The sequence below is a fragment of the Phocoena sinus genome, chromosome 12, assembly GCF_008692025.1.
Source record: "Phocoena sinus isolate mPhoSin1 chromosome 12, mPhoSin1.pri, whole genome shotgun sequence".
In the NCBI taxonomy this organism is placed as follows: Eukaryota; Metazoa; Chordata; class Mammalia; order Artiodactyla; family Phocoenidae; genus Phocoena; species Phocoena sinus.
Window position 1 is genome coordinate 26,464,616 of NC_045774.1, and position 72,089 is coordinate 26,536,704.

The 72,089-nt window shown below is 39.1% G+C and overlaps 2 protein-coding genes across 3 annotated transcripts; both read left to right on the top strand.

Moving 5' to 3' along the window:
• Positions 1 to 822: 822 nt before the first annotated feature.
• IFNGR1 (interferon gamma receptor 1) lies at positions 823 to 20,803 on the top strand. 2 transcript variants are annotated; one of them, XM_032651099.1, is made up of 7 exons: positions 823 to 1,006; positions 10,767 to 10,881; positions 11,573 to 11,736; positions 12,928 to 13,100; positions 15,039 to 15,225; positions 17,716 to 17,843; positions 19,690 to 20,803. In XM_032651099.1, the coding sequence occupies exons 1-7, from the start codon at positions 922 to 924 to the stop codon at positions 20,242 to 20,244; spliced, it is 1,407 nt and encodes a 468-aa protein (XP_032506990.1). In that variant the 5' UTR covers positions 823 to 921; the 3' UTR covers positions 20,245 to 20,803. The 2 variants fall into 2 exon arrangements, with proteins under 2 accessions (XP_032506990.1, XP_032506991.1); XM_032651100.1 differs by lacking the exon at positions 10,767 to 10,881 and having other exon boundaries at positions 857 to 1,006.
• An 8,930-nt stretch (positions 20,804 to 29,733) lies between these two features.
• On the top strand, positions 29,734 to 43,032 carry IL22RA2 (interleukin 22 receptor subunit alpha 2). Its single transcript, XM_032651875.1, has 5 exons — positions 29,734 to 29,794; positions 33,492 to 33,627; positions 35,998 to 36,176; positions 41,737 to 41,903; positions 42,883 to 43,032. Exons 1-5 carry the CDS (start codon positions 29,734 to 29,736, stop codon positions 43,030 to 43,032), a joined length of 693 nt encoding a protein of 230 aa, XP_032507766.1.
• The last annotated feature ends 29,057 nt before the right edge of the window (positions 43,033 to 72,089 follow it).

Below are 72,089 nucleotides of genomic sequence, written 5' to 3' on the forward strand. Positions count from 1 at the left end.
CTGAGCACAAGCCTGGAGTGTTCTAGTAAGGGCAGAGGCCAATGCACCTCGAGTAGAATAGGTGAGATGATGCAGAGTAATAGGAGATGTGGTCAGAGAGGAAAGATCTCATGATGAGAGGCTGCTTAATAAATCGCTATTTGATATTTAATTGCTGAAAAGGTAATGCAAGTTATTTTTCCTCCAAGAATAAAGTAGTTCATGGCCGAGGCAATTCTATTTGGGCTATGCAAGTTTGCACAAACCATTTCACCCGCGAAGCTTCGGTTTCCTCAGCTACAAATGCAGGGATCAGAGAAGGCATGTAAGGCTCTTTCTGCCCAAAAATCTAAGTTCCCAGACGCATTGATGCCGAAGTCTTATATATAAAGTAAGCATTGTACTGGGTTGTGGCCTAGGGCAAAGCTCTGCAAGTCCAGAACACTGCAAAAAGAGGAAGATGCATCACGGAAGGTCATGCAAAGCTTAAAGAACATGACCTTTTGGACCCAAGTAACTCACAAACCTGTGAGCCAAGGTCGCGACCAGACTGTCGTGCCCCTAACGCCGAGCTACCATAGAGGCGGCCTTCGCGTTGTAGTCCTCCTCCCCTCCCAGGCCCCGCTTCCCCGGGAACCTCCGCCAGCCCACGCTCCTCAGCCACCCCGCGCGTCCTAACTAGCACGCTCAGGCCTAACTCCGCGCCCCGGCCCCGCCTCCGCGTCCCGGGCCCGCCTCCCCCACTCTGGCCCCGCCTCCCGCCCAGGCCGGCCTGCCAGTCCTGGTGGCGGCTTTGCTGTCCGCGCCCCCCTTTCCCGTCCACGCTCCGCCTCCCGCTGGCGGGATGGTCTGCGGTGGAGGAAATGACGCCAGGCTAGGCTCGAGGGCCGCGCCGGGGGCCTCCCGCAGTTCTGGGCAGCACCCGAGTCGGTCCGGAGCAGCATGCCTCTCTTCCTTCTCCTCGTCCTTATCGTGCAGGCCGGAAGCTGGGCTGAGGTGGGCGCCGCGGATCAGAAGCTGCCCTCAGGTATTGTCGCTCGCGGCAGCGCCGCGACCGGGTGGGGACGGGAGGGGAGAGAGGGAACCCCACCGGCCAGGAACCCTCCCCCGCGCTGAGGAGCCGCGTCCGCATTTGTCCTCGACTCTCGCATTTGTCCTTGATGCCCGGTGGCTTCGGATCCTAAGGGGGCGGCCACCGGGAAGGCGACGCAGGGTTTCCGCGGTTTGCAGCCTTCCCTTCCCTTTCTCCGGCCCCTTCCGTGGTTACCAAAACAACAAAACACGTTCTTTTAATTTTTAAATAAGTGAGTTCCCTGGTCAGCAGTTGTACACTGTGGCCACAGCTCATGACTTAAATATTCGTAAGGTAGGCCCCGAATCCTTAGAAGTTCTTTCGCCAGCTGAGAATTATGAAAAGGCAGTAACTGCGTCTTACGTGTAAGTCTGGAAGTGGTACAGTGCGTGCACTCATGAGCCCATTTGTCAGACAGTAAGGTCTCTTCGCATAGCCTAGTTCCTCGTTTATCTCCGCCTGGTTTTTGATGTTTCCCAGGAAACATGATGAGAACATGTTTTTTCTAAAGCTAGGTATAATGATAATTAAGAGCTCCAGTGAAATCAGTAGTTTTTCTGCAAAAGGGATAAACCTAGATTTTCAGAAAACCGGACAGTCTTGAGTGTCTCTTCTGTGCAGGCAGGTAGCAGCTGCCTGGAAGGGGTCAGGGAGACCCAGCCTCCTTTACCCTTGGCAAACTCTGGGTCTGCACCTCTGTGTTATGACTTCCTCAGTGACACTTGTTAGATGTGCTCCATTCATATCCAGCTCTCCTTTGGCTTGCCGTTTAGAACTCAGGCAAACAAATGTCATCCCTTGAAAAAGAAATTGTGCCAGGTGTTGGGAATACAAAAATGGGAGTTATTTAGTTTCTGCCTTCAAGGATCGTGATTTTATAGCTAACAGTTATCAGGCATTATTTTAAGTTCTTATCACACCATTTCCCAGAAGTCCTATAAAGTAGGTGCTGTTGTATCTCCAAATACGGATGAGAAACTGAGGCACAGAGAGGTCTAACCAAGTTGCTGCTATTCACTGGGGAGCTTGGCAGTTGGGTTCCAGAGTCCAAGTTCTTGACTCTGCACTCTGCCATTACCTAGGGCGTTAGTCATCCACAAGGGCAGTTGCAATCCTTCGTGATAAGATATTGAACTTACACATAGGTTACTGGAAAGCAGGATATGGGCGTCTGCCTCTGAGCAGGGGAATCAAGAAAGACTTCACAAAGAAGATGACCCCAGAGTTGGAACTGGAGGTGCAGAGAGACTTGTGTGTGCAGAGGAAGGGCTGTGAAACAGCAGGTTGAACTAGTGGAATAATTTAAGCATTTTATTGTACAGTACGTGTGTGAGGATATAAGGGGAGAAAGGATATGTGGAGAAGTAGGAACCAGTTAATGAAGTGCCTTGTCATGTGTAACAGCAAAGGACAGAAACACAGCTTTGGCTCACATAGACAAAAAAAGGAATTTATTGTCTCAGAGAATCCAAGTGAGAGTTAAACAGAAAGCTACAGATGCCAGCTGGGCCTCAGGAAGTTGAACCTGGAACTCAAAAGTGCCCAGACCCTCCATTTCTTACTACTGACTGCAGTCTTCTCGATTTGGCAGGAATCATGGATGTTGACAGCTTTTGGGTTTTGACATCTTGCAGCTTCCTCCACCATAACAAGATCCTGGAAGAAGGCTCTGATTTGCCTAGCTTGGGTCAGACGCCAGCTTGCATGGGAAGGATATTGTTACAGGTGGTGGCAGTAGGAGACTTCCCAGAAGAAGAGCAATAATGTTCCTGAAGGAAGTACAGGTGCTGAGCCAACAAAATAATAGGCTCGCTCTCCCTTGCTCAAGTCAGTGGACAGCCATGGGGTTATTTTAAGGAGATAAATGATTTCATGCAAGGTCAGATAAGCCATTTAGAAAGACCATTCATCTTACAAAATAGTTTGGCGGTAGACTCAAAGGAGGGAGGTCACTTAGAAGACTGCTGCTTAAGTCTGGGAGGAGGCAGTTTAAATGGAGAAGAAGAAATTAGAAGACAGACTCAGCATAACTTGGTGATTCACTGGATGTGGGAAGAGAGGAAGAGGGTGACCGAAGTTCCTGGCTAGGGCAGAGCATTAAACCAAGTGCACGGCCCTTCCTTCTGAGTACAGAGCCCTCCAGAGCATGGGGCCCCTTGTGACTACACAATTCGTATGTCCTTGAAGCCGGCCCTGGGGGTAGGATTGCCTGCCTTCCCCCCACAGGAAGATCTTCTGTGGCTTCTGTACTCCAGCATTTTATAAACACAGGTGTCAGCTACGTTCTTCCAGTTTGTTCTTCCACTCTGGGTATTATCTGAAGAGCATACTGGTTTAGCACAGCAATGGGGCTCTTAACTCGCCTTCTCCACTTGCTTATCAACTCTTCATTCTCTAACTTTAGGTAATGCTCTGGGTGTGTTGAAATTTTTCATTATTTTCTTTGGAATCTGTGTGTTTTTCAGAGATTCAAAATACTTAAATCAGTGCATCTCAATTATATTTATTGAAGAGGGTATTAATAATAGTTTTTTCATTTTATTCTGATTCATGGTTTGTATGGAATTTTGAAAGATCCACCTTTTGCTTCTATATAAAAGAAACCCTAAAGAATTGAAGAGAAAAATAACCCCTTTAAAGAGCTGTCTTATACAATTTGACAGCAATAGCGCAATTTTTGTATAAGCTAAATGGATAATTTATGGTTCCATTTTAATTGGACAAAGAATCAGAATGAAAGACGTACCAGAATTAAGAGAGTTCCTGACAAGAAGGAATGAGTTTACTTGTAATTTTCTTATTAAGGGAGTGTATTTTAGATTATCCCAATACTATTCAACAGATATCCATTTCAATCATGTCCATTCTAAATAAATAATTTAATTTAATACATTGTTCAGATTTTGCAGTGCCGTCATGTGATTGTGATGGTATGATAAATCAGGCAAAATTACTCGAAGCAAATGCTTGTGATGTCATCAGAAGACAGTTATCTCCAGTTCCTATTTGTATATGGAGCTTATTTTCCCCATCTTTTATTAAACTATCATAGAAATGATGCTTAAGCAGCTTTTGTTAATTAAAAACGACAAAACTTTACACATTGTCAAGTCTTTAAGTAGCTTCTCTAAGCCTTTTTTCTCTTTTTGATAAATATTACCTCCCTCCTAGGATGGTTTTGGTGCTTAACTGAGATAATGCGTAACAAAGTTGAGCTCGTAGCTTGTCATGTAGTAAATGTCTAATATATGTTGGTGACTATCATTCAATTATGTGCATCATTATTTTCACAAATATATTTTTAAATATTAAATTGATTTAGTTTTGAATGAGAAATTGTGTCAGCTTTTAAAAAAACTCATCCAGGGCTTCCCTGGTGGCGCAGTGGTTGAGAGTCCGCCTGCCGATGCAGGGGACACGGGTTCGTGCCCCGGTCCGGGAAGATCCCACATGCCGCGGAGCGGCTGGGCCCGTGAGCCATGGCCACTGAGCCTGCACGTCCGGAGCCTGTGCTCCGCAACGGGAGAGGCCACAACAGTGAGAGGCCCGCGTACCGCAAAAACAAACAAACAAACAAACAAAAACTCATCCAGATCAATATGAAAAATTTAAAGTAAGCTCAGCGGCTGACTCCTTCCACCTATTTCCTGTTCTTCATAGACTGAAAAGGCCTCTTTAGTTTTTTCAGTCCCTAAACTATTTCTCAACTTAGAATGAATTAGTCCAAAAGGGAATTAGTCTTGAGAAATGACTTCTCTCAGGGACTGGGTGGATCTGGTTCAATTAGAATTTATTGGCATGCCAAGCAACCCAACTAGATGAAATTGAATAAACAGGAACAATAATAGAACCCTGCATTTCAGATCAGGAAAGTGGCTGGGGAGAAGTTTTTTGGATAAGCCCTAACTTGGTGATTTGAGTGAAAGATCTGGGGGGATTTTAGTTAATTACGGGTTCAGCGTAAGCCACTCTTTGATATGGCCATCTCTTTAAAAAAAAAAAAAAAAGGAGGAAAAGTATTTCATTCACATCAGGTGCATTATTTCTGGGCCCACATTTAAGAAAGAGAGAGTGAATGGTAAAATGTGAAGACAGACAGGAGGAAGAGAAGACTGCAGGGATACTAGGGGTCTTGACCCGGCTAAGGAGCTATCATATGGAAGGTGAAATGGTCCTGAAATATTTTAGATGTCCTCACTTGAATCCTTAGTTCTGGTACTCTTTTTCTGAAGGTGCAAGAAAATAGCAGAAGGAAGTAGAAAAAGGACTGTTTTTCCATTAGTTTCACAAAGTGATGGATATGATTCATTTCAAAGCCCCCAAATATTGATATGTTTCAGTTTTAAAACTTCTATGAATGCTTGAAACACCATGTGCGAGAATTCTTAAATGTCTTTATTCATCTTAAATCTAGAGGATGCTGCTACTTGCTAAGAGAAGAAGTTGGAAAGCATTAAGAAAAAGTAATTTTATCAGCACTATAAAACCATTCAGTAGATAGATCATAATCATAAATATATCTGAAAAAGATGCCAAAGTCCGGATTTGATGTTTTTCACTTTTTCTGCCTGGATTTCTCATGCCATTTCTCATTTTGCAGTGTAAGAAGAGACCTTTGTGAAAACGTCCATGGCCCCTCATCTTTAACACGAGGAAGTTGTTAGCTCTTTTCTCTGAGAGTTGCTCATTCAGTAAAGGGTCTGGATGCTTTAATTTAGAGTGTTTGTTTTTGAGTTGTAGTGTCAGATGACCTAGAATCCTCCAAAACGGTTTAATTACTGGCCCGTGTATCCTTACTTCTTCATGCTTCTCAGTTTGTCCTTCCCATAGAGAGGTTGGTGAGCACATAGTCACATGGTGTCTACAGAGTACAGAGCTCCGTTTGGCTTTAGATGCACGCATCTTTTATTTAGTCTTCGAATGCTATTATGTAAAAATCGGTGAACTACTAAGGCTGTGCCTCTTCCAGTAGAGGCACAGATACTTTTGGTGGTTATGGGATGGAACACAGGAGGCAGCCCATGCTTCTGTCACCGTCCATGCAGAGGAAACCTGGAGATGTCTGTAGCTGTTTGCTTCCCCTTCTGCTGCCTTCCCCAGTAATTATTACAGAGCTGTTCTGGCTGCTGGTTCGGGGGCTTCCGTGACATCTCCACTGCCGCATCTAGCGGCACTGCTTCACCACTTGCTGATCTTCATATGTCTTTTCTGTTCTCTACCTTGGTCTTTTTTCATATTTATCACCAGGGAACAGTTAGTTGTAACCAGAACTCTCCGTTTTGTCTGCATTGTGCTTAGAATGTTATGAAAAGTGATTCTTCTCTCCTTTGTTTGGTTTTGTTTAATCCTCAGCCACTAGATCCTAGAGGAGTTCTGGGAAGCAGATCTTAAAAGAGCTAAAGTTCACTCTGGATAGGATGCAGATAAAATGCTCCAAATAACTCTGAACCCATTTCCAAAAACAACATGTGTTACAGAAAACTGTCGGCATTTTTAAGAGACAGGGAAATCTGCAAGATTATTCTACTTCATGAAATACTCTAGTAGAATCTTTCCTTTAACTCCACACTCTATTTCTACATATATTTTTATTGACATAGGGTAAATTTTTTATGAATAGAAGTTTGCTGTAAGCCTCAATTATTTATCTGAATATGTAGCCATGTAAACTTTAGGTTATAAAATTCTGAAACTTAAGAAAACGAGTTACTCATGTCAATTTATCGTGAGATTTTAGCAAAGATAACAAAGGCGGATGTCTAATAACCGCATGGTTTCTCTTCTGGTAGCGTTAAAACCACAGGTTACATCCTTTGGTGTCAGTATTCAAAAGTTTCTCCTATAATCTAGTAGTAATTTCTGTTTGCTAGTTCCGTTGAAACCTCTTCTCCTACCACCTGTCTTGATTGCTTTGGAAGCTATGGTGTAAGTCCTTATCCTAGTCTAACCATGTCAAGCTTTTACTTAAATTATGGGAACTATCACCTGACTCACACGAAAAACTAATCTAATGTAGCACAAGTCTATTGCTGTTTGTATTTTATAATGTATAATTAAGTAACCTCTTAAATTTAAATGCACTTTATTTGATATTCTAGAATACAGATTGATTTCTATATGCCTTTTCCTCAAATGCAGAAATTAATCTCAGATTGAGTACATACAGTTAAAATGTCATTCCTATTGGGAATAATTTTTTAAAGGGGGCTTAAAAGGAAGTGAAGAACTTCACTGGAAATGAGAAAGAGGATCCTTGTTACACAGTGGCAGGAAGCTTAGCAACACCATCACCTTCAGTAGCAGGGAAGGTAGGAAATGTACCTGGTGAGCCCAGTGGCCTAGTGAAGGAGGTTTCCAAGCAGATTGCAGGTGCCACGTGGTTTCTTCTTGTTTCTTGTAAAATATTAGATTAGAGAGAGTAATCAAGGGAAGGTCTGTTAAACAAAAAGAAACCAGGACCTGATGGTTTGTAAATTCTCAGCCATGGGAGAAGCAAAAGATGCTAAAATTAAGAAATGGCTTCTGAGGGAAGTTCTGATTCGTTATGAGTTTGCTTAATATCAGGTACCTCTCTTTCTTATCTAGTTGCAAAATTATATTTGTATGTGTGATTATTATTTGATATCAATGTTGAATTGAACCTGGAGAGGGGTGCCTTAATTTCCTCCTCAACCATAGAATGTAAGCTGTTTGAGATGGTTGTTTCTGAAGTTGAGGTGTGAACACACCATAGAAAAAGGAACCCTGTTAAGGAGGCCTTAGTCTACCCTGCTGTGTATGGCCATGGGAACTCCACCAAAACCAGGGCTAAATCTGGCAAGACCAGTGCTTCCTGACTCACCTGCAAGGAAATTGCTTAGAGAACCAAAGATGATAAGTACCAGCAGCCATCAACAGTATTCCAGAAAGAAAGAGTAAGTAGAAAAATGGTAGATATCTGATCACTGGCTGCAGATCAAAGGACATGTTGTACTTACTGAGTACTTGAATCTGAGACATCCTTCCAACTTCATAATCTCAACCTTTAGGCACAAATTGTTTTGCTGCTTTGGTGAGTCATACGGAAGTTAGACATTTCAACAGTAACCAAAGCTATTCGCTGAGAGGGAAACATAAAATGTACTGGTTTATCAAAAAAATTCTGTTTTATTTATCTATTTATTTATTTATTTTATTGAAGTATAATTTACAATATATTAGCGTCGAGTGTATAACATAGTGATTCAGTATTTTTATAGATTGTACTCCATTTAAAGTTATTATAGAATATTGGCTATCTTCCTTGTGTTGTTCAGTATATTCTTGTAGCTTACTTATTTTAGACATAGTTTATGCCTCTTAATCCCCTACTCCTATCTTGCCCGCACCCCCCCGCCCGCCGCTGGTAATCACTGGTTTGTTCTCTATATCTACGAGCCTGTTTCTGTTTTGTTATAGTCTGCCATTTGTTTTTAGATTGCACATATAAGTGATAACATACATTATTTGTCTTTCTCTGACTCATTTCACTAAGTATAATACCGTCTAGGTCCATCCATGTTGTTGCAAATGGCAAGATTTCATTCGTTCTTTTTATGACTGAGTAGTATTCCATTGTGTATATATACACCATATCTTCTTTATCCATTTTATCCACTGATGGGCACATGAGTTACTTCCATATCTTGGCTATTGTAAATAATGATGCTGTGAACATTGGGGTGCATGTATCTTTTCAAGCTAGTGTTTTCATTTTCTTCAGATATATACCAAGGAGTGGAATTGTTGGGTAGCTCTATTTTTAGTTTTTTGAGGAATCTTCTTACTGTCCTCCACAGTGGCTGCACCCATTTACATTCCCACCAACAGTGCAAGAAGCTTCCCCTTTCTCCATACCCTCTCCAGCATTTATTGTTTGTAGATTTTTTGTTGATGGCCATTCTGACTGGTGTGAGATGATTTCTTATTGCATTCTGTTTTTAAATTAGTTTTTCCTCCTAAATAAAAAAGATTCCTAAAATTATAATAAAGCAGGGTTTCTCAGTGTTTGGCACTCGTGGCATTTTGGACTGCCAAAATGTGGAAAGCTATCCTGTGCATTATCGGATATCAGCAGCATCCCTAGTCTCTATCCTTTAGATGCCAGTAGCACCCCACCACTAACACCCAGTTAGGAGAACCAAAAATGTCTCCAACAGTGCCAGATGTCCATGGGGGACAAAATCACCCCTTGTGGAAAACCACTGATATAAAGGAAAAAATAATCAGAAAAAAGGAAAAAAATGGCAGTAGAATCTAATTGTCCTTTAGTCCATATAACTCTTGATCCATGTTCTGCTTTGAAACGATAATACAGGTGCTTAATAGTTGTAAATTAAGACAATGTACCAGTTCGGGTTCAAATATTGGAATTTTTACTTTGGGAAAAATATAGTAGGTGTTTTCTTCAACAGTAAGCAAATAGTCTATGTGTGTGAAATTATCACCTCACTTGACAGGTGAGGAATTCTGAAGTAACTCTTTAGTAGTATAGCAAGGAAAGAACCCAGATTTCTTAATAGCCAACCCTATTTTTGGCTATTAGATAATATGTTATCTAATAATATTTTTCTTATTAGAGCAGTCTACTAAGTGTAAACATAAGTGATCATCATTATCATCTGGGATACTTTAAAAAAGTATAAACTTTTGGCTCTCTTTGAATTTTTTAGGATGATAAGTTATGTTTGGAAGCCACTGTACCTGACCACATTGCTATTCATTTATTTATTTTATTTGTATAAGCACATCATGTTTAGTGGCGTTTTCCAGATAGATCGGATTGAATAAGCTTAAATTCCAGGTCATATTGCGAACTCTGTCTATTCCTTCATGTTCATTCGTGAAGAAGGGAAGGAAAGGAGGGAAAGAAAGAGGGAGAGAGAGAGGAAGGGAGGAGACGTGTGTGTGTTCAATTTTTTAAGGGGTACTGGACAATAGCCTTTTACACTGAGCAGGGGAAAAAAATAGCTGCTTTTAGTAACTAGATTATGGTCATGGTAGTGTTTGACTATAAGATGGTAAAATGACTTCTGCCTCTTCTCTTGTGTGACACTTTCATGTCTTCTCAACAAACATTTTCTTAATTGGTTTAGAAGAACAAAAGCAGGAAGAAATACAGGGTATGTTTTGAAAAAAGCCCTGCACACCTCAGAGAGCAAAATGTTGATGAAACTGGAATGCTTGATGGCTCTGTCAGGCAATCGTTAGGCATCTATTCCTGTGCTAGAGAAAAGGTAGTAAAAGTGTGTAATAGTCCTGGGTGGAGGGTTGAGAGCCCAGGTAGTATTTTAGAGTGAAATTGACCATCCCTCTTGTAGCCAGTTCTTCTCTAGACATTGAATACAGTCTGTGGTATCAAATATAGAAAATTCTAGTGATTAAATGAGTTGAGGATTATTATTGCAACAGGCAGTGCAGTTATTTATAAAAACTCCTCAAACATTCTAGGAATTTATTGCTCATACTATATTTGTGTTCCCCTTGCATTACAATGTTGTTTCAGTAATTTAAAATGAATTCAAACACTTCTATACATTTTTTAATAAAATTAATTTTTAGAAATACCTTAATTTAAATAAATTTATTATCTATTCTGGTGAATTCTTTTCTTCAAGTACATATTTGGCTAATTTGGCTTCTTATATTGAGGTTTTCTAATGTTAATGTTAGTTTCTGACATCCATCCGTCTTACAGTGCCAACACCAACCAATCTTACAATTGAGGCCTATAACTTGAATACTGTTCTATTTTGGGATTACCCAATTATGCCATGGAGCCCTGTGTTTACCGTACAGGTGATGACCTATAGGTGAGTGTCACTCTTTTATCTTTTTCATTCTGTTTTTGCCTAGGTCCTTGCACGTTTCACGACTGTTTCCTTCCATCATTGTTCCTTCCCATGTGGCACAACTTCCTGACCAGCTTATAGACTTCCAGAAGTAATGCAAATTAAGGATGCAAATTAGTTCTTTTCAGAATACTTCCTGCCATTTAGTTCTTCTTCCTGTCAGAATTGAAGTAGAGGAGTATCACTAACTTCTGACATTTTAAGGCATGACAAATAAAGGTGACAGTTCTGTATTAAAAACAGTGAAGTCCTCTTACTTCCTATAGTGTATGTACTGTTGAATAGAAAGAAAAATTTAAAAAAATTTTTTGACAAGTGTTAGGAGTGATTGTAATATGTTGGATTCTGTAATTAAGTAATGACTCAATGCAATCAATTTGTTTAAAGAACAGATTTTTTAAAATTACATGTGGAATGTGGTTTGTACAGGTCTTATTTTGAATTGAGCCTCTTTATTGTAAATGAATTTACTATAGACCTTCTAACCAAAGAGTAAAGGTTTCCTACTTTGTCTAGCTTCTCCATCCTATTCTTACTCAACTCCTTCTACCAGCTCCATGCTATGAATGAAAATCAAAGCACAGACAGAGATGGTTCAAGTTTATGTATTAACAATAAAAATTACCTTTGTGTTTCTTTTTCTTCATTTCAGGGACGGGCAATGGATTGATGCCTGCAATACCTCCCATCATTCTTGTAATATCTTTTCCATAATGGATGATCCATCAAGTCCTCTCTGGGCTAGAGTTAAAGCTAGGCTTGGACAAGAGGAATCAGCCTATGCACAGTCAAGAGAATTTATTTTATGCAAAGAAGGTGAGTGGAATGTATACATGTCTAAATTCTAATCTTATGCATGTCTTCTGTATGTATCTGCTTTTATAAGCAGTTGCCAAAAATTATCAGAATGCCCCAGAAACATTTGGAGGAATTTAGGGAGTTCCTGTCTTCTCTTCTCCCAAGCCCCACAAAATAGGGTTAAGAGGCTCCCCTCACTTTGCCCCTTCTAAGCTGTGACACTTCCACCCCATGCAAGTGTGGGTCTGGACTCTGCACCCCTTCCTCTCTCTGTCCTCTGTCACTCCTCCCTTAGTCGCGTTCACTAGGACTGTGAGAGCTGCTCTCCGTCTTCCCCTCTACCTTAACTCCTCAAGGCCTTTGGGAATTTTAATACCAATTTAATACATTAAAAATTTTAGAGTTCCATAATCGCCTTCATCCTAGTTCAGCTTCAGCCCCCACCTTGGTTCTGCTCCTTCTTTTTGGATCATGGCTACTTTTTCTCTTCTACAGGCCCCTCCTCTACTTGCCCTTGAAGTAGTTTTATTCCCCAGAATCCATGCTTTTGTCACCTGACAATTATACCATCTGTATGTCAGACTTTTCCCACACAGATTTTTCAAGGGCATACTATGTGCCAGAAAGTATGCTAGTTCCTGAGGATACATTGGTGAGTAAAGACGGACCTGCCTGGTGCACAGTAGGTGTGCAATAAGTACGTGAAGAATAGATAAATGGTTCACCTACAAGGTTCCAGACGTCAAAGACATATAGTAAATATTTGTGGAATCAGTGAATATCTAGTTCTGATTTTCATAATAAAAATTGAATGTATTTAGCAAACTTTTATAGAGCCTCATTCCAGATATCCATAGGCATTGGAAATACAAAGAGTTTCAGTGAGGATTCAAAGATAACTAAAATGCCTTTTCTGAAACGATTTTTAGAGAACATTTTCTGTTTTCTGTTTAATGTTTTTTTAATCTACAGAAGCAAAGATAAAGGAAAACTAACTTCATAGAGCTTCTACTGTGTCAAGGCTTTTTACCAAGATTCACTAAGGACAGTTAAAATATCTTCTGGGTATCTGTGGAATGATTTAAATGTGGTCCTGCTTTAGAACAACAAGAACAAAAAGAGTAGGTTGGTTGAGTTTTGGTAGTGATGTGTAATACACTGTGACGTTCCAAGGCTGGTACAAATTCTACTTCTTTTTTGTCCCCTCAGGGAGAATTGGACCACCTAAACTGGTTATCACAAAGAAGGAAGACCAAATCATTGTTGATATATTTCACCCTCTAATTACTGTAAATGAAAACGAACCACAAGCCATATACGATGATGAAAATACTTGTTATACGTTCACGTACAATGTGTTTGTGAGAATAAATGGAAGTGAGGTATGTTTCTATTTCATCTTTTTCAAAATGGAAATTTTTCTGTTGCTGGCATAAGTTGTTTCCATATGTGGTGTAATGAAAGTGGAATGTTCATGAATATTCAGGCAAGACTCATGGATCGTAAGTTTTACTAAGAAAAAAGAAATATATGAATGCTGCTGAAGGGAATCAGTACTGGCGTTAATCTTTAACACTGGCCATGTGAAAACATTTCAAGTTTTTCTTTGCCTCTTTTAATAGCATGGTCCTAATCTAGGATATCAACCTGTGTTTTTCCGTTTCTCCACTGGTAAGATGAGGATAATTTTAATCTTTTCTTCCTCCTTGGTAGTTTTGTAGTGATATGAAATAATATGAAGCTCTAATTGGAATCTTTGTTTTTGAAAGAAAACACCAACAGTACTACTGTGTGATATGATTACATTCTCTAGCACTGGTGTGCAGACCACACTTTGACTAGACTTTTTCTGTTCCATCCATTCTCCACAGCACTGCCATTCCTTTATTTAACAATATTTGTTAAGCACATGCTTGGTGCCTTCTAGGCACCAGGAGATAGCAGTGAACAGTACAGACAAAAGAACTCCAGTGATAAGTACTGTGGAGAACAACACAGCAGAGAAGAGCGCTGGGCAGTAGTGGTTTTCAGCAGGCCGGCCAGGCCTCACTGGGAAGTGTTAACTGGAGCCAGGGCTGGAGGAGGTTAGGAGGTGAACTCTGTGGATGTATGTGGGAAGAGTGTGTCAGGCAGAGCCTGGCAATAGCACCAGGCATGTGAAGGGAGCAGCAAGGCTGGCTAGAGCGTGGGGGCAGATGAGGTCAGAGAGTTCACTGGGGGCCACTTCTCTAAGGGCTTTGGAGGGATTGGACTCTTACTCTCAGTGAGACATTGTGCCTCTGGAAAGATTGAAGCAGAAAAATGACATCTGATTTAGGTTTTAAAACATCCCTTTGGTTGCTAGCTGAGTTGTCTTTCTAGAGTGCAGATCTGACCATATTACTTCACTGCTTCAAACTCTTTAACAAATCCCCATCAGCTACAAAATAATATCTAAATCCTCTTCCATGGCATGGCCTGCAAGGCCTTCATGATTTGGCCTCTTGCATCATTTCCGGCTACCTGTCTCCCCGTTCCTTCCAACTTCATTTTCGTTTGTGCTTTGGTGGACTGCTTACTGTTCTTAGTTGCCTGAAGGTACACTGCTCTTTCACAGAATGCCCTTCTCCACCTTTCCTACTTTGGAAAATTTCTGCCCGTTCTTCAGTATTCAGCTGGCATATCATCTCTCCTTCGAAATCTTTTCTGACAAGGTGGACTGTTTCCTCTTCTGTGGTCTGGTTGTTCCTTGTTCCATAGAGTGGTCCCCTTGGAGTACTTATTACTCTCTTACATTTCTTTCTTATCTTTCTTCCACACTCTATCATAAGTTATTTGAGGTCAGGCACCACTGCCCTACCTTTGTGTTCTCAGGCCCTAGCACAGTGATCCATGCAGTGTGGCTGGTTGAATGAATGATCAGCTCCCAGAGATTGCTTCAATCCCTTCTGTGTATCACTGCCAAGAGATCCTACAGCCTTTGCATAATACCTGTGTTATTCTTACCATGAGCTAGATGCTTTTCTCTCTCACCAGCTGAGTTTCTAGCACTAGAGGAATAGGACTAATGAACATTTGTTGGTTTGACAACTAAGAGTGAACATTACTGCTATTTGAGTTTTAAATTCATAATCTCTATTTTAATTTTTAAATTTATTATCTCTATAAAGAACATTTTAATGGATATATAGCACCATGCCATGTTGAAGTAACAAATAGACTTACTGTTTGATATCAACACTATTTTCAGACATGGTCCCAACATTCACCATATTGAATGATTTTTTCTTTTCAAATTAAAAGGAGTCATGCATTTTCATTGTTTTTTTTCCTCTTTCCAGACCACAAATAAAATGTACATAAAGAAAGAAGATGATTGTAATGAGACTCAGTGCTTCTTAAGTATTCCTGTGTCCTCGCTGAATTCTGAGTACTGCGTTTCAGCAGAAGGAGTCTCAGAAACGTGGGCTGTTACAACTGAGAAGTCGGAAGAACTTTGTATTACCGTTTCTGATAACAGCGCGGAAGGTAAGTTCTTGCCATTCTTTCCTAAATGTAGTGAGTGATCACTAAAATAGGGTAATGTAAAAAGAGGCAATTTGTAATTTCAATAAACCTCTGCTCTTTTAAAAAATACTCAGTAGTTCCATTCTTCAGAGAAGTTCAAAATTAAAAATAAGGCCATTTTTCAGGCATTAAGAGATACAAAGCAACCAATTTAGAAAGCCACGTGATGACCTTTTGACCCAGGAGAGAAAAAATATAACAAAAACATAAAGCCATGTGCATAAATGTCTGCATTTCGGGATCATGCATAATGATATAAGTTAGTTTATTACTCCAATATAACAAGATGTTATATATCCATTAAAATGTTCTTTATGGGGACAGTAAGTTTAAAAACTAAAAGCCGCAATGTTCATTGACTAAAATTGTGTGATAAGTGAACTGGATAAGCATTGGAAATTAACATCCAAAAATAAATATAGGTTGGTTTAAATGATGGATTGTACGTCAATTTTATAACACATTTTAAAATCATTATTTTTATTTTATTATTTCCTGTGTGTGTGAGGGGGATACGTATGATAGAACTTCAGAACTGGCATTCTCATTTGGCAGGTACCTAACAAAAATTTAGACTTTTTTTTCATGGTACAAAATTGAAATGTTCATTATAGATAATTTATAAGGAAACAAAATTATCTGTAGTTCTAAGTTACAAACACTCAGTTACTCACAGTTTGGTGGTTTTTTTCCATCCTGTTTTTTCTTTTGCTGTGTAGCCTTGATCATATTATGTAGTATATGTAACTTTGTATACTGCCCTAAGCATATGCTATAAATATTTTTCCATGTTATTTTACGTACTTTATTAATATTATTTTTAATATCGCTAGAACATTTTATTATGAAGATCATATTTATTTAATGTTCCTCAATTTTTGGACTTTTGATTACTTGTAGATTTTTCGCTGATAAATCATGCTTTGGTGATTGTCTTTGGGTGTATATATAATTGTTTTGATTGTTCAGATGTTTTTAGAACATATTTTCTAGGTTAAAAAGGTGTACAAAAAATAACACAGTACAAATTTCTTTTTGAAGAATGGAAATCTAGGCTGAAGAATCAGACCAAACACCTAAAATTAATACTAAAAACTTTTAGGCCGTTACATGAGGGTTTCAAATAGGTGACTTAAAATAATGCAGTATATTTAATACCAGTTTGTGTTATACTATTTGGAGTGAGAAAATCCTAATTAATGCGTAAAATTTGAAATAATGCAAATGCCCTAGATTTATTAAAAAAAAAAAAATCCTGAGTTACAAACTGGGTTGATATTGTGTCCACATGATGGCACCATCGTGGCTCATAAGCAGCATTCCCTACCTGCCTGCTCAGTGCTTCTAAGCAACGTGCCAGTGTTTCTTATGGGGTTATGTTATCTTTTCCTATTGTAATAATTTTTTTCACCTCCTGTAACAGGTGTGATAGAGGCATTTATTTGAGTAACTTCCAGAGTCATTAGAATAGAAATTAAAGGTAATAAGATGCTATGAAGGAGGGCAAACACCACCACAATATGTAGAGTACTGTTAATTTGTTTGTTTTGTTTGTTTGTTTGTTTTTGGATTTGTTTGTTTGTTTGTTTGTTTTTTTGGCCATACCACGCGGCATATGGGATCTTAGTTCCCCGACCAGGGATCGAACCCGTGCCTTACCCCTCTGCAGTGGAAGTGTGGAGTCTTAACCACTGGACCGCCAGGGAAGTCCTGAGTACTGTTAATTTGGAAGAGAGGACTATGGAAAAATAAATATTGAAGATTGTGCTGTGAAAATAAAAAGCAGCATTAGAGAAAAATATACAACCGTGATTATAGATGTTTGTGCTCTGAAACAGATCTTCCCAATTTTATATTATTCGTTGTATCTGGTTTTCATTTGGGGGACTTTATTCCTGTTCGGCTTTCCTCTGTGTTTGTGTGTGTGTGTCTGTGTGTGTGTGTGTATGTGTGTGTACACACCTGTGTACTTTTATAAGTTTTTGTAATCTTTAAATAAATAACAATTTAAGAATTCAGAAGGGCGGGACGACATTATTTTAAGAGTTAGAGACATTGCCAGAATTTATTTCTAAAGAGATATATTTAAAATTTTTTGCTTTTGCCTCTTCAACTGAGAGAAAAGCGTAACTCTAGAAACACTCTGTATTTGGGGCTGTAAGGAAATGGTTATGAAAAAGTTATTTTAGCCACATCATATCATGACAGTGTAGTCGCAGAAAGTTTAGAATCTCAAAGCTGGGAAGAATCATGTTGATATCTAGGACAGGTACGTAATTTTTTACTCATCTCTCCTGACTTCTGTGTCAGTGTTCTTTAAAACTGTGACCGTATGTATTAATTACCTGATATGTAAATCTGTTAAAGAATAGCACTGAGACTTTATAACTATTTGATGGATATAGCAGTGTTCCATTGTAATTCTAATTTGTGGTTTTTTCCTTTTCTTAGATCCTGTTTGGATTCCGATTGTTGCTGCTTTACTACTCTTTCTAGTACTTGCCCTGGTAGTTGTATGTTGTCTCGTTAAGAAGATGAATCCATTTAAGAGAGAAAACATCATGTTACCCAAATCCTTGGTAATATATTTAAATATTTTTTCTTTAATTGTATACAGTTGGCCCTTGAACAACACAGATTTGAACTGTGTGGGTCCACTTATACTTGAATTTTTTTCAGTGAATATGCTGGAAATTTTTTGAGATTTGTGAGAATTTGAAAAAACTCTCAGACAAACCACATAGTCGAGAAATACTGAAAAAATTAAGAAAAAGGTATGTTATGAATGTATAAAATAGAGGTAGATATAAATATAATATGCAGAATATGTGTGAATTGACCATTTATGTTATCGGTAAGGCTTCTGGCCAACAGCAGGCTATTAGTAAAGTTTTTGGAGAGTCAAAAGTCATATGTGGATTTTTTGACCCCAGAGGCGCTCAGTGCCCTTAACCCTTGTATCGCTCAAGGGTCAGATGTACACTAAAATGTTAATTTGAAATTTTCGATAATTCTTAAAATTTGTTTTTTAAAGTAGAATGATGTTCAGCAGCATGTCACCTATCATAAATAACTCAGTCTTCCACACATCCAAAGCCACATATTTTTTACTATGCACTATGCTTTTTTATGCATGGGGCAAAGGCACAGTGAGACAGTGCTAAGGAGCTTAAAGTCTAGTGGGAAAAAAGATAAGTATTCAGTGGTTGTCCAGTGTGATAGGTTCAAAGATAGACGTTTATGTACATGCCAGTGAGGACTTCTTTTCTTCTACTTTTGCAGGGTAGGGTTAGTCATGGCTTTTCCAGAGACAGTGATGCCTGAACAGTCTTGAGGGACAGACAGGAGTTTACCCAGGTACTAAGGGACAGTGTGTGCTAAGGCCCAGTGTCAGGAATGTGTGGCTTTTTGAAAATCTGTAAATACAGAAACTCTTCGTGGTGGGTAGAGGGCAGAAGGAAAGATGACGCAACAGTGAGTCTAGACGAGAAGTGTGACATTTTAATGCCTAACATTTAAAAGTCTTTGTCTGATGAAAAGAACATTTAAAAGTATCAGAATGATAACTATTTAAATCAAATATGACAGGCAAAATATCTGTGATATGCAAAGGGTATATTTAAATGTGTTATGGAAACATTATCTTTAAGTAGAGGGGTTAAGAACTGTCAACAGTTAGTAGACAATTCACCTATGAATTGTAATGTTCTTACCACTAGTAGTTAAGCAGAAACCAGCCTTGCAGTGTGCTATTTTACACCCGCTAGAGAAGGAAAAATAAACCTGAATATCCATTAGTACCTTGTAATAAAACCGGTATATGCTGGCAAAAAGTAATTATAGCCCTGAGGGGAGGGTAAGCACACAGTGGGTGTACAGAGTAGTAGCATCCTAAACATGCCACACTCTTAGATTTAGTAATTGCTCTCTTAAGAATTAATTCTTAAAAGATAATTTCATAAATAAAAAGATGTATAGAAATATTCACTTCATGTTCTATGAATGGTGAAAATTGGAACCCCTTAATACTTAGTATTAGAGAAATTATTTAACCATCAGTGTAAAATTACTGAGCCCATGAAGATTAGAATTATGAAGACAAATGATGAAATACTACATAAAATAAGTAGCCGTACTCCCATTACAAATGTAACATGCATACGCGTCGAAGGTAGTACACAAAAAGCAACATAGGTTGGTGAGATAGTGACTTTCCAAAAATTCTAAAATATTGTTTTTGATCTTAATATATTTCCATTAAAAAGAAAGAAAAGGCAACTATCAGATTCTATTACACTGTTATCCTGAATATGCCATTCAGTTGTATATTTAGTTAACCATTACCATTAGACCATTTTTCTTTTGAGGATGAGCACTTAAGTTTAATAATTTATTATTTTTAATCACTGATTTCTCTTCCGCTAGCTGTCTGTGGTAAAAAGTGCCTCTTCAGAGACAAAATCTGAATCAAAATGTATATCGCCCATCACCTACCAACCGATTGCCATAGAAAATGAGCAGCTCTCTCCAGGGACAATTTCAAGCGTGCATACTGAGGACAGTCCAGGAAAAGCAGAGCATGGAGAAGACCTTTCTAGTGGAACAGAAGTGGTGATGACTGGAGAAAATATTTCTGACTTGGCCCCTGGTAGCTCTCTGACCCCAGTAAAGGGAGAAAATTCTATCCATGCAAGCAGTAACCAGTCTGAAACCTGCAGCATCACTTTAAATGTGTATCACTCCAGAAATGGTTCTGATAGTGGCCTTGTGGTATCAGACAACTGCTGTGACTCAGAATTTCCCCCAAGTAATAAAACTGAAATAAAGACAGAAGGACGAGAGTCCATAACGCTGAGAAACACCACCACCTCCTTTGGTTATGACAAACCCCATGTGTTAGTGGATCTGCTTGTAGATGAAGGTGGTAAAGAGTCCTTGATTGGTTATAGACCTACAGCAGATTCCAGAGAGTTTTCATAAGATCAACCAAGGTCACCAACTTGGAAGGATCTGCTTTTCCTGAACAGTTTTTCTGCTTTGATTTCATGAAAAGATCATGATTTCAGAAATTGTGTCTTCTTGATATTAATCAAATGGAGTGTCATGGTTTAGATAAAAGTGTAAAAAGCCTGTTTGACACTGTCACTTTTGGTCAGAAAACTGCAGAGTCTTTAATAAAAAACAAAAACCACTGTCACATGTGAACCTTTCCATCTAGATTTGTGAACCGTAACAGTGAACGGTCTCTAATAACCCTGCTTCCTATAATGGTAGGTGCTACGCCCAGGGTCTTCTGTAACCACTTCAAGAGATAAAATGGATTTTTTCCTTTCTGTGCCTCAGCGTGGTATTTGTGTTTGGACGTTTATGTATATAGTCTTTCCTAATACTTTCAGAAAAAACAAGAATGCTTTTCAAAATTGTCCTTAAAATTGAATTGAAATCAAGAGTGTTAATAGTGTAAATAAAAACATGTATATATTTTTTATGGAACATTGCATTTAAGGATTTTTTTATAATAAAGTAACTTCAAAGTTCATTTCGGTATTCATTTATTCAGGATTAACTAGAATATTTTTTATTCATTTGCTTGTTTCCATCCATTAATGTTACAGAATCATTTTCTAATTATTCATGTCTGATCTTTAAAATAGTCCTAAAAATAGCCTAGTCTTTAAAAATGGTCCTTTTATATCTGTATCTTAATATTTAGCAATCAGTGTGCAGAACACACAAGCTGTGTGTCCCAAGCTGTTTGGGGGGAGAAGCAGAGATTTAGCTGTAGAGGGTGTAGCGTGGGGAGTCTCTAGCATAAAGATGGTGGTCAAAACCACAGGAGTGGGTGAGGAAGAGCTAAGTAGCATGTGGCGTGAGGAGAGAATCCCCAACCAGAGGCAAACCAAGCGTTTATATACCACAGAAAAGTTCTTGGGAATTACTAAGAGGATAGGAACTTTAAGACTCAAAAGTGAATTAACTGACTAAAAGAAAAGGTTAAATACAAATTATGTGAGTAAATTAAGCCATGGAAAAAATATTTCTCCTCATTTAAAAGTGCAAATGGAAACGCGTTGCTGGTTTATTACTGGGAAAAAGGTACTAGTATACTCATTTGGGGGACAGTGTCTTATGAATTGCTTTTTAAACTGATATAGGAGTACACATAACATCCCATAAAAATCCATAACCTTTACAGAATCTAATCTCTATTGTAGGAAAATTATAAAAAGTAAATTTTTAAGGCGAATGAAAAATGTAGACATTAGAATGGGAAAAAGCAAAAATATGAAAATAATGGATATAGCCAAGGGTAAGGTGATAGTTACCACTCTTCATAAGGAAGGTAATAGGTATTACCACCAAATGTAAACAGAGTACCTGTTCTTTTTACCCTAGCTAATTCTGATAACAATCTTTTTCATTTCTCCCAGTCTTTATAGAAAAAATAATTTAGTGTCTTCATTTGCATTTCTTTCATAATTAGTAAAGTTGGGCATATTTTACATATTAGGTGTTTATACTTCTGTGATGACTAAAGTTGTCCTTTGTCCATTTCTTTCTGGACTGTGTACGTCTTTTTTATTGACTGTATCCTTTGTCTGCCATGAGTTACACATTTATAATTTCTTGCCTTTCACCCAAGTCTTACTACGTAGATGTTTAAAACATTTACAAAGTCAAATTCATTTTTCCTTTCATTCTTAAGAAAACTCCCTTTCCCAAGAAGATAAGAATTTTCACCCATGTTCTCTTCTACTATTTGGGAGTCATTGTTTCATTTCTACTTTTAATTCTTTTACCCGTCTAGTTTCTTTTTTTTTTTTTCGTATAAGGCATGAGATAGGGATTCAGCTTTATTATCTTGGTTTCTAGGGCTGCCATAATAATTACCACAAACTTGGGTGGCTTAAGACAACAGAAGTTTATTCCCTCACATTTCGGAGACTGGGCCAAGTTCTGTCTGACAGCTCCCTGGAAAGGTCCTTTCTTGCCTCTTACCAGCTTCTGGGGGTTGCTGGCAACACTTGGTGTTCCTTGACTTGTAGATGCATTGTTCTAATCTCTGCCTCTCTTGTCACATTCTTCCCTATGTGTCTCTGTGTCCAAGTCTCTCTTTATAAAAACACTAACCATTGGATTACGGCCCACTCTAACCCAGTAAAACCTCATTTTAATTTGATTAGATCTGCAAATAGGTTATTTCCACATAAGATCACAATCATAATTATGAAGGGTTACGACTTAACATATCTTTTTAGGACACACAATTCAACTCATCATCTCTTTTCCCCTTATAAATTACTCAGTTGTCCCAACACTACTTATTAAAACATCCAACTTTTCTGTGCTGATTTCAGATGTCAGATTTGTCATATGCTGATCCTCAGTATTCCTGGGACTGTTCATTGTTTTGTCTTGTATACATACCACACTGTTTTAATTCTTACAGCTTTCTACTGGGGTTGTTTTACCTTGTGAGCCCCTCAATACTTTGGGTCAGTGTTCACTGCTCATGTTTCTCGCAAATGATTGTTCTTTCAGGTGAGTGGTAGAAATTTTTCCCAAGTTTTCCCCAAAATTTGGAGGTCCTTTTGGGATTTTTATTAACCTGCATTGACTTTGTACAATGTTTAGGAATAACTAGCACTTTCCAAATTTGATGTTTTGCAAGAATGGAGTATTGAATATAGTATTTCTTTATTCAAGTCTTATATCCCTCATTAGTTTTATGCTTCCTACGGGTGTATGGCATTTCTTACATTTAGTCCTTGATATTTTGTGTTGCTGATGGCAATATAATCTTGCATTATGACTTCTAAATGACTGTATGTAAGAAAACTATTGTTACAGATTGTTTTTAATCCAGCCAACATCTAAACTTTTCTTTTACTGAAGTTTCAGTTGATTGTCTGGTTTTCCCAGTATAAAACTGTGTCGTCTATAAATAAGAATCATCTTGCCTTCTTGTTGCCAATAATGTACTTTGTATTTTATTCCCTTGTTCTCAAACTTTGATAAATTGGAATAGTCTGTTTCTCTAGAGCAACATACCTACTAAATTGGTCAAAAGCTGGTGACTGTGGGTAAATCACTTAGCCTCGTGGGAGTTGGATTAAATTCTCTCTACCTTTGGCTCTAAGAATCAGTGTTTCCATTTACATTAACTAATAAGGGGATCCTCTTCCTGACACAGTTCTGATTCTTAAACTAATTTTTCCCCTAAATTACTACTGCTTTCCAAAAACTCGTGCCATTGCATCATCATTTCATGCCAAGTTAAATTGTCTAAGATTACTGCCTGTGTCACCTTTAGGATACTGGATTTTATGCCTAAGAAGATATAAATGGATGACTTAGATCATAAATCCCAGCTTCGTTTGTTCGGTGACTAGTGAGCTTCCTTTATGAGGTGCAGGACTTACTCTACATTTTCCCCTTCTATGCTTCTACATTCTCCCCTTCTATGCCTCTACATTCTGGAGCTTGGACTCTTTTGGTCACTAGAGTTACCAGCTGGGAATGAATGAACAAACAAAAACAGATGTATAATTATTGAACTGTTTTCAAAAATACCCACCTCGTCTCATCTTTACAACACCCCATGAGGAGGAATTGCTGTCCGCATTTAAGGTGAGGAATCCATCAGATTAAGAGACTTACCCAGTAAGTGGTGGAATGGGGATTCTGCTTCCAGTGCTTTCTCCAGTAGATCTCAGCTGCCGGCTGGTGCTTATGGCATAAGTGTGTGGAATTATAGTCAGATGCTAAGAAAAGCTAGACAATTTGCAAAACTAACAAACAAAAAAACAGCTCTTTTTTCTTAATGGATTTGTACCTGCTATTATTTTTTTTGTTTAGATACCATTCGTATGCAAATGGGCATAAGTCTTTTTTTAAAATTCATTAATTTATTTAATTTTTGGCAGCGTTGGATCTTCATTGCTGTGCGCAGGCTTTCTCTAGTTGCGGCGAGCAGGGGCCACCCTTTGTTGCTGTGCGCGGGCTTCTCACTGCGGTGGCTTCTCTGGTTGCTGAGCAACGGCTCTAGGCATGCGGGCTTCAGTAGTTGTGGCTCGCAGGCTCAGTAGTTGTGGCCCACAGGTTTAGCTGCTCGACCAGGGATTGAACCCATGTCCCCTGCATTGGCAGGAGGATTCTTAACCACTGCACCACCAGGGAAGTCCAAAATCATCTCTTCGGTTTTTTAAGAGTACCAATCTTCACGTTCCATAACAGGGTGCCAAACTCAGTGAACTGATTTTACCTCAACAGTTCCACCTGTGTTATGCCATCTATAGAACTGTTCTTTTCCATCATTTCCAGTGTTGTCGTGCAGGGCTGCATGGAACCAGATATGACTCTCTCCAGATCTGTAGGGATCCTCTGTTCCACATAGCAGGATTCCCACTTGACTCCTGCTGAATGTTTGGGAAACATTACTACAGCTGTCCCCACACACCCAGCCTGCAGGTAGGACTCATGTTTATCAAGTCTCTGTTATAAGCAGATGTTTGGCAAATTTCTCTTACTGATCCCCTAGAGACCTGGTGAGGCAAGTATTACACATTTTTTTCCAAGTGAGGAAACTGGGGCACAGGAAAGCTAAAAGTTGTTAGGTAAACTAGAAATCACAGAGATATGCCTTGGGAATATAATAGGAACTCAGAATGTAAATGAAACTTTGAGGACAGCAGGTCTGAGACCTTGTGCAGCTAGGGCATGGGGACAGGTGCAGCTCAGAGGCTAAGTCAGCCAAGTGCTGGGATATGGGAGACAGGAGCCCAGCGTGACCTTGAGCAGGTCCCTCTGCGGGAGTCTGCCGGGCTGAGGGAAGGACACATCCCTTCCCCCAGGGATTGGGGGAAGGCAGGCGGCCTCTGCAGTTATGAAGGTGGAGTCCCTATTTTGGGGAATATGGGATGTTTAAAAGAGTCCAGAGACCCCAGTAATCACAACTTAGTCAGTGTTCTGGGTTTGTCTGGGCACTTGGGGGAGGGGGATAAGAAATGGCATCCTATAGGACTTTGAGCACCAGGATGGGGACCCCGCTGCAAACGAATGAATCTCAGAGAAATGTATTTTGAGACTCAAACTCGAGTTTCACTTATCTCCGAAGTCCAGGCTTTATCCACTGTGGTCTGATGTCTCTAGCTTCCTATGTAAACAAAGGGACACTAAACCTTCCACTTGTCTTTGAATATACGTTATTCTTTAACTTTGACAACAGGCACCTACCTCCAGGTACAGCCTTCAGTGAAGCTGTAAATACACTGGAATAAGTTACGATGGTTACTCATGATGCTATAGTAAAATAGTACATAAAGGCATTATTTTAAAACAGGAAAGGTACTTTCCTTACTCTCAGGTTCATGAGGATTAAAAAAATCTTTTTAGAAGCTCAGTGTCCATCTTGTTGTATTGCCTGGATGTTTTACCTTTGCTCATGAATAATAAATTAACAGTAATCTGTTTCTCTGCCCTTCAACTCCCAGAAAGCAAAGCAATAGGAAAGGGGATTTCCAAATGCAAATGGTTGCCAAAGTCAGCCTGTTTTTCTTTCCTGGGAATCATGAAAAAGCAACAATGAGAACTGAAGTTAAAAAGCTTCTCCACTTGGAAGGTTGGTTTTTAACTCTCTCTGTAAAAACCCTTGGATCAGAAAAAGTAATCTGAATTGCAGAATTGTTAAAGAAATAAATAGAGGGAAAAAATTACATTTCAGAGCCAAAGGGAGAGCCTGGGGGATACATTCCAGAGTAAATTCCTAGTGTAAATACTTGTACTGTTATAAAGAATAAAACAAATGAAATAAACATCTGACAAAAGGAGTTTTTCGTAAAAAAAAGAAAAACAGGTTAAATAGAAGAAAGATAGAAGAAAGGAATTTTAAAAGGTAAAAGGAGATATGAATGAGACATTAAATTTTTAAAAAGCAGAATATATAACTAATCATAAAATCTGGTTCCTTGAAAAAAAATTCAACTCTCTGCAAATACATTTAAAAGCATAAATGAAGTGCGCACTCTTCTAAAGGAAACATAATTTGTAGACTTTTCTGAAGAGAATAAGGACCACGTAGCCCCTCATTACCAAGAAGGGATGAAGAAGATGATGTTGGCCCCCTGTGGATGGGCTCTGCTGGCTTGTTCAGTAGTGGATGCCTAACCTGGGGCCTGGCACACGGCACATGCTCAGTAAAGATTTGTTTGAGTGAATAAAGAAAGGAATGAATGGTCAAATCTTTCTTTATGGAATCAACATTACAAGTGAAAACAACACATGATTTTATAATAAACCTCATACCCTGAGGGCAGGGAGATCTGACTGCACCCCTCACTGTGTCACGGCATGCTATGGAGCCTAGTCAGGTTGTCCTAGCCTCTCTGTGTCTCAGTTTCTTGTAACATCAGGATAATAATACAGACCTCCTGGGCTTGTTGTAATGATTAAGTAAGATAATGTATGAAAATGGGACTTCCCTGGTGGTCCAGTGGGTTAGACTCCTTGCTCCCAATGCAGGGAGGCCGGGTTCAATCCCTGATCGGGGAACTAGATCCTGCATACATGCCGCATCTAAGAAGCCCACATGCTGCGACTAAGGATCCCGCATGCCACAACTAAGACCTGGCACAGTGAAAATAAATAAATAAATTCATTCATTAACTTTAAAAAAAGATAATGTATGAAAAGAATCCACCATAGTGCCCCACAATTATTAGATATTATTATCAACACTAAAACACCATTAAAATTACTGTAAGAAATTTTATAAAGATGACATCTTGTAGATAAGCTTAAATTTTTTTTCTTTTGTTATGAAAATTTTCAAATATATACAAAAGTACAGAGTATAATGAACCCCCGTGCACCCAATACCCAGTTTCAATAATTATCAGCTCATGGCTGGTCATCCCCTTCCCCAAACACTTGGATTATTTTGAAGCACATCCCAGACATTATGTCATGTCATCTATAATACTTCAATATCTATTTCTAAAACAATAATAATAACCAAAATCCCATATCACACTTAAAAATAAATTAATAATGATTCCTTAATTAGATGAATTGTTGGTCGGCTGGAAGCCACAGGAGAAAAGAAGAGAATCGAGTCGGTCCAAGGCAGGGCTTTAGGTAAGTTCTCTCCAGATCCAACATGATAGAGGCATCCACTGTCACTGTCAAGGCAGTCTCTTTGTGCTGAGGGTCTGATGGCTGGGGGTTGGGGGTGGGGGCGAGATAGAGGGGAGGGGAGGGAATAAGTTTGAAGCCAGCATTTCATGCCTGAAGAAAAGTAAAGCAAGGGTCTCCCATTATCTGTAATTTTCTTACTTCCCAAAACAAATCTCATTTCATTTGAAACAATTCTGTACAAATTCCTCTGCTTCCAAATTGGTGAGATTTTAGAATTGAATTGTATCTTTTCATTACCTTGAGTCACAGTTGGTAGTGTGGCTTTTATGCACTCTGATATCACACAGTGAGCTCATCTAAGGGTGACAAGACTAGTTTAGTTTCTGAAAATTTTTTTTAAAGATTTTTTGATGTGGACCATTGCTTAAACTATTTATTGAATTTTGTTACAATATTGCTTCTGTTTTATGTTTTGTTTTTTTGGCCCCGAGACGTGTGGGATCCTAGCTCCCTGAGCAGGGGTTGAAGCCTCATCCCGTGCATTGGAAGGTGAAATCCTAACCACTGAATCACCAGGGAAGTCCCTGGTTTCTGAAATTTAACATAGCACAGAAGCTCACACATCTCTGAGAGAATTCAGTTCTTAGACTATTTGATGCTCTGCTCTCTTTCCCCCATTTCCCCTTATTTGTTCTACAACATCAGGAACCCAGTGGAAACCCCAGTTTCCTTCTCTGCTGCTACTTATTAAACCTTAAATTAAGATATTTTCTTTTTTTCTTAACTGGAATTTGAAGCAATTTGGTTGCTCCAAAACATAAGCTACTGGCATTAAAGATATTGAACATCGATAGTTCAAACCCAGATTTCTATTCCCCATTTAAAACCAAGGTGGATGAAAAGTCTAGAGTTCAGTGGCTAACATGAGCAAGGAGATGAAGGACGACGCTGAGGAGGCTAGGAGACAAGGAGTCCCCAGAAGGGGCAAAGGGCACCTAAGATAGGCTGCTTGTTTCTTCTTTGAAAGCCTAAGCCAGCTTAGAAGCAATGGAAACTTCACCTGGAGGAGATAAGGAGTTTGGATTCAGAAGTCTGACCCAGCACAACGGCACTGGGAAACACCCTCCATCCTGCTGGGGAAGTATGTCTACTTCCCCCTTTAGCAGTCTGGTTTGGGTAGGTAGGGCAATGTCTATTTTATTTGCTGCTGCATCCTTGCTGCTGAGAGCAATGCCTAGCACGTGGTAGGGCAGCAAATATGTGTTCTTGACTTAATTAATACTTAAATAATTATTGATTAATTAGTACTGCTCTGCAGCCATCACTATTCCTTACTAAAGGGGCTATTCTACCGAGAACTTGAAAGTTTGACTACCCAAGAGGAAAAAGAAACCAGCATATATTTCTTCTTCTGACCCGAAAAGCCCCTTTAAAACAATCTTTATGACTTTCTTGTGCTTTAATGTATAATTTTAGTGTCTCTAAAATCATGTGGTACAAAAAAATTTTTTTGGTAATAAAACTGATGTAGTGAGTCATGGGCAAAGAACAGATGACCTAGTTTGATTAGATAAGAAGATAGGACAAAGATTTAATGTAGTTCAAAATGAACATTGCCCCCGCATTCATCCTTTTAAGGAATTACTTGGTTTGACGGGCTCAAAATCTTTATCAGCTAGGTTGCTGGAAACCGAGGGCAGGAATGGAAAAGGAAGAGGCATGAGCTGAGTGGGGCCCATTGACCGGGGGCGGCTGTGGAGTGTGGGAGGGAGCCCTGCAGAGAGGCTGAGGGGGCAGAGGGTATGAGGTCTACACCAGGGAGGTTACTCGAGGAGCTTCCATGAAAGCAAGAAAAGGAAGAATCAACCAGAGACCCCACCTGCTTGAACCACTGCCAGGGGCCCTGATCATTGCAACTGCCAAGCCCTTTACTCAGAATCACCCTGGCAGCCCCTCTGCCCTCTCTGCCAGAATCCCCGAAGGCCTCCTTCACTCACCTGCGAGCATCTTGCATAATTCCTCACCCTACCTGCCCTCCGGGCCACCCATCCTCAGTGTTTCGCCTTTTCTCAGCTAGCAAAGCTTCCAAAAAAACAAGCGTCCACATCAAAGTGACTTAACAGCAAATGTTTTCTGAAATGATTCTTAATACTTATTACCCCCAAATTATAATACAATATAATTTATGAACAAAATGAAATTGTATTTGCTTCAAGAACCATGGTTACAACCAAAAGGGGATGTTGAGTGGGACGATTCGAGTTTCCTCTCCTGTCCAGAGCTGTCCTCCCCTTGAGGGGAACGCTGGTCGCCTGACCAGTCACGCTCGCAACCATGACACCTAAATGTTGTTTTCTAGGCTTCCTCATCGGTGTCCTCCTGCCTGGTGTGGTAGGTAAGTGCTTCATTTATTTTTAATTGCTCACAGCTTTGTCATCTGAGTCTGCTCAAGGGGACTGTTAGACATGGCCGTGGTGCATTTCTGGGCTTTGTAAAAATTTCAGCTTTCTCCTGTCACTAACTGGTCCGGACAGACATGGGGTCCGTTTCTCTCTGCAGCCTGAATAACTGCATGCGGACTTCACGAGTAGCTACTAAAGAGGAGGCGCTCTGTGGGTGCAAAACCTTCACACAGGACAAACACACACCCCTCTCTGTCTCCTTAGCCTTTCTTTCGCCTTCAAGGGCAAGATAGCATACTGGTTACCAGCATAGCTCCTAAGCCAGACTGCCCGAATCTGGACTTCAACTCTGCCATTTTATCATCTAGAAAAACTGGGGCCACTAGCTTAAAGCCCCTCTGCCTCAATTACTTCATCTGTAAGGTGGGGATTGTAGGTCACTGTGAGGATTAAATGAGTTAATACATGACAAGTGCTTAGAGCAGTGTCTAGCACAGAATAGACCATAAATAAACAACATGTGAGAATTTGCTGTTGGTATTTATGGAGAACTCTTCAAGAGCAGAGGGCATCTTATCATCTCAACATACCTCTGAGCAAGGTCATTAGGACCCCCAGTTAACAGATGGGTACCTCTCAGTATAAGTGTCTCAGGTAACTTTCACAAGACTGTACAGTTGCCCAGTGACTGATAACATAAAAACAATTCAATCCTCCGTTTCCCAGAAATGTGTGGATCTGAGTAGACTATGACTTTGGTCTTTGGTCAGACCAAGAACTCAATTAGCAGAATACGGCAGGAATTCAAGTGGTACCCAAATGACCTCGGCTCTGCATCTTACCAGACCTGTAACCATATGGGCAAGATACACAGCTTCTTTAGACCTCAGTTTCCCCACGTGTAAAATGTACTAATAAAAATACCTACCTTATTGGGTGGTTGTGAGAATGAAAGAAGATGTAAAGCTTTGAGCACAGGGCCTGACATACATTTAAGGTTCAAATACGTTCAGTGATGAATGAAGGCCGGCCAGGGGGAGGAGGCAGAGGGAAAGAAGAAGGAATATCTTCAGCCTCTCGTTACTCTGCTTCCTCCATTAGCTCCTCTCTCCTGAGGCTCTTCTGTTGATTTTCTGTGACGGGTGAGAGGCAGGCTCCAGGGCCAGACAGGCTGGTTACAAAATCAGCCCCACCGTCTGCAGCTGCACCAGCTCTTTCACTTCTCCAAGGCTTGGATTTTGGTCTGTAAGAGGAAGACCGCAATAATATCTTTTGCACAGATGAGCTGGGCAGACTCAGTGAAGACAGGTAAAATCCCCTCTGTGTCTGCTACAGAGGGATTGCTATTTTCTTTGATGGAGGTTAGCAGTGGTGTTACAAAAATGAGAGAAGAAATCTGAAGACAGACGAGGTAAAGGACACTGGACTATCTATGTTCGGGATAGAAAATCGACTCTAGGAAGGATCTTCCGGAAACTGTGCATGCTTGTCACCTCCTGAAAACTTCTGCTAAGTACAATTTTATGTGCTAAACACGATTGATCGGGTAGTGATCTGGGTGAACAAAACCAATGGTGGCATTTGACTCTTTCCAAGTACACATCACCACTTGATGCACTGAAGGAGGTCCAAAAATAAAAATAAAAAAAACAAATAACAGTATGACACTATTTGGTTGGTAAAAATAACTACCTAAGGAAACAGCCCCATTCATTGGAAAATAACACATCTTGAATGTTCAGAGCTGAGACCATGGGCTTAGGAGAATTTGCTTCCATCTTAATGATATTTGAGCAAAGACTTAAAGGAGATGAAGAAATGAGGCATGTGGAAAACGCGGGAAGAGTATTCTAGGAAAAGGGAAGGGCCACGGCAGAGACCTCAGATGGGGCCATTCCAAGCATGGTGGACCAGGAGAAAGGAGGTCACTCTGGAGAAGCCAAGGGGCAAGTGGTAGAAGATGAGAAAAAGACAGGGGATGTGCTTCCTCACTTCTCCTGCCCACCACCAATCCCTTAGCAGAAACTTTGGGCCTATTAGAGAGGCAAAGCTTTACCTCTGGCCATTTTAGGTTTTCAGCTGGGACTCTTTTTTTTTTTTTTTTTTTAACTTGCACAACGTTACATGTCAAATTTGTTCAATAAAAAAGTCGGCTAGGGGCTTCCCTGGTGGCGCAGTGGTTGAGAGTCCGCCTGCCGATGCAGGGGACACGGGTTCGTGCCCTGGTCCGGAAAGATCCCACTTGCCATGGTGAGCCATGGCCGCTGAGCCTGTGCGTCCGGAGCCTGTGCTCCGCAACGGGAGAGGCCACAACAGTGAGAGGCCCGCATACCACACACACAAAAAAAAGTCGGCTAGGACTCCTTAACAAAAAGGCAGATTAATAAAACAGTTTATTAATAAGTGCAGCGCACAACACCAGGGGGGATCCTGTATGAAGAGAAACTCAAAATGGCGGCTTAGAATTCCAGTTTCTGTAGCACCTTCAACTAAGCACGATACACCTGTAGGAACGTGACAGGACAGAGGAAAGCAGTGTTAGTCTTCCAAGGGAGGAAACTGTGGGAAAGTAAATACGTGGGAGAAAACTAATGGCGTAAGTTTCATTTGCAGATTCTTCTGGTGCCTTCTTTGGGCTGATAAGAATCTGCCTCCAGTAAAGTACAAGGAGACTTTATTGGGTTGGCCAAAAAGTTCGTTCGGGTCTTGCCGTACGAGCCTACCAAAAACCCGAACGAAATTTTTGGCCAGCCTTATATATCCTGCCTTTAGGTGGCAAAAGGGGGAGGTCAAGAGAGCTTTTCCTGCATTTGCTGCTTCTTAATGGCCTTCAGCTCAAAATAATTTTTATGTCAAAGAGACATATTTGGGGGTAATATATTCTGGTTTCCTTCAGACCCTAGAATAAAATTTTGTCAAAGGTCTCTTGCCTCCAGTGGACTGAATGTAGGTGAGATTGAGCTCTCATGTCGCATGAATTGACCAAGAAAGCACAAACTACACCAGTGCGAAATTATCCCCCTTCCTGTCGAGACTCTTCTCGGGAATGCTGGGTTCCATGGCAAGCCCTTGGGCAGTTTCCCTCCACAGCCCGGACCATTCCACCTGAGCAGTTATGCTCGGGCACTTGGAACCAGGATGCAGGCCGGTAAGGAGTGGAACCCGCCTACATGCAATGAAGCCAGGTCAGCTGAGAGAGGTGGAGGACAATGAAGTAGGAAGAAGAGATGAAGCAAGAACCAGAGAAAGGAGGAATGAGTTCCAGGCTGAGGTCCTGGAGGCAGAATAGAATCCAGGCGAAAGCTTGCCTCAGAGGAGCAGTAACGCCGGGTCTCCTAGGAAGGTGGGCAAAGTGGCCTTCATCTCAGTCATTACATTCCATCACCACCAGGGCTGGAATTAAGGACAATACTATCTTTTCACTGCTGTTACTTCCTCTCCAGCTTAGGAGTGGGGTGGGAGTTTATCACGTATGTTTTTATAGTCTGGATCACAACTGTCCTGACACTTTAGCATGCATCAAAATCATCACATCAAAGATCAAAGATGTTGATTTCTGGGCTCCACTTCCACCATCTGCACCTGTAGCAACTATTTCAAGGAATCCTGACGCAGGTATTATTACATTGAAGATTATGGCTAATAACGATGGTGCTCATATCAGTGTTGCTCTGTTTCTTATTGTTTTAGAAACTCAGCCAGCCCACGAGTCTCTGAAACCTCAACGAGTACATTTTCAGTCCCAAAATTTTCACAACATTTTGCACTGGCAGCCTGGGCGGGCTTGTCCCGGCAACAGCAGTATCTATTTTGTGCAGTATAAAACGTAAGTAATCTGAGCTTCCTCCAGCTAGTAGAGATGGCCACTAAGATTCCATGTTCTAGAAGGCGATGGAGTGTTAGGCTCTGAACTTTTGTCAGTTTCAGAAGGGTTGAGAAGAAGCAGAGGTGGGGGCAGGAGTGTGTCTTCCCTGAAGGTGACACAAAATGCATGATGACGTGTAGTCTGTGACGGGAGATACTTCATCCCTCAGAGACCCAGCACTGAGACTTCACAGGGTCAGCCTTTGGCTTCACAACAGAGACTCTCAATACACATTTGTCCACTGAATGTTAGAAGCGACTTGTTTAGCCCCTAATAGGTCGTCAATTAAATTGACGTTATTGATAGTTGAAAAAGAAGTTGTGGGACACATGGATGTGAGTGTGTAAACTACATTTTCAATTTGAAGGTCATTTCTTTAGAGTGGGTTTACTATTTAGAAAATTCTTTTCAAAAATGAACGCCTCCTGTAAGCATGAATGCAAATTGGAACACGCTGAGGCATGTTCCTCCTGTGTGATCTTCAGACAAAATCTAGTGGATCGTTGCCAAAATTCAGATATAATCCACTCCTTTCCTGGATTGAGGCCTGGAAACAGAAGCTCCTGATTTGCAAATGGCAGGTTTTCCCCTTCACACATCTCTGTTCAGGGGGCTGGGGGTGGGAGTATGCAGATAGGAGTTGAAGCTCTTCCTTCTCTTACATAGATTGAGATTCTGGCTGAACATGAGACAGGAGATATTATAGTTTAGCTTTTATGATTTTCTATTCAGAAATTCAGAAGATTAGATGTAGCTATGGACCAAAGTAGCAATTTTTGTGCCATAAATTCCTTCATGTCTCTCCAGCATGGGGTAGATCCAAAGTCAGATTTTTCCATTTATCAAGCTCTCACTAACTTCAAAGGACTATTTCCAGAAGTTTCTCCGTCTTTAACTGCTGCTTTTCTCAACATATTTTGTGTAGCAACTGTAAACTTCACAAATCTTTACAATAAAGATTCCTCCACTCCAAAAACAGATTTGTGCGTCGTTGGAAATGCTTCCCTGTAGGAAGTGGGGATTGGTGATCTTTTTATATTTCCCCTGTAGGCAGTATAAACATATCCAAAGTGGGCCTATTTACGGTTCAACATAAACAGTGGATTAGACGTTGTTTTTCCATGAAATTAATGAAGAGTAAACGTTAGGGCCCCATGGAAAAATTTCATAGTTGTAATTCTTTTTCCTAAATAGAGCTCTTAAATTTGTATAAATTTCAGAATACCTGGATCCATTCCTACCTATGTGATATTTTCAATATCACAATGCAGATTTATATTTTCAAAATCTTTCGTTTTGGGTCTATCCAGTTCTCATGGGTCTACTGACAGTTTTTGTCCCATTTAGGATAGGACAAAAAATGAAGTATTACACTAAAAAAGAAGCCAGTCATTAGAGCTAAATTCAGCTAGCAAAGGCAATGTCTAATAAGAGTTAGAAAACATTAAACTGTGCTTAATATATGTTGTTGGTTCTGCTCTTATGGTGTCTTCTGATATAATGAAACTGCTGTCAGCATATAGTTTACAGAGTACAGACATCAGCAATGCTCTTCATTATATGGCTAAAAAGTTATATTTCAAGTCCTTCAACAAATATTTTGGAAGCTTTCTCCCCAGCCTCTAATTCCTGCTCTGTTCCCACCATCATCTTATTGCATTTTCTTTGATTTGTGACTGGTAAGGAAGGGAAGCATTAATCCTCCCTTTTGCTGTTACACCATCCCACAGTCTTAGGCTGAATGAACGTATCTGGCGCTTTGCCTCATTACCTTTTCTTCCTGGGTTCTCCCCATTCTCTCCCAGCCTCTAATTACAAAACCCCTTAAAGAGCCCTTCCTACAACCTTGTTCAGTTGTCAAATAAGAGATTGATGCTATGTGTTGGGTAAGTGTCACCTGAGATGAAAAGTGGTAGCAACTTCTCAGAATCAGCCACGTCACTCAACAGCAAGCTGATAAGAAGTGAGGAAAACCACAAAGTGTTGAAACCTCAGGAGCCTGAAGGACATGGAGAGCTCGTAGTCAAAAATGGAAGTTGGTTCAGACCCCAGAAGAAAAACTTCACTAAGTACTAAAACTCCCAAAACCCTCATGCTAGTGTTACAGAAGGTATCAAGCTTGAGTTTATATTTCAACGAGATAGCACTTTGATAGCACTTTAATTAATTTAAAACTTTTAAAGATACTTAAGAACAGCTGTCAGCTTTCACAGTGGCGCTGATATTGGAGGACAAATTTCAGCCAGTCTGAAAACTGAATAGACTGAAAAAAACTGAAGACTCCTTCAATGGAATAAAGGAATGCAGATTTTTGTCTTTTCCCTTCTATAGGTATGGACAGAGACAATGGAAAAATAAAGAGGACTGCTGGGGAATTCGAGAGTTCTTCTGTGACCTTACCAATGAAACGTCAGACATATGGGAACCTTACTACGGGAGAGTGAGGACGACCCTGGCTGGGGTCCACTCAGGCTGGACCATGACACAGCGGTTCTTTCCCTGGTGGGAAAGTGAGTTCCATGGAGTTTCTTTGCATTTGCTTTTCCTGCCCTTGAATAGCCCTCATGGAGCATGGTTAGCTAGCTACCAGGCCCTGTGCTTTGGTGAGGTCCACACCATCGTCTCACTTGATGTCATTCTCAGAACAGCTCTAGCAGATGGCTTTTACTATTCTCGTTTACAGCCCAGGAAGTCAGGGCACAGAAACTTTAGTAGTAGCCCAGGTCTCAGAATTCAAATTTGGCTGCCTCTGATTCAGAGCTGACATTCTATCCCACTGCCAGGATGTTGCCTGCTAGAAAAAAGAAGTATTTTTAGATGGCAGAAAAGGAGCCATATGGGGTTATTCCTAAGCATGACGGTGAAGTTCTTGAAAATACACATTAGAAAAATTTTCTATTGAGGAAATTAAGACTTTTAGTCACCTGTCCAAAAGAGGAGACAAAAAGTGCTCTCTTGTATCCATTTCTCAATGATGTATATTCTTCTAATTTAGTCATAATGTCAGAATAATATACTATAATCTATGATGTAAATTATACATGGAGCCATTGCCAGCAGACCTTATACAAGGGGCTTCCCTGGTGACGCAGTGGTTGGGAGTCCACCTGCCGATGCAGGGGACACGGGTTCGTGCCCCGGTCTGGGAAGATCCCACATGCCACGGAGCGGCTGGGCCCGTGAGCCATGGCTGCTGAGCCTGCGCACCCGGAGCCTGTGCTCCACAACGGGAGAGGCCGCAACAGTGAGAGGCCTGCGTACCACAAAAAAAAAAAAAAAAAGACAAAAGGTATGAGAAAAAAGGTTTAATGTGTATGTACAAAGATATGCATAACAAGACAGAAAATATGGGTATTTACTAGTCCTCACAATGGCAACTAGTCATGAAGCTGTAGTTAATATTTATAACTGCTTTTCTCATGATTTAACTCAACGTTCTCTTTCTTTTCAGCCAGCATCTCAACTTTCCATTTTTGAGGAGTTTGAGTCCTTTTGATCTTTTTCATATTAGCTTAACATAGTCTTAAATTAATTTTTATCACTGAATATAGGAGTTCTAAGAGACACCTCCAAGGATACCAAGAATACTTGACCCCGCTGTATATATAATTCTATTTCCCTTTGATAATTGGAACTAGTCACCCTAGACAACAGAAGTACCGCATTTCCTCCTTGTTGGTTAAATGGCATAAAGAGATCCCAACCTTCAGAAGGCAGCCTCAACTTCCAATTCTTTGAAAATATTGTTGTTATAACCCAGAAGAATTAAGGATCAAATGTATGGGCATTGCCTCCACCTAGATTTATTAAACAGCTTTACTGAGATAAAATTCACATCCCTTATGATTACTCATATAATGTGTACAATTCAATAATTTTTTACTCTATTCACAGATAAGTACAACCATCACCCATAGTCAATTTTAGAACATTTTCATCACCACAAAAAGGAAACTCCATACTCTTTGGCTATCACCCTCCTATTCTCTCCCTCCTTTAGCCTCTCAGCCCTAGGTGACCACTAATCTACTTTCTGTCTCTAAAGAGTTCCCTCACCTTGATATTTCATATGAATAGAATCATATAATATGTGATGTTTTGTGACTGGCTCCTTTCATTTAGCATAATGTTTTCAAGGTTTGTCCATTTTGTAGCATGTATCAGTGCTTCGTTCTTTCTTGTGGCTGAATAATATTGCAGTACACGGATATACTGCATTTTGTTTATCCATTCCTCAGTTGATGGATATTTGAGTTGTTTCCACATTTTAGCTCCTATGAATAGAGCCCCTATAAGTGTTCATGTACCAGTTTTTGTGTAGACATGTTTTTATTTCTCTTGGGTATATACCTAGGAGTGGAATCACTTGGTCACCCTGTAACTGTATGTTTAATCATTTGAGAAACTACCAGACTGTTTTCCAAAGCAGCTGCACCATTTTCCATTCCCATCAGCAGTGTATGAGGGTTCCTATTTCCCCACATCCTTAGCACCACTATGTCACCTTTTGATTATAACAATCCTAGTGCATGTGAAATGGTATCTCATGTGATTTTGCTTTGCATTTCCCTGATGATTAGTGATGTTGAGCATCTTTTCATGTGCTTATTGGCCATTTGCATATCTCCCTTGGAAAATTGTCCGTTCAGATACTTTGCCCATTTTTAAATTGAATGATTTGTCTTTTAATTACTGAGTTTTAAGTTTTTTGTATATTATGGACACCATTACCTTATCAGATATATGATTTTCAAATATTTTCTCCCATTCTGTGATTTGTCTTTTAACTTTCTCGGTGGTGTCATTTGAAGCCCCAAAGTATTTAACTTTGGTGAAGTCCAATCTACCTATTTTTTCTCTTGCTACTCATGCTTTTGGGGTCATATCTAAGAATTCTTTGCCAAACCCAAGGCTATGAAGATGTATCCTAAGCTTTCTTCTATGAGTTTTATAGTTTTGGCTCTTACATTTAAATCTTTGATCAATTTTGAGTTCATTTTTATATATGATGTGAGGTAAGGGTCCAACTTCATTCTTTTGTATATGGCTATACATATGTCCCAGCATCATTTGTTGAAAAGGTATTCTCTACCCATTGAATGATATTGGCACCCTGTTGAAAATGCAAGCCATAGAGAGAAAATATTCACAGTGCATGTTTGGGACAAAGGACTATGTCCAGAATGTATAAAGAACTTTTACAAATCAATAATAAAAAGACAAGACAACTAATTTAAAAAATGGGCAAAGACTTGAACAGGCTTTTCACAAAAGGGAATATTCAAGTGGCCAATGAACATATGAAATTCCATTAGTCATCAGGGAAATGCAACTTAAAAACACAATAAATTGGTACTATACACTTACCAGAATGGCCAAAATTAAACTTTTTAAAAATAATAATGCCAAGTATTAGAGGGAATGTGAAAAAAATGGGAACTTTCATACACTGCTGAAGGGAATATAAATTGGTGTATCTACTGTGGGGAAATGGCAGAATTTACAAAAGCTAAACATATATAAACTCTATCACCCAGAAATTCCACTCTTAGTTATATTCCCAACAAAATGAATGTTTCTCAAGTGACATATACAAGAATGTTCCTGCTACTTTACTCAGAATATCCAAAAACTAGAAACAACCTAAAAGTCTGTGAATAACACAATGGATGAATTATGTTATTCATACAATTAAATACCACACAGCAATCAAAAGAAAAAACTCTCTTTTTAAAACGTTTTTATAGCATTCTTTTTATATATATATATATATATATATATATATATATATATATATATATTTATTTATTTATTTATTTATTTTATTACTTATTTTTGGCTGCACTGGGTCTTCTTTGCTGTGCACGGGCTTTCTCCAGTTGCGACGAGTGGGACTACTCTTCATTGTGGTGTGCGGGCTTCTCATTGTGGTGGCTTCTCTTGTTGAGGAGCACAGGCTCTAGGTGCACAGGCTTCAGTAGTTGTGGCACGCAGGCTCAGTAGTTGTGGCTCACGGGCTCTAGAGCACAGGCTCATTAGTTGTGGCGCATGGGCTTAGTTGCTCCGCGTCATGTGGGATCTTCCCGGGCCAGGGCTCGAACCTGTGTCTCCTGCATTGGCAGGCGGATTCTTAACCACTGAGCCACCAGGGAAGCCCCGAAAGAACAAACTCCTGATACATGCAACATGGATAGATGTATAGACTTTAGATTGCCAGGGCTACCATAGCAAAATACGACAGACTTGGTGGCTTAAACAACAGAAATTTATTTTCCTACACTTCTGGAGACTGGAAGTCCAAGATCAAGGTGTCCACAGGTTTGGTTTCTTCTGAAGCCATTCTCCGTGGCCACTTTCTTGCTGTGTCCTTCCATGGTCATCCCTCTGTGCTCAATTGTATGTGTCCTCTTATAAGGACACCAGTCATATTGGATTAGGGACCATCCATACCACACATATGACTTCATTTTTTAAAAAGCCATATGCTTTTTTAAAAAAGACCCTATCTCCAAATGCAGTCATATTCTGAGGTACTGGGTGTTAGGACTTCATCCTATGAATTTGACGGGAGGCACAATTCAGCCCATAATTATATATATACAAATAAAAGTGAAAGAGTGAAACAAGGCAGACACACAAAAAAGTGTATATTGTATGATTCCAAAAATGAATGTACATGGCGATAAAAGTTAGGAAAATTGTGGTTATCCTCTGGGGTTAAGTAATTGGAGGAAAGGTGAAGGAGGTTTCTGGGGTGTTGGTGATGTCCTGTTGTTTGTTCTGGATGGTAGCTATACAGGAGTGTTTATTTGTAAAGATTTGTTGAGCCATATCCTCACGAGTTATTTGTCTGTATCTATCTTATAAGTTGATAAAAAGTGTATTTAAAGATTTTAAATTCTAACTAAACAACAAAAAAGAAAGCATCAACTTTCAACATGTGTTCACAATAAAAACACAAGGAAGCAGATCAACACAAGCAAGGTTGGAAGAAACAAGTACTGGCTGGACCAGTGCTTCAAGGTTTTGTAATATTGGAAGCAGATAATAAATTAAATAACTTAAAGAAATAACAGAGGGAATAAAAACATAATCAAAGGACAAAATATTACTCAGACCAAATAGATTGAAAAAGACCCAAATAGAGCTCATAGAAATGAAAAAAATATAATCATTGAAATTCAAAAAGTTGATTTGGGGGGTTAAAGATCAGTTTAGACATGACAAAGTAGTAAACTGATGGACTGGAAGACAGCTCTGAAGAAACCCTTCAGAATACTCCACTGAGAAAAAAAAGATGGAAAAAGAAAATGACATATGGAAAATCGAATGAGAAATGCTAACAGATGTTGAACTGAAATTCTAGAATAAAAGCATGTATGTCTCTGTCTCTATCTATCTCTAAGTTGATTGATCATGGCTAGTTTTCAAGAATTATAAAAGATATGTATCTACAAACTAAAAATACATAATGAATGCCGAACAAGAAAACAAAACCCATTAACGAATTAAATCATTTAGAATTACCATAGTTAATCTGGGGGAAATTAAAGTGACTATTAATTTATTTAGTTTTCTTTCCTAGTTAGCGATCATCTGATTATTGATACCAAATGCAAGAAACAAAAATTCTCTCTTGATCCTTCTCCTGCTATTCCATAGTATATAACATAATTCTGTTGAAATAATTTTATAGCAACAAGTCTTCAAATGATTTTCAAGCTGCTTTGAAATTTTACATCTTTAAGGACCTACAAAATATTTGCCTTACACTAAGATCTTCACCCAAATAACTTTTTATACTTCGTTTTCCAAAACAATCACTGCAGGCTGTGGAAATGATTGATAAAAGTCCTCTTAAAGCTGATTCAGAATATATGTCTTTGCAAATAAAGAATCATCTGCAAAGAAACTTCTCAGATATTTATATTTTAGGTGTTAGCAGTATCTCTTCATAATGATTTTTGCCAGATCCTTGAGCTTAATAATGATTTGTTATTATGCATAATGTGTCCATATGAAATATTACATTTTTGGGTGATATTGTCAAATTTTCCTATTTTTCCTCAGCAAAAATAGATCCACCATTCATGAATATAACCCAAGTTAATGGATCTTTGTTGGTGAATCTCCATGCTCCCAACTTACCATACAGGGACCAAAAAAGAAAAAATGTATCAATGGAATACTACGGGCTAGTATACCGAGTCTTTGTAATTAACAATTCACTGGAAAAGGTAAGTTCAGATGAATAGATTAGTTTGGTTTTTTTTTTTTTTGTTTAAGCAACATTTTAGCCATAAAATAGGTCCTGTCTTTTGCTACTCTATCCCCTCTTATTTTTCCTTATCGTTTTTTAGTTCCTTCTCACTTTCACCCTCATTGATAAGCAATTAGTGGTTATCATCGCCATCAGAATTGTGTGTATGTGTGTTTGCACCTTTCCCGTCATTCAGCTGGTTTCCTTTTGATTTTCCCTGCATATCTAAAGATTGGTATTAACACTATTTAATTCCATTTGATTGTCACAAATATTCATTTTTATGGACTTTACACACCTTATTTTAAAGTGGCTTTTGGATCAGAGCATTATATATTAGTGCCAGTTTTGCTCTGATATTATAATCCTCCATTGGTGACTTTATTTTGGTTTGGTGAATGTTCCTTTGTTTTGGTGTCCATCTAAGACAGGATTCCTTTGGCTGTAGAAAACAGAAACCCATTCAAACTGGTTCAAATAGAAAAGTGGAGGGGAGAGGAGGATTTTTACTTGGAGGTAATGATCAATCTTACAACAGCCAGAAGCAAGAAATAAAGAGCTGCCAGGCTTTGCAGTCACTGGGAAGGAGAAATGGAGAAGCAAGGTGTAAAGAATCTCACTCTGTTTCTCTGTGGTCACATGCCACATGTCTACAACTGTCCCCAAATCTACTCCATTCTCCTCACTGCACAGTTCAAATTCTTAAAAAAGAGACTCTGACCACTGGGTCAATCAATCAGCATCACTAGGGAGAAGTCATGTGGTTCCTCCACAGCCATGTGACCTGTCCCTTTCTCAGTCTGTGAGCTAGGACTCTGGAGAAGGAGGATGTGTCTTGGAAGAAACCCTACAACCCATCTAAACTGGTCATGAACAACTTAGTTTTATCAAAAATAGAGCAAGTCAATGACTTACTGGAAACCATTTATCATCTCATTTTTCCCCCTTGTGTGTAGGAGCAAAAGGTATATGAAGGAGCTCACAGAGTTGTTGAAATTGAAGCTCTAACACCTCACACTGGTTACTGTATAGTGGCTGAAATGTATCAGCCCACATTAGACAGAAGAAGTCAGAGAAGCCAAGAGATATGTGTGGAAAGTCCTTGAAGTGCTCTGCAGAGTGGCAATCCAAACTTCTGAGAATAGGTCAGCTCGTTTTGAAGAATCTCATTGAAAGTTGTTTATATATATATATATTTTTTCTGAAATATAGTTGATTTACAATGTTGTGCTGGTTAGTTTTTATATATTCTAAATGCAATGTTCACCGTTATACTTCATAGACCTCTTTGTTTAATCATTCTTTCTTCCTTTATATTTTATCTGTAAACTAAATTTAAGCAGTTCCCCTCCGCAAAAAAAAAAAGAAAAACATTAGAATTTAAAGAAGAGGCAGAAAACAAAGGGCTCTGTGAAATACAGAACTTTATTTCTGACAGTAACATCTCTAACATAATCTCCATTCTTCTAAGTCAGCTAAGTAAAAATTAAAGAACCAAGGAGCAGTAGGCATGTTTTTAAATGTTGAATGAATTTTTAAAAATAGCATCACAGACAAGCAATCCTGATGCAATCCTTTTTCACTATCTATTGACAGTTAACTTGACATAGATATTTCAACTTTCACATAAGTGGAATTTTTATGTGAATGAGCATTTTCCCATACATTTCTATTTTATATGAATATACTTTCCATACATTCATTTTCTATTATATAATATTCTTACTTAATGAACCAATATTTTCTTTTAAATTCTGTTCTATGTAAATAAGAATAATATTTGAAAAAAAGCCTCTCATGATCTCTGGATTAATATCTAGGTTAAGTTTATCAGCACTAACATCTAAATACCAAAGGATGCCTACTCAATACAATTTCCTTCATTTAACACATACTCACATTAAGGTCTTCTTTTCTGTTTTTGTTTGTTTTTTAATATTGCCTGAGAAGAATGTATCTTTATTCTCAAAGTCAGGTATAAGATTTTTCAGCAACAAAGTAAAAAAGAACGTTTAACTCTAATTTATACCACACTCATTACTCAATCCTCCTGGTGAAGTGTCCCTTGCCAGTGGCATCTTCATAATCTCTATATACAAGGATCTTTTGAATGACAGTTTGGTTGGGGACATAGGGTATGGTTGGGGACCAGGTAAAGAAGTTGACTTGCAGCTGAAAGCGTAGCATGGGTGGTAGGTTTATTGGGGAGAGGGGCTAGTGCTGGCAGAGATTGTAGAGCCAGTTAAAACCCACCAACAATCTCCTAGCAGCTCCAGCCCGCAACAAGTGAAGGTCTATGGGCTCGGGCTCCGTGTAGCAACAGAAGGCTACCTTCCTCACCTTGGGCTCAGTGTTTAAGGCTGTCTTTTTCTGTGACGAGCTATGAATTGGAGAACATTTGTACGATTCCTCATGAACATTGCTACAAAATGTGACAAAAATATATTGTTTCTGGTTATATACAATTACACACAATAATAAACTGATTAAAAATTTAGAAATGTGTGGAGGGAGAAAGTAAGAGACAGAGAAAGAGCTAGAGAATTATTTTCACTGCTTTCCCATGTGGTCAAAAAGAATGAATTTGAGCACACATCTCAAGATAAAAATTACTTTAATCTATGTTTTTGAATTACGGTTTGCTTTTTTGTTGTTGTTGTTGTTGTTGTTTTTGCTTGCTGTCCTTTTGAGGGGGAATTAAGAGCAATGGGATGGGTATAGAGTAAGGATTGTGTGTGGCCAACAGCATTTAAGTTTTTGAAATTCAATAGTCCTGAAGACTGATCTTAAAACAGTTATGGCTGCCTCATGAAAGTTATTAGGTAGCATCAAGTTTTATTTTATGTTTGTTGTACTTTGTTTTTGCTTTCATGCTTAGGCAAGTTACTAAGTCATGCTTAGGCAAGAGTAAAATACTTTGTAAAAAATGATAACTGCTACATTCTTCATTGGGTTCGGACTATACTGTACTATTTCAATAAATCTTTTAATTTTTTTGCTTTGTATTTTGACATATCTGTTACTTGGGTTTTTTAAAGGATAGACTTGTAAATTCTGTCAGATGAAATCCTAATTAGACTTCTTAGACTACACTAAGTTCCAACCAGAAAAGAGCAAACAGTGTTGAGCAGGACTTCAGGCATTCCTTGATCTTGCCCTATGATCAAGTGGCAATTCCACTCTTACAGGTTCTCTGGCCAAAAGCTTTGGGGCCATCTTTGTTTACTCCCTTTCAGTCACATCCTATATTCAATCTGTCAATAAATTCTACTGGCTCTAAACTTCAAAATATAACTTTCCTCACACCTACATTATTCCAGGCCAACACCCCTTCTCATCTCGATGATTTCTAGAGACACCTGGCTGGTCTCCCTCTCTGCTCTTGCCTCATTCTAGTCTGGTCTCAGCAGGGTAGCCGGGTGATGCTTTGAACATAAATCAGATCATGTCACTCTTCTGCTCCTAACCCTCCAATGGCTCCCCGTCTCATAAAGGTAAAAAACCAAAGTTCTTCCCATGGCCTCCAAGGTCCTGGATGATCTGACTCCTTTTCTCCTAATCTCTCCGGCCTCAGTCCCTAATTCTGACCACTCTCACTTTGTTCCAGCACACTGACCCTGCTGCTTGGCCCTCAAATGCAAACGTTCTGGCCTGAGGGCCTCTCTACCGGCTGCTTCCTGGAAAGCTGTGCCAGCAGTCCATAGGCTAGCGCCCTCACCTACACTAGGTCTTTGCTGCAAGGTTGCCTTATCAGTGACGCTTCCCTCACCATTTGATTTAAAATGGCAAACTGCCCACCGTGACTCTCTCTACCCCTCATTTTCCCTCACAGCACTTAAACCACCTGACACACTGTCATTCACTTGTTCATCTTGTTTATTGTTTGTCTTTCCCTCCTCCACTAGAATGTAAAGGCAGATCTGTCACTTTGTTTTGCTTTGGTTTGTTCTGTTCCCACAGCTGTCTCTTCATCCTCTAGAACAGAACCAGTGCATAGCAGATGCTCAATTAATATTTGTGAGATAATTTAGTGAAGCAAGAGTGGAACCACTGACATCATGGGAGAGTTGGTGAGGAGGACAGGGGAGGAGACTTTTCTTATCATTTTGTACAATCTGCTGCCTATCTTCCTCCACAGGTTAGTGTGAGAGAGTGAGCCATTCTTTACAGAAACTCAACGACGGAGATAAGCAGAGATAAGGTCTTGGGCAATTCTGAGCAGAGCTATTCTGGAGTAATTGTTTCTTCCTCCAACTGAGTGTCACTTCCTAGGCATTGTTTGCTCTCCTTGGATAGTGGTCACGTCCAGAATTCCCGCCCCAGGTTTTCTTTAAAAGGAGAGAGGGAGTGCAATTGGGAATGTGAAAAAACATACCCACTTTGATGAGAAGGAATTTTAGAAAGAGTTCTCAATATAGGGTTGAGGTAGGTGTTCATGGAGTAAATTCATTTCTAGGATGGGTTCTCACAGGACAGCAACCCAAGATCACACAATTTGGGATTATTTATATGAGGTTTATGGCATCCTTAGCAATGGCTTTTTTTGCCAGAAAAAATTATTCAGGGGATATTGGGATTGTTTTTAGTTAATTCTTGATTTATGAAAACTGCAAATTCAAATCCTTTGTTATTCTTTGTTTTTAAGTTCAACTCATAAACCTCATTACTCCTGTTTATAAATCTGGCAACTTTTAGCAATCACTTTTAAGAGGACTTTTACAATTTAATTGAATGATTTTAGATATTTATAAATTTAATATATTCCATACCCTTTTGAGCACCTCAATTGTATAACACACAAGTTGTCAAGAACTGTAAGAGGTCTGATAGCTTACCCTGCTCAGAAGCTAACAAGTTAGCCTGTCAACATTTTCTCAAGGCTAGCAGCAGACATGAGACTCCTGGGTCAGAGACAAAGAGCTTTAACACTCACAGCAGTAGCCTTAGCCAGAGTATCATCATTTTGCATCAGTTCACTGTCCAGTAGGTCTGGGTTAGGGGCTTCCCTGGTGGCTCAGTGGTTAAGAATCTGCCTGCCAAAGCAGGGGACGTGGGTTCGAGCCCTGGTCCAGGAAGATCCCACATGCCATGGAGCAACTAAGCCCATGCGCCACAACTACTGAGCCAGTGCTCTAGAGCCCATATGCCACAACTACCGAAGCCCGTGCGCCTAGAGCCTGTGCTGTGTAACTAGAGAAGCCACCGCAATGAGAAGCCCGGGCACCGCAACGAAGAGTAGCCCCCACTCGTCGCACCTAGAGAAAGCCTGCATGCAGCAACGAAGACCCAACGCAGCCAAAAATAAATAAATAAAATAAGTAAGTTATAAAAAAGAATAGGTCTGGGTTAGGACCCAATTATAATATGACAACTAAATTTAATGTGGTATCCTAAATGGGATCAAGAAACAGAAAAAAAAAAAAGGACATTAGGTAAAAACTAAGGAAATCTGAATAAAGTATGGACTTTAATTAATAATAATGTATCATGATTGGTTCATTAATTATGCCAAGTATACAATACCAGAGTAAGATAATCATAAGGGAAATCAGGTGTAGGCTATACAGGAAATCTCTGCACTATCTTCATAAAATTTTTGTAAATGTAAAACTATTTTAAAAACGTTTTTTAAAGTTGAGTAAATGAGAAATGTTAAATAAATTATAGAACATATTGTACTTGAGTATTGAAAACACTGTGAAAATTGTAATCAGTGACTGAAATCCAGGAACACTGCTTTTGAGCTTACCAGGGATGTCATTCTTTCTCACCGGTGTGACGTGGGAAGACATGTGACCAAACCACATCAGTGTCCACCCATAAGTTACAATTTCAGATGATTCTTAATCAGCACTAATTAGAAGTCTTTCATCAACCACCCTGAGAATGAGCAGAGACTAACCACCAAAAGCAGAGCTGAAACATCTGCGAGAGTGAAACATGTCTGTCTAGAGGGAACTGGGGCTTCTTGGTGTCTGGGTTTTCAGGGGATTTCTTAGGTGGGAAGTCACTATTAACACCAGGCTCTGGCTTACCACAGGGGCGTGGCTCTTCAGAAACTTGTGTCTTTCAGCAATCCCCTTGACAAACATGAGTCCTTATCTACACAGGCAAGACCCCTCACTCTGGAGGTAGGGAGAGGGAATTAAGGGCCATATTCACTGATGCCCCATCCTCAATAGCTCCCTAACCTTCTATCATCCCACCCTGTTCACAATCATCTAGGGATTATAGCACTATCCCTCCCTAAACACTCAAAGTCCTAAAGTGAGAGACGAGAGTGCCAACATTTCTCGTCTGTAAAATGGAGGACAACAGGAAAGGGTTGGTCTAAGTCAGTGGTCTGAAACTTCAGTCTACGTGAGAATCATCTAGAGGGCTTGTTACAACACAAGTTACTGAGTCCCCCTCCAGAGTTCCTACTCAACAGAGGGCCAATAATTGGCATTTCTGACAGGTCCTCAGGTGATTCTGATGCTGCTGGTTGGAAAGCCACTCTTTGAGAACCACTGGCTTAAAGGATCTTGAGGACATCTTTCTACTTTCATATTTATTAAATCCATGTATCTCAGACTCATGTGGTGATAAAAATCACCTGAGAACTTGGTTAAACATACAGATCAGCAGACCCTACGCTAAACCTCCTAACTCAGAAACACCAGGAGAGCACCCCAAGTGATTCTTATGATCAGAGGAGTTTAAGAAAATTCATTGCATAAAAACTCAGGGGACCATCAATGAAGATGGTGTTAGGTTGGAGCAGGGCATGGTGGGGAGATCACAGGCAATCAAGGACAGCATGCAGCCCCAGAAGAAATGGGTAAAGCTGAAGGAGGGGATGAGAAGGGATCATCAGGGGCACCGTTTTGCCTTGACCCCTGCCCACTGGGTGTAAAGCACTGCAGAAATCATCTCAACCACTTGGCATGCTTCTTTACTACTCTACCAGTACTATTGGATGGGAAGGGCAGGAGGCTCCAGGGAGGGCAAATGGCAAAAAGGTGATAGATACGGGGTTAAAGAGCAATATTGGAAGGTCATCAAATGCAGCATTCATTGAGTGTTTTGAATGTGCTTGGTTTTCCCTAACATATAACAACACATCAATGGAAAAGCCTTTTATTATTTATTTACTTTTGTATCCTCTCTTACATGAGGGACAAAGCTGGTCTTATGAGTAATTAGAGCATATGGCTTCTAAAGCCTCTTATGGCCAGGGAGACCATATGTCCAGGTTTTCCCCGGACAATTTACTATTATCTCAGTTTCCTGTGCAGTCCTCACCCCCATTCTCTCTCAAAAGTATCCTGGCTTAATAACTTACATTACTTATATAAATTACATATAGCTCTAAAATTCCACACGTCCATAGATCTAGTCATAGTCACTTATATTTGTCAAATGCCTTACATTTTAAAAGACATTTTTTGTAAAATGAGTTGAAGATCTTATCCCCACTGTGACATTCTGGAAACAGACTCAGAGAGCCTAAGTGACATGACCAACATCACAGTGCTATTCGTGAATCAGAACTGAAGCCTCTTCTATACCCTAGACCAATGGGTTTCTTCCAAAATAGTATTATTTGAAGGTAAAGTGTTCCTTCTCTTTAAATTATATTATCCATGTATCCCAGAAAACAAAAATTCTGTCATGAAGATGTTCATTCCTTTTTTATTTATTTTTAAAATAAAAATATTCTAAGCCTCCATCAACTAATACATCTGTGGAGTTAAGTAGAGAGGTAGTAGAAAGCTGGGTCTACTATAGTAGGTAACAAAGCATATGCCACCACCGTAACCGCACCACACCCTGGCAGGAAGTAGAAAGAAAAATGGTAACAGAAGGAAAGAACAGTGAGTAGAAAGGCAAATCCCCTCAAAGGTATTTTTTGAGGGGAGGTGTAGGGCAAGGAGAGCATCACAATTCCTGCTTCCCAGTTTTACCTACATAGTGTCCAGTAATGCTAGTCAGTTCATATTAAACAGAAACTAATTCTGTCTGAAAGCAATGTGAGGCTTTAATTCAGCCTAAATTCTCCTCTTATAGATTAAGCAGCAGAGAGAAATTTCTCCTTATAGAGAAAGCCCTGGCCCAATGATGGCAACCAAGATGCTCCATTTAAAAGACCGTTTTCAAAATGCCACCATCCTAGAAAGAAGTCTTATTTAGAATGAGACCAAGAATCTTCCTGGAGATATTTCTCCCTTTCTTCTCTGAAAGGCAGCTTCAGGACCATGTTGTTTTTCCGTGTTGTGACCGCCTGCCCTTCTTTCCTGCAGCATGTTCAGGGGGGCTGCTTGATTAAACAAGAGACTCAAGGAGAAGGCCGTTAGAAAATTGGAAAGAGTGGCAGCTAGAGACCAGCTGCTCCTGCCTTATAAATTAGTAGAAGATTATGCACAGCCAGCTGTACCATATAAATGCCCAGTTTTTATACCACACCATGACCCTCTGTGTTTATCACATGGTCCAGCATCTGGTCAATTCTGTCCCCAACTCCCATATATCTATTCAAATCAAGCATTGGCTAGGGATTTATTTATGTATATGCTTCAATCTCAATCAGGATACCCTCCTGAGGTCCTAACTTGCAGTGTGGCAGAGAATTAACCCAGCAAGTCCTTTGTATCATGACTATAAGTTCCTCATTCATCTGGAGGATCATTTGATTTTCGCAAGGTTTAGAAGGTGAGTAGTGGCCAAATAAGGAATGCATGCATGTATGTAGATAATAAAGACTAGATATAGATATAGATACAGATATAGAAATATAAGCCTCAAAGTCTTTACATACCAAGATATGGATTTTCTAGAATAAGGTAGAAGTAATGTTTTATATGTCTTGAATAATTAAGATAAAAAGGAAAGAGGCTTTCTTGTGTTTTTAAATCTTGAGCTAAATCTGAGGTTACAAAAAGTCTTCTAAGTTTCTTTTGTAAAGACAGTTTTTCCAAGAAAAAAATCCATTAATTGATGACTTGGCTTTGGGTGTTTGGCTTTAAATGTCTTTGTTCGTTTATTTTTAATGTGACCCAAGTTATGTGGGCCCATCTTTGTGGTGCAGCCCAAAGAATACTCCGATCTTCCCTTCATGCCACACATCAAAACAAAGTCTAGATTGACCAAAGAATTAAATGGAAAAAAGTTAAACAAAAAATAAAAGAAGAAAACACTTTAACAATTTTTTCTGATCTCTGGAAGGTAAAGGACTTTAGATTATAAAAACAAGGGAAGACATTATAATAGAAAAAGATTGATAGATTTTATCCCATAAAACTTTAAATTTTCTAAATTCCCAAATTTAGCACAACCTGAATTAAAAGACAAACAGCATGGTGTGATTTTTTTTTTTGCAACAGATCATGAACAAAGAATTAATAATCTTAACATATGGAAAACTCTTAGGGATCAACAAGGAAAACACCAAAGCAACAGATAAATAGGAAAAAGACAGAATTAAACAGTTCTCAACAGAGAAAATACAAATTGTCAGTAAATTTTTGTTTTGCACAGTTCATTAGTAATGTTAAAATCTTAAGTTGAAACAAGGTGCCATTCTACACCTATCAGCTAGGAAAGATTAAATTATAATAGCGAGGATGAGATGACATCAATAAATGGGGCAATCAATCTGGAAAACAAATTAGTTTCAAAGTGTTCAGATCCCTTGACTCAGATGTTATTTCTGGGCCTCTATACTAAGGGCGAAAATTTCAAAATGCAGGTGTGAATTCAGGCACAGTGATATTCACTCCAGTGTAAGTTTAATAGCAAAACAAAGAGTGGAAACCATCTAAATGCTCTTCAGCTATAGGGAAATGGCAAAGTATATCAGATGTGTCCTTTAGGCTATTAAGTTCTCATTAAAAATCATTCTTACAAGAATTTGTAATGACATAGGAAGGGGGAATAAATTCACATTTCTCTGGCCTAATTAACGTGGCACCTTTTCCATGGGCATTTGATCTGCATCGTGTCCAGTCTATGTGAAGCTTTCCACACAGTACTGAAAGGAATAAAGGTATACCACCCCCAGATATGTCAATTTGGCATAAAGATTATTTTGAGCTAGAGGAAATTAAGATTCAACAGACACAGGAAGACTTCTCTGCCCTCCTCTTACTTGCCTACATGCAGGGCATAAATTTCCCTTTGTGAGGGGTGACTTAAGTTCTCCCCATGTTCCTGCTCCAGAATGAGGAAAGCGACCTTTATTACGAGAGACAGTCAACACCAAGGTGACTCTGCATAAACAAACTTTACTAAAATAACCTGTATCTTCCACTAGTTCCCTCATACACTTCCTAGTTACTTCCCCACAATTTATAGTCCCTTGAAGTCCAAACCCTCTTTTGTTATAAGTTAAAATGTTGCATAAGTTAAAATGTTACATAACAAAAGAGTTTCACTTCTTTTCTGTGACTTCCTGTGCATGTAAAAATATTAATAAACGTGTATTTGTTTTCTCTTGTTAATCTGTCTTTTGTCAGTTAAATTCACAGGCCCCCAGACACAGAACCTAAGAGAATAGAGGAAAGGTTTTTCCTCCCCAACAGTTTTTGACATGTAGAAATTCTTTCATGAATCTTAGCTATTATTGTCACTCTCATTTAATCCTTGAAACAACTCTGTAAAGTTGGCATTGTTTTACCCATTTAATGAAAGAGTGAAACAAGGCTCACTGAGGTCAAGTGCAAGGATATCTAACTGAACTACTGTTTGAAAAAAGGTGGGTCAGAATCCACAGACCATGTTTTTCTCAACACATCCTGCTCCAAAGACTGGAGAATTCAACAAGACTCATCATAAAATTCAACAATATTCCACATTAAAAAGTTGTTTTCAATTGTTTGCAGGGTTGCATTTTGTACTTTGGGGTAGGTATAGAAAGAAATGCCTAAGAATGACTCTGATTGGTAGGAAGGAGGAGGGTTTAAGATATTAAGATTATTCTAAATTAAAGCAATATGAAAAAGAGCTATCATACTAATAGTAATACTTGACTTGCATAAAAAAAGAGTTTAAAAAATTTGCAGTATAATGATATACCTTGTTTTCTATGATTTTATCCAACTTCAAAGTCTTCTGATACCTGGAGGCAAGTATGCCTATAAATTGCAAATCCGAATTTCTAAACCTGGACTCTGAAGCATGTTTTGAGTGGAATGCTATAAATGTGACCCAGCTGTTACCTACACTTGCAACAAACAGAGGTGTCTCAAAATGGCTTCAAGTGACTTATAAATATCAGTGATGCAAGAAAAAGAAATTACTGGCACAAAAACAGAAATATAGATCAATGGAACAGGATAGAAAGCCCAGAGATAAACCCACCCACAGCTGGTCACCTTATCTTTGACAAAGGAGACAAGAATATACAATGGAGAAAAGACAGTCTCTTCAATAAGTGGTGCTGGGAAAACTGGACAGCTACATGTAAAAGAATGAAATTAGAACACTTCATAACACCATACACAAAAATAAACTCAAAATGGATTAAAGACCTAAATGTAAAGCCAGACACTATAAAACTCTTAGAGGAAAACATAGGCAGAACACTCTATGACATAAATCACAGCAAGATCCTTTTTGACCCACCTCCTAGAGTAATGGAAATAAAAAACAAAAATAAACAAATGGGACCCAATGAAACTTAAAAGCTTTTGCACAGCAAAGGAGACCATAAACAAGATGAAAAGACAACCCTTAGAATGGGAGAAAAATTTGCAAACGAAGAAACTGACAAAGCAATAATCCCCCAAATATACAAGCAGCTCACACAGCTCAATATCAAAAAAACAAAAAACCCAATCCAAAAGTGGGTGGAAGACCTAAATAGACATTTCTCCAGAGAAGACATACAGATTGCCAACAAACACGTGAAAAGATGCTCAACATCTCTAATCATTAGAGAAATGCAAATCAAAACCACAATGACGTATCACCTCACACCAGTCAGAATGGCCATAATCAAAAAATCGACAAACAATAAATGCTGGAGAGGGTGTGGAGAAAAGAGAACCCTCCTGCACTGTTGGTGGGCATGTAAATTGATATAGCCACTATGGAGAACAGTATGGAGGTTCCTCAAAAAACTAAAAATAGAATTACCATATGACCCAGCGATCCCACTACTGGGCATATACCCCGAGAAAACCACCATTCAAAAAGAGTCATGTACCACAATGTCCATTGTAGCTCTATTTACAATAGCCAGGACATGGAAGCAACCTAAGTGTCAATCAACAGATGAATGGATAAAGAAGATGTGGCACAATGGAATATTACTCAACCATAAAAAGGAACAAAATTGAGTTATTTGTAATGAGGTGGATGGACTCTAGAGCCTGTCATACAGAGCGAAGTAAGTCAGAAAGAGAAAAACAAATACCGTATGCTAACACATATATATGGAATCTAAAAATATGGTACTGATGAACCTAGTGGCAGGGCAGGAATAAAGATGCAGACATAGAGAACGGACTTGAGGACACGGGGTTTGGGGGGAAGGGGAAGCTGGGATAAAGTGAGAGAGTAGCATTGACATAAACACACTACCGAATGTAAACTGGATGACTCGTGGGAAGCAGCTGCATAGCACAGGGAGGTCAGCTCAATGCTTTGTGACGACCTAGAGGGGTGGGATAGGGAGGGTGGGAGGGAGGCTCAAGAGGGAGGGAATACGGGGATATATGTATACATATAGCTGATTCACTTTGTTGTACAGCAGAAACTAACACAACATTGTAAAGCAATTATACTCCAATAAAGGTGAGAAAAAAAAAGGAAAAGAAATCTGTTTGTTTCTACTATACCATGATGTTAAATGCATTCTCTTTATTAGATTTTGTTACCTACGTTTCCCCTTGGTTTATTTTTGAAAGATAACATCCCTTTTACCATATTTGAGACATATGTCAGTATGGAGGTTTGTACGTTAGAGTTAGTAAGAGAAGGGGCTGCTGCAAAGTGTGTCTCTGTTTGGTACAGAAAGGAGTCATTGAAGACTTTAAAGTGATTTTGAAAATATTTAGGTATTAGAGGGAAAGAACCATCATGCAAAAACACTAAATTCAAAGAGAGGGTTTTTAAAAAGCAAAGGAGGTGAGGGAAATGAGCTGCCTCCTTTTTTCCAAGATTTCATCTCATTTTAACTTTTTTTTAGGTACTCTGGATGCAAACATGTCTGTAAACATTACCAATGTGAAATTGCACTTCTTGAATTGGAAGCACATTATTCGATAGAATAGTATAAACATGATCACAGCTGTTTCAAAACATAGGTGTCCCAACATGGTCCACCAAGTGGCTTTTAAATATTGATGATGCAAGAAACATTAACTTGGTTTTATGTAATCGGGCACTACTGAGATTTTGCAAGGCTTCAGATTTTACTGCTAGTGAAAGCTGTAAGTCGAGTCCTCCCTCACCACCAATTTCTTCACCTCGGACCTCCCTCCAACCCCGCTTTTCCAGCATAATAAACAGTTGAATCCCAGCATAATAAACCAATTTTATAAGATGGTTTTATAATCAACCTAGAATATAGATGATACGTATGTCTTTCCCTAGTATGGGGACATTTATGAGATCATCCTTTCTGACCGCTTCATTCCCAAGGCAAGGGTGGAGGGGTAGGCAGCCGAGAAGAGTGAGAGGAAAAAATTCACCTTTCCAGGTGCTTGAAAACCAAACATTATATATTTGCCACAGGAAAGAAAGAGATGAAGAGAGGGAGAGAGGAAGGAAGGAAGCAGAAGTTCTCCTGTCAAGAAACTTGCAGTGGTGAGTGTGATGTGAGAATGAGAGCAGTTAGGGGAGATAAATAGCAGTAGTTTGGGATTTGTTTTGTTTTGTTTTTAGTTACTGGCTTCAAATCACAATGAAAATTTCAAAACCAGAAAACATTAACTTTAAATACCACTATCATATTATTTCTAAAGAAAGGTAGTTCCGATTAGCGCTTCTGAAACTAGCTGTGTTAAAAGATAAGTTTTAAAAAAAATTTCTCAACTATCATGGTCAATACATTTGTGAAATACGATAAAATGGAATACCTAAAAAATAAAAACAAAGATACAAAAAAAAAAGAAAGAAAACATTAACTTTAAAAACTGAACAAATGACCCTCAACATCATTTGAAGGGTAAAGAGTTACCTTCGGATACAATGGCTAGTGGCCATATGGATCTGTGTTTTAATACTGAGGCATGTCACACACACACGCGTACACAATATTTCTGCTGCCCTCTTACTAATGGATTTCAGAGGTATTTCCATTCAGTCTCTTTGAGGTCTGGTGGGGGTGGGGAAATGAGAGAGGAGGAAGTCGCTGGTTCTATGGGAAACGGAGCTTGGGTGCAGCCCCTTGAGCTGGAAGAAAGATAAGCCACCTGGGATCCAGCTAACTCATCCAGGCAGCTCAGAATGAGTACCCAAGCCATCCTCAATCTTCTCTTTTTATTTTTTAATTAATTTTTATTGAAGTACAGTTGATTTACAATGTTGTGTTAGGTTCTGCCGTACAGCAAAGTGAATGAGTTATACATATATCCACTCTCTTTTAGATTCTATTCCCATATAGGTCATTACAGAGTATCAAGTAGAGTTTCCTGTGCTGTACAGTAGGTTCTTATTAGTTGTCTATTCTATCTAGAGTAGTGTGTATATGTCAGTCCCTATCTCTCAATTTATCCCTCCCCCCACCCTTTCCCCCTTGGTAACCATAAGTTAGTTTTCTACATCTGTGACTCTATTTCTCAGACAATTTTCTACAGTATGGTTGAAACCCTGCTTTCTGTGCCTAGAAAATATTTTTTATATTGGAATATCAAGAAACTAGGCTTCTTTTGAATTATCCAGCTTTTCTTTCGCAATCGTTGATTGTTTTGTGGAATAAAACTCAGGAGAAACTCAACAATCCACTAATCAGAATCCTTCTTTAACTAGTAAATTTGCATATTTCCTGTAAAATTAAAGTTGAAGCTTACACTCTTCAGTGCTTTTGGTTGCAAACAACAGCAAATTTTCTGGCTAATTTAAACAGGAATTTGCTCGAAGGATATAAATTACTTCACGGAATTGTTGGGAGAACTGTGTTTAGGCAGAAACTAAGGTCAGCAAAGCCCAGCCCACGTCCTGCTGAACTCCGCTCCTCCTAGGTCCTTGCTGCCGGGCCACCAGCCTCACAGCCGCCATTACAAATAATATCTAAGTGGTCCCAAGCCTTTGATGCTCCCAGTGAGAGCATCTGACTGGTCACCCTTTGGCCACCCACCCATGCTCTAGCAGTCAGGGGTCAAGAGTAGAAAATGGATCTGCCTCTCGTGGCTTCCACTGGGGTCGTGCAAGCCCTGTCTCCCATCCATCTTTGGATTCTCCCCAAATAGGAAGGACACTGGGCATACAGAGCCACAAATTTTAGGGCTTTATGATAGGCACTTCACCTACATTGTCTCATTTAACTATGACAATAACTGTATTATCTCCATTTTTAAAGATGCAAAATTGAGGCTTGGATAAGTTCAGGTGTCCATTAGGATGAGATCCGAGGTACTGAAGTGCTATCCCAAACATCAAAGAAATCTGAAATTATGCATACTCTAATTCTAATGATAGATGCGTTTGCGTATGTTTTGGGTTTTTTAAACTTTTTATTTTACATTGGACTATAGTTGATTTACAACGTTGTGTTAGTTTCAGGTATACAGCAAAGTGATCCAATTATACATATACAGAATGTATTTTCTTTGAACAGTGGTGATCTAAATGTGACACAGGTGGTAACACCCTTAACCAAAGCATAGGTTTAATAGAACACCATTTCTTCAGACACACTGGTATCGTAGTACATGAATCTTTAAGAAGAGATTAGTGCCTCTGCTATTTTATAAGCTGCAAACATACTTTCTTCAAGCTACTCTATCAATCTATCTGCAGGTATGGAAGGAACAGATGCTACTCGTTAAGAAGAAGGAATCTTTGCATGAAAGAGCAGAGAAGGTGCAGTTTTTTACCTCTTGGTGACCTCACAGAACACTACTGCCCCCCTGTGGCCATATTTCAAAGTGCCATCTTCAACTGAAACCCAGCTGCTTCTGAGGGCCAAACAGCAACAGCAGGAGAGGGTCCCCTGAGTACCATGGTCCCTGTGCTCCTGTGTCATCATTGGGAAACTGGTTGTCATTGTACTGGTATGTGGAATCACTGAGCTAATAAGCCCAGTTTTGCTCTGCTCGAAAGCCACAGCCCACATCCTGAGGATTCGCCCAGTTCTACCCACAGCACGACGTCTGTATTGCGTTTGTTTATATTCACCGAGCACCTTTCCTATTTGGGCCTTCTGACAAGCATTTGCCCTCCATTGTCTCATTTAATCATTGCAATAATTGTGTTATGCCCGTTTTACAGATGAGAAGTTTAAGTTCAAAGATCAGTAATTCCCCCCAACCCCACCCCAAGTCAGATGAATAAAAAGAAATTTTGAAAAAGGATCCAAATCTTCCTCCCAAGGTCTGCTAACATCTCCATGAAGGCTCCTAATGACTATTTGGTCCACAGAAATCTCACCCCTTCTAGACTTTAGTACTCAGCAGATGCTGTTTTGTATTATCTTATGTGTGTGGTAAAAACTTTGGGTGGCTGCTGGGTGGGAGGGAATGTGGGTTTGTAAACCCAGAACAGAAAATCTTTCCAGGACTGGAATCTGCACACATATGAAAAGAGAACAACAGTGACGGCTGATACGTAACAACGGCTCACCGTGTGCTGGGGACAGGACATCTCAAAATGCTTTCTAATGATTACATCTTCATATCAACCCCACAGTGTAGGTATTATTAATAGCTTCGTTTTACAGGTGACAAAACTAAAGCACTGAGAAGTTAAATAAATTGCTGTTATGAGTTGAATTGTGTCTCCCCAAAATTCATATGTTGAAGTCCTAATAGCCAGCACCTCAGAATGTGACCTTATTTGGAAATAGGGTCGTTGAAGATGTAGTTAGTTAAGAGAAGGTCATACTGCAGGAGGGTGGGCCCCTAAACCAGTATGACCGTGTCCTTATAAAAAGAATGACATAACTCGTGTAAAGACTGGAGTTATGTTGCCACAAACTAAGAACACCAAAGATGGCCAGCAAGCCACCAGAAGCTAGGGGAGAGGACTGGAACAGATCACAGTCCTCAGAAGGAACCAACCCTGCTGACACTTGATTTTGGATTTCTAGTCTCCAGAACTGTGAGATGATAAATTTCTGGTATTCTAAGCCACCCAATTTGTGGTACTTTGTTAGGCGGCCCTAGGAAAATGTTACTGTTGTGTAAGGTCACACAGCTCCTAAGTGGTGAATGCTGAAAATGAACCTGGGCTGTGGGGCTTGGGAGCCCGTGCACAGTCCTGGAGAGAAATGGGGAGAAGGAAGGAGGGAATTGATGACAGAAGTTCCTCCAGGCCCTTGGCAGGGTGGCCAGCACCTAGGACCAGGTGGGAAAAGAGATCTGACTCAGAATCCCCACACTGCAGAAGCTGTAACTCTGTCCCCTGTCTCTCATTTGTACTTCTTATCGCCCAGGATCCCCAGGTCATCGTAGGAGCAATGCCATCAGCAGCAACAGTGGCAATGGTGATGGCTGCCCATGCCACCTTTGACCTTTAAGTTAGGTGTGCTTACCGCCTGTCAGACACCCACAGCAGCAAACAAGTATCCCAAAAATGTTAGCAAGGTTTTGTAAAGTTAATAGCTTTATTGACATACAACTGACATACAGTAAGCTGCCCATATTGACAGTGTACAGTTTGATAGGTTATGTCAAAGGTATATACCCATGACACCATCACCACAGTCCAGATACAAAGCATGTCCATCATCTACAAAAGTCTCATTATGTCCCTTTGTATTATCTCCCTCCACCATTTATACTTTCACCTGGTTTTTTTTTCTTCATTTTTTTTCATTGAGGTAAAATATACATAACATAAAATTTACCATCTTAACCATCTTTAAATGTACAGATCGCTGGTATTAAATACACTTGTAGAGTTGTGCCACCATCACCACCATCCATCTCCATAACTCTCTCCATCTTGTAACACTGAAACTCTATACCCATTAAGCAAATAACTCTCCACCTCCCTCTCTGTCAAAACCTTGGTAACCACCATTCTACTTTCTCTTTATCATTTGAACTACTCTAAGAACCTCATCTAATACGAGCTACACAGAATTTGTCTTTTTGTGACTAGCTTATTTCACTTAGCATAATGTCCTCAAGGTTTATCCATGTTGCAGCATATGTCAGAATTTCCTTCCTTTTTAAGGCTGAATAATATTGTATTGTATGTATACACCATGCTCTGCTTATCCATTGGTGGACACTTAGGTTGCTTTCATGTTTTAGCTAATGTGAGTAATGCTGCTATGAATTCTTTGAGATCCTGCTTTCAATTCTTTTGGGTGTATACCCAGAAGTGGAATTGCTGGATCACATGGTAATTCTGTTTTTAATTTTTTAAGGAACTGCCGTACTATTTTCCATACTGGCTGTACCATTTTACATTAAAACTTTCACGAAGCCCAATTTGTCTACTTTTTCACTTGGTGCCTGTGCCTTTGGTTTCACATCAAAGAAATCATTGCCATAGATTTTGCCCTGTGCTTCCTTCTAAGAGTGTTATAGTTTTTTAGGTCTTTCATTTAGACCTTTAAACCATTTTTAGTTAATTTTTGTATGTGGTGTTAGGTAAGAGTCCAGTTGCATTATTTTGCATATGGATATCCAGTTTTCTCAGTACCATTTGTTGAAAAGACTGTCCTTTCCCCATTGAATGGTTTTGACTTCTTGTCAAAAACAATTTGACTATATATGTAAGGGTTTATTTCTGGGCTCACTATTCCATTCCATTGACCTATATGTCTGTATTTATGCCACTACCACACTGTTTTGATTACTTTATCTTTGTAGTAAATTTTGAAATCGGGAAGTTCAAGTCCTCCAGCTTTGTTCTTTCTTTTGCAAGATTGCTTTGCCTATTTTGGGTCCTTCAAGAGTCCATATAAGTTTTAGGATGGGTTTTCAGCCAAAAAAAACTCCATGTCATTGGGATTTTGATAAGGATTGCATTGAATCCATAGATCACTTTGGGTAATATTGACATTTTAACATTATTAATTCTTCCAACCCATGAACATGGGATGTGTTTCCATTTATTTATGTCTTCTTTAATTTCTTTCAGTCATGGTTTGTAATTAACATTGTATAAATGCTTTACTTCTTTCATTAAGTTAATTCCTAAGTATTTTATTCTTTTTGATGTTATTGTATGTGGAATTGTTTTCATAATTACCTTTTCAGAACTTCTCTTCTGTTAGTAGAGAAGTTTAGTAGAGAAATGCAACTGATTTTTGTGTGTTGACTTTGTATCTTGCTACTTTGCGGAATTCAGTTATTAGTTCTACCAATTTTTTTGTGGCATCCTTAGGGTTTTTTACATATAAGATCATATCATCTGTGAACAGAGATCATTTTACTTCTTCTTTTCCAATTAGGATACCTCTTATTGCTTTTTATTGCCTAATTTCTCTGTCTAGGACTTCCACCCTATGCTGAATAAAAGTGGTGAAAGTGGTCATTCTTTTCTTCTTCCTAACCTTAGAGGGAAAGCTTTCAGCCTTCCACTATTGAGTAGGATGTTCACTATGGGGTTTTTTGTATACGGCTTTTATTATGTTGAAGTACTTTCTTTCTATCCCTAGTTTATTTTTTAATTTTTATTTTTTATACAGCAGGTTCTTACTAGTCATCAGTTTTACACACATCAGTATACATGTCAATCCCAATTGCCCAATTCATCACACCACCATCCCCACACTCCTGCGGCTTTCCCCCCTTGGTGCCCATACGTTTGTTCTCTACATCTGTGTCTCAGTTTCTGCCATGCAAAATGGTTCATCTGTACTATTTTTCTAGGTTCCACATACATGTGTTAATATACAATATTTGTTTTTCTCTTTCTGACTTACTTCACTCTGTGTAACAGTCTCTAGATCCATCCATGTCTCAACAAATGACTCAATTTCATTCCTTTTTATGGCTGAGTAATATTCCATTGTATATATGTACCACAACTTCTTTATCCACTTATCTGTTGATGGGCATTTAGGTTGCTTCCATGACCTGGTTTTTGTAAATAGTGCTGCAATGAACATTGGAGTGCATGTGTCTTTTTCAATTATGGTTTTCTCTGGGTATATGCCCAGTAATGGGATTGCAGGGTCATATGGTAATTCTCTTTTTAGTTGTTTAAGGAACCTCCATACTGTTCTCCACAGTGGCTGTATCAATTTACATTCTCACCAACAGTGCAAGAGGGTTCCATTTTCTCCACACCCTCTCCAGCATTTATTGTTTGTAGATTTTTTGATGATGGCCGTTCTGACTGTAAGACTTTATTTTCAATGTATCTGGGCTTAGTATAAATTACCTGTCAAGTGACATCCTAGCTGAAGGTGCCTGCAGGTGAAAACAAAACAGGATGGTGAGAAGTTGGCCTTTGACATATTGGAGGTCCATTTATGGAGATGCTGCTTAATGGTTCAGAGGATAGACTCAGAGCCAGACCATCTGGGTTTGAATTCCAGTTCCCCTCTTACCCACACCAAATTTCTAGCTGTGAGATCTTAAACTAGGTACACCAATACTTTTGAGCCTCAGTTTCCTCAGCAATTATATGAAAATAATACTTTATAATGTTTCTGGTTTAATAAAGGGAATCTAGTCATTCTGCCTCACACTTTCCCTCTCTTTCTTTCATTCAAACCATGACTAGGCGACCCAGTAGAGCTGCCATATATTTTCTCCTGTGATTTAGCTAAATCTGCAAACTGAAATTGAGGAGACGTCCTGACAGGATGCAAGGCAGCAAGAATTTAAGTATGATTAACTTGCAGGCATGCTGCACGAGATCACTGATATATTCTCACAGAACCACAGGAGGGAGGAAAGATAACTATGTTCTTACTCTAATCAACCTGAAGCCAGAAAAGTCACAAATTAATGTACTTTTATTATTGTGATTGGCAGAGTGTAAAAAAATTGTGCTGCTTCAACAAAACAGAAAAAGACTCAGGTATTCTCATATTTCTTTTCTGAGCTAGATTTGAATGGGACCATTCTATCTGATTGCAATTCCTGTAGGTAAGCAGACGGTCAGGCAGCGCACCAAGAATTATAATAATCTATGTGGAATGTTCCTAAAACATGAGTTAATGCTTTCAAACCCATAAAGCTTGGAATTTTATGGAGATGAACCACATTATAGAACCACAGGCAAGCATGTGCTCATCAATATTACCTCAGCTGAATCAACAGCTCAGCTCATTTGCACCTCCTGACCTTCTGGAAGTGACCTGTGAGATGCATCCTGAAAGCAATTTCTTCCTTTTAAGGATTAAAATTAGATATATAAAAATACACACAACTCACAGTGATAGCACATATTTTCAAGTTCAGATTTCTTCATCTAAAACAAACATGGGAAACAAGATAAACTGAACTGCCAAAAAACAAGTTTTAATTATAATCCATTGTCTCCCTAAGATTCCAGGGGACACTACCAGAGATGACTAGGAAAGAGATAGGAGGGAGAATAAATGGAAAAATGCACAATACCGTTGGCTCTTCATATCCACAATTTCCAAATCCAGGGGTTCAACCAACTGCTGATGGAAAATATTTGGGAAAAAATTCCAGAAATTTCCAAAAAGCAAAACTTGAATTTGCCATGCACTGGCAACTCTTTATGTAGCATGTACATTGTATTAGGTATTATAAGTAATCTAGAGATGACTTAAAGTATACAGAGGATGTGCATAGGTTATATGCAAATACCACACCATTTTATATAAGGGACTTGAGCATCGTGATTTTGGTACCACGAGGGTCCTGAACCAATCACCCCATGTATACTGAGGGTGGACTGTAGTAAACTGATCTCCATGGATTATATACAATTAATTGAGAGTCAGCTTTGGTGCAGTGAAAAGAAGGCACAGCTTGGAATATCCAAAAGGCTAGGTGTGAATCGTGACTCAGACACTTTCAAGCCAGTGGCATTAAGAGGTTATTTAACCTCTTTCTGCCTCAGTGTCTTCATCCTTAAAACAGGGATAACAATACCTACCTCACAGCACAGTTGTGAAATAACCTATATTAAGCACCTGGAACACAGTGCACAGCCAATGAATGTCTTTCATGTTTCTTTCTTCCTATATTTTTCACTTTTTAGTAAAAATGTTTTTATTTTTAAAACATCTTACTGCTTTCAGTGCACTTCTACATAGATTTTCTTAATCCCTCTCACAGCAAAATATACTAACATTAATTCTGTTTCACATATGAGAAAACTAAAGCTCATTCTAGAATGCAGTCTGTTTTACTTCTAGTCTTGTGCTAATCCCTCTAGAATGAATATTGGGATAGCTGAAACCATATGGGGAAAAAGGTCAAAACAGTGAGAAGATTCTAAGATGAAAATATAATAATCTAAGGTTTTTAGAGATCATTAAGTCAAACAGATAAAAAGAATATCATGGCAATCTAAGTGACATTTATTTCATTTTTTACTATATAGTTGGGGCTTCAAGAGACTAGAAATAAATATCTCATTAAGAATTATAGGGCTTCCTTGGTGGCGCAGTGGTTGAGAGTCCGCCTGCCAATGCAGGGGACACAGGTTCATGCCCCGGTCCGGGAAGATCCCACATGCCGCGGAGCGGCTGGGTCCGTGAGCTATGGCCGCTGAGCCTGCGCATCTGGAGCCTGTGCTCCGCAACGGGAGAGGCCACAACAGTGAGAGGCCCGCGTAGCACACACACACACACAAAAGAATTATAAAGCACACAATATAGGATTTAGGGGGCTTGTGGAGAGCTGTGAAATGATTCTTTTAAAAATCCATTTTTGTTTGCAATTACTGTTTGCAGAAATTTACAGATAAGATATGCATGTATAAATTTATAAGACAGTTAGTTAAAGCTCTTGCCTTTCGAAGTTAATGTTAAATAATAAGGGTGAATCCATTTTAGCAACTTAAAAAGCAATAAAATAACTCATAATATAGTTAAATACTACTGTGGAAATATCTTTTTTTGGTTTTTATCTAGTTTTCATTTATTACTGCAATTAGCACACACACGATCACTATAAGTCTTCATTTAGAAAGAGAGCTTCAGAACAATTTTATGAATATCTCAGAAATAAAAAGGTAAAACAAAGAGGTAGAATTCAGTGTTCAACAAATTTTGGAAGAGAACAGAAATAAAGGTTACTGTTTGAAAAAGGGCATACCAAGCACAGTGTCTGATAGATAGTAAGCTTTCTAGTCAAGTTATTTTCTGCCAAGGGAACGTGTGTTTTAGGTTTGGAAGAATAAAAGGCAGAGATAATGAGTCAACAAAGATTAAATCTGAGAGCAGAGCAAGTAGCAAAGTAGGGTCAGGGTAGCAGGTTCATGTTTTAATAGAGAGAAAATAATCCATCGATAATGTCTTGACCCCACAGTATGAAAACCTGGCTGGGTTGTCATAAGGGATGCTATTCCATACCACTCGCACCCCCACAGCTGCCAGAAGTGTTGGTTGTCACAGCTGAGTCCCTCCCAGGGAACTGCTCTTGGCTAAACGGAGCTGCCTTACGCAAGGTTGTGCTCCCCTCTCCTGGAGCAGTTGGAACCCAGTGACTGATGGATGCAAGGTTACAAGGCCCAGCAGCCTCTTCCCTCAATTAGGATAACCCCTTCCAGCTCCAGAGCCCCTCATGGGATTGGCTGAAACCCCTGTTACAGCTACTACACCAAAGTTTAACCTCACTCCACCAACACTGCTTCCCTTGCTTCCTTAGCCTTATTAATCCTTGGAGTTCTTACCAATTAACCACTGCCCATAAATCTCCATTTCGGAGCTGTTTCCGGGGGACCCAACCAAAGACAGCTGTTTACAGAAATGGTCCTAAGAATAAGACTCTAACTTGGAATTTGGGAGATAGGTGGCCTGCTGGCCGGCTGGTAATGAGGACCCTACAAAGAGTCGTACGTGGAGAACTGATAACCTGGCACATTGTAGCAATCAGTTGTCAAAATGTCCAGTGGTGGTGAACTCAATGGGATAACATGTAGGGCAGTGCACAGGCTCAGGCATCTGAGAGGTACCATGGACAGCATCATTATCAGGACTATGGAATAGGGAAAACCTGATTAATCCGGTGGGACTGACTTCACTGCAGAAGTGATTGGAATTCAAGCCACACTTAAGGGTGAGTGTGTGTGTGTGTGTGTGTGTGTGTATGAGACAGGGAATGAGGGATGGTTACCAAAGAGACTTCCAGCCAAAAGAAACAGCATCTACAGAAGCTCTGATGGACAAAAGCGCCTGGCAATGAGAAGAACTGGGAAATGAATCTCTAGAGAGTGGAAATGCAACAGGGGGAAGAATGGCACCTGGTGAGCCTGGAGGAATAGGCAGGAGATAAGTCTCAGCTGTGGTAAAGACCTTGTTGTCATCTTAAGAGCAGTGATAAATCATTGAAGGATTTGAAGCAAGAAAGCTAAAAGATAATATTAATTACTGAATCCAAGTTCGTATGCACGACAGAAGCCAATAAATTGAGAGACAACATGTTGGGGCAAGGAACAGCGACTTTATTTGGAAAGCCAGCAGACTGAGAAGATGGTGGACTAGTGTCCCAAAGAACCATCTTGCCTGGGTTTGGATGCTAGTTTCTTTTATAGAACAAAGAGGAGGAGGTATAGTAAAAAAAAAAAAAAAAAAAGGTGATAAGGTGTTGCAAATATTTCCTGTTTCTTGCCAGACTCTGGAGGGGATGTGTTAATTTCTTCTTTCCTGGAGCCATTCACAGGTGTGCTTGGTCAGCATGTTTTCTGTGATCTAAACAAAGATATTTTAGCTTAATGCTCAGGCATGGGAGGCAGGGCTCCTGGAGATGGGCCATTATGTCTACTTTAAGCTCTAGGCAACATGCCTTTAGTGATCAACTTGTAGCAAAAGCAATAGGATAAGTTAAAGAAACAGAGCCAACATGGAGTCAGATTTGTTTTTCTCTCTTACTATGAGATTTGCTTTTAAAAAAATCTCTTTGGCTATGTGAACAGATTGGAGAGAGCAAAAATGGATATGAAGAAAGCAGGCTCTCAGAGGCCGTTGGAGTGGCCTATACAGGGATGTGGTGGCAATCAGTAGAACCTTTTTTACTCAGTGAGCTATCAAACCACCTTCTCTCTGAGATGCACCTCCACTTACTTGGTTGACATCTATAGAAACAATTGTGTGATCTCCCTTCAGCTTAAGATTTTAATCTCTGTTTGAACACTAGAATGTGGGCTCCACTGTAACAGGAATTTTATCTGTTGTGTCACTGTTGTGTCCCCAGCTCCTAAAATAGTGCCTAGTACTTAGAAGGTGGTACTCAATAAATATTTGTTTAATAGTTGAATAAATGAGTTTAATAGGAAACATTCCTAATGGAAGTGTAACAAGTTCCTATATTCCTACCTCGATATGAATAAAAGTGAGCAAGCATAGGCTCAAAGCGGGCAGGAGGGAAGCAATGGGTAAGGGGCCCGTAGCAACTTGCCTACTTTATTCTACTTATATGGCTGTGTAAGTATGGAAAGCAAGCAGGTAATGCCTGTGGGTTAAAAATCTTAATGGAACTGGCTGAAGATGTACTTCTAAGTCATACTGGAACCTTGCACTGTTCTTTCGAAGAGGGAGCAACTGTCATGTTTTGATATAAACTGGTCACTAAGCTTTGTTTTTCATTTCCTGTTTCTTTTTTTAATGGAAGAATTTTAGTATTATCTTTGAATGTAATCTGAACCAGCTATGAAACCCAAATGATTTCCAGTCCTCGTGTCCAAGCCTGGGTCTGTAGAAGAGTCTTGACTCTTGACTAAAAGATAAACAGCAGCTGGGTTCCTTCTGGCAGCTGTGTTGCTTCCCCCGAGCACTGTTTTCAGGCTGAGACTATAGCTGAGAGCGGCACTTGAGATCACATATCTCTTCTAAACCTTTCTGTGCTGCTCAGAACCGAAAATAAATTTTATGTAAGAGAAGTAAGTGATCCCATATTGAGGAGGCCTTTACAGGTGAGTCTGTGCCCTCTGTCAGGGTTGTAAACTAGGACATTGCATATTCATGCGTAGAGAGACCAGCAGGACACCCAGACTCGGTAGTGTGGGAAACAGTGACATCCAGTGGCCGGCCGGCTGCATTTCTGAAGTGTGGTGCACACTGATTGAGAGGGACGGGGACTCACTCATTACTCCAGGTGCTGACTTCTGCTTTTGGCCTTCCAAGCCTGTGAACCCTGTGAGACGCCAGGAAGATTCTGATTTCAGATCAACCAGGTTCTACCAATAATATTTATCCTTTTACATCTCCTGTTTTTTTTTTTTACTTTCAGGATAAGCACTCATCTCTCCCTACAGCTGCAATGTCTTAAATTGTATCATAAAATTGAATAAATGTTAATGATCAACAACTGAGAAAACGTAAAATTCCAAAATTACATTTTTTCCTGGTGTTGAAAATAACCTTTGTCATTCATTCAACAAATGTTTATTGTGCACCTACTAGGTGCCAAGCAGTGAGTACAAGAGGAATTCTTACCCTCCTGGGGAAGACAGTAATGTACACACACACATGGAGACATCCCATAATGCCCGGTCATGGTAAATGCTAAAAAGAAAAATGAAACAAGGGCATAGATTTTGACAAGAGAATTGCTGCTATCTTGGATGGTGACCGTACAAGGTCTCTCTGAGGACATTTGAGCAGAAACCTGAATTGAAGGGTCAGATCATGCATGTATCAGAGGAGAGCCTTCCAAACACAGAGAAAGGCAAATGATAAGAAGAACTGTTGTGCAAAATCCAGCTGCTAGAGAAAATTAAATATGATGTCAGTGTTGAAATAAAAATAATTATATATGAAAGCAGTTTAAATCTATTTTTAAAGATGAAAAGAACCTATAAGCCTAAACTCAGCTTTCTTATTTTATACGGGAGAGTGCAAGAGTTAATTACAGCCAATCTTTGAATTAGGAATTCAGACCCAAAGTAAAATAGTATATGCCACTAAAATGCCACTATTCATAATCAATTTGCCACAAAATGCCACTATTCATAATCAATTTGCCACAAAATGCCACTATTCATAATCAATTTGCCACAAAATGCCACTATTCATAATCAATTTGCCACAAAATGCCACTATTCATAATCAATTTGCCACTAAAATGCCACTATTCATAATCAATTTGCCACTAAAATGCCACTATTCATAATCAATTTGCCACAAAATGCCACTATTCATAATCAATTTGCCACAAAATGCCACTATTCATAATCAATTTGCCACTAAAATGCCACTATTCATAATCAATTTGCCACAAAATGCCACTATTCATAATCAATTTGCCACAAAATGCCACTATTCATAATCAATTTGCCACAAAATGCCACTATTCATAATCAATTTGCCACAAAATGCCACTATTCATAATCAATTTGCCACAAAATGCCACTATTCATAATCAATTTGCCACAAAATGCCACTATTCATAATCAATTTGCCACAAAATGCCACTATTCATAATCAATTTGCCACAAAATGCCACTATTCATAATCAATTTGCCACAAAATGCCACTATTCATAATCAATTTGCCACAAAATGCCACTATTCATAATCAATTTGCCACAAAATGCCACTATTCATAATCAATTTGCCACTAAAATGCCACTATTCATAATCAATTTGCCACTAAAATGCCACTATTCATAATCAATTTGCCACAAAATGCCACTATTCATAATCAATTTGCCACAAAATGCCACTATTCATAATCAATTTGCCACAAAATGCCACTATTCATAATCAATTTGCCACAAAATGCCACTATTCATAATCAATTTGCCACAAAATGCCACTATTCATAATCAATTTGCCACAAAATGCCACTATTCATAATCAATTTGCCACAAAATGCCACTATTCATAATCAATTTGCCACAAAATGCCACTATTCATAATCAATTTGCCACAAAATGCCACTATTCATAATCAATTTGCCACAAAATGCCACTATTCATAATCAATTTGCCACAAAATGCCACTATTCATAATCAATTTGCCACAAAATGCCACTATTCATAATCAATTTGCCACTAAAATGCCACTATTCATAATCAATTTGCCACTAAAATGCCACTATTCATAATCAATTTGCCACAAAATGCCACTATTCATAATCAATTTGCCACAAAATGCCACTATTCATAATCAATTTGCCACAAAATGCCACTATTCATAATCAATTTGCCACAAAATGCCACTATTCATAATCAATTTGCCACAAAATGCCACTATTCATAATCAATTTGCCACAAAATGCCACTATTCATAATCAATTTGCCACAAAATGCCACTATTCATAATCAATTTGCCACAAAATGCCACTATTCATAATCAATTTGCCACAAAATGCCACTATTCATAATCAATTTGCCACAAAATGCCACTATTCATAATCAATTTGCCACAAAATGCCACTATTCATAATCAATTTGCCACAAAATGCCACTATTCATAATCAATTTGCCACAAAATGCCACTATTCATAATCAATTTGCCACAAAATGCCACTATTCATAATCAATTTGCCACAAAATGCCACTATTCATAATCAATTTGTTTCAGAGTAAAGGCAGTGAGTCAGGAACGTGGATAGTCAGATGTTTCATTCTGTCCCCATACACAACACGCCCAGACCTCCTCCCAGTGCTCCCAGGGGTAGCTAGGGTGCTACACACACACACACACACACACACACACACACACACACACACACACACACACAGAGGAGAAAGGGTTTTACATTCATTATGGTATTTGATAAAGCTACTTCGGGAAAGATAACTTTTTTCTTTTTGTTTCCTCTTTTTGAGATATAATTTACACATACCTTTAAGGGTGCAGCTTGTTTAATTTTTACATATGAGTTTTGACATATGTGTAAGTTTAACCTCCACTGAGATTAAGGTATAAAACATTCCCAGCTCCTCAGAAGTGTCTCTTTTGTCCCCCTCCTGCTAACCTCCAAAAGATAACCAGTGTTTTGATTTCTGTCACTATATATTTAGCCAGCTTTTTGAACTTCTTATACATGAAATCACATAGTACATACTCTTTCTGCATCTGGGTTCTTTCGTTCAACATTCCACCTGTGAGATTCATTCATGTGGCTGCATGTAGCTGTAATCTATCTGCTTTCATTGTTGTCTAATATTCCATTATATGAATATGCTACAGTTTATATGTTCTACTATTGACAAACTTTGGGATAATTTCTTGTTTGGGTGGGGTTAGTATGAATAAATTTATTATTAACATTTCTGTACGTGTCTTTGGGTGAAAATAAGCATTCATTTTTGTTGAGTTTCTATCCAGGATTAAAGTCACTGATTCAGAAACTGGGCCAACTACCTAATTTGCAAGCCCAATGCAAAATGAAAATGAAAAGCCCCTTATTCAAAAAGTGGGGAAACATGCTATTAAAGATACTAAAATATAAAACTTTTTCCTTTTCCCCAAGTCTCTCTCAACTTGTCATTGTGTTCTTTTATTTGCTATTTAATGTCCTGTAAGTAAGAAAACCTAAATGTTTAAATTTTAGCGTAAATTTCACCTTTTTAATGAATGAATATGAATGAATATTATGCAATGGCTGTTTTATATGCAAATATTAAAGCATTTAACCTGTATGCAAGATCACTGAAATTACACAATTCATTTTTCATAGTTTGTATATGCATATGTATTTCATTCTTAAGAGAACAGTGAAAACGCTGCATGGAACTAAGTTAAATATTTTTGTGTCTTCTCTTTGTACATGCCCATTATGTCAACACTTTCTACCCTCAGCTTACTGGTGAGAAAGTAGGATCAAAAAAAAAAACTATAGGTGGCCCTATCTTTCCTTTCCTTCCACGTTATCATTGCTAGCATACGCGTTTGGTTAATGCAGGAAGTAACATGAGTAAGAAAGGCTATGATAGAATTCTTTGGGTTTTTGTGTGTTTCTTAA

What these genes read in the sequence shown, in the direction of transcription:
- IFNGR1 (XM_032651099.1), top strand. Translation starts at nt 922, where the DNA reads ATGCCTCTCTTCCTTCTCCTCGTCCTTATCGTGCAGGCCGGAAGCTGG. An exon ending in GTACAGGTGATGACCTATAG is followed by an intron (nt 10,882 to 11,572) that starts GTGAGTGTCACT and finishes TCTTCATTTCAG; the next exon opens with GGACGGGCAATGGATTGATG. An exon ending in TGAGAATAAATGGAAGTGAG is followed by an intron (nt 13,101 to 15,038) that starts GTATGTTTCTAT and finishes TCCTCTTTCCAG; the next exon opens with ACCACAAATAAAATGTACAT.
- IL22RA2 (XM_032651875.1), top strand. Translation starts at nt 29,734, where the DNA reads ATGACACCTAAATGTTGTTTTCTAGGCTTCCTCATCGGTGTCCTCCTG. An exon ending in CCTCCTGCCTGGTGTGGTAG is followed by an intron (nt 29,795 to 33,491) that starts GTAAGTGCTTCA and finishes TTATTGTTTTAG; the next exon opens with AAACTCAGCCAGCCCACGAG. An exon ending in TATTTTGTGCAGTATAAAAC is followed by an intron (nt 33,628 to 35,997) that starts GTAAGTAATCTG and finishes TCCCTTCTATAG; the next exon opens with GTATGGACAGAGACAATGGA.